Source organism: Ambystoma mexicanum, chromosome 3p, assembly GCF_040938575.1.
Source record: "Ambystoma mexicanum isolate Mex_15411 chromosome 3p, UKY_AmexF1_1, whole genome shotgun sequence".
Classification (NCBI taxonomy): Eukaryota; Metazoa; Chordata; class Amphibia; order Caudata; family Ambystomatidae; genus Ambystoma; species Ambystoma mexicanum.
The window spans coordinates 177,528,091-177,600,179 of NC_090925.1; positions in this window are offsets into that span (position 1 = coordinate 177,528,091).

Consider the following 72,089-nt stretch of genomic DNA (forward strand, 5'->3'; position numbering starts at 1 on the left):
ATGGGGAGGTAACGTGTTAGCCTGTTCTTTGTGAAAAACGTCTTGGAATTCCTGGTATTCTGACGGTAGCTGTACAGGGGTGGAAGTTGCTGAGGCTAGACCCATAGCTGGATTTCTTGAATAACAAGTTGGTTCACAATCAGGAAAACTTATCTTCTTTGCTCGCCAGTCAATTCTGGGATTATGTGTTTCTAACCAAGGAATTCCAAGAATTACTTGAAACTGCGGGGCCTTGATCACATCAAACACGATTGCTTTCCGATGTCCATCCTGACCCAATAGAGTCACTTCAACAGTGGAATGCGTTACTGGCCCTGAGGCTATTTCGGTTCCATCTACTGTAGTAATGACATCTTGGGTTACTTTCGGGCGGAGAGGAAGCTTGATCCTGGAAGCAAATTCACAGTCTATGTAATTTCCAATAGCTCCACTGTCGATGTATGCTTTTATAGCATGCAACTGCTGAGGCTGTTTTGGGTTCACGAGCACTATTGGCATGACAAAATGCGAGGTCAAAGAGTTAGTTTTCAAGCTCGGCAAGCGGACCCCTACGCTTGTCGGGCTAGGTCGTTTCCCGAATCAGGTGTCAATAATTCGTTATCAGTAGCTCCAACCACCTTCTTAAGTGGTTTAACTGGACAATTTCGAAGATAGTGACCGGAAGTCCCGCAATACAGACAAAGTTGCATTTGCCGCCTTCTCTCTCGTTCTTTCTGCGTTAATGGTCCTTTAACGCCACCGATTTGCATAGGTTCAGATACGTCGGTACTCTTGGAGTTAGCTTGGGTTTTGATCTGTACTTGGTTTTCATACTTGAACCGATCTGCTTTTCTATTTTGAAGTCTGTGATCAAGTTGAACCACCAAGTCTATGTAGTCTGCGCAGACCTGGGGTGGGTTTACTATCTGAGCTAGAACATCCTTTAGCTCTCCGCGCAGGCCTCGATGAAACAATGTGATCCTTTTGTTTTCTGGCCATCCAGTTTCCACAACCAGTCTGTTAAAGGTGGCAATGTAGGACAGAAGATCCTGATTACCTTGTCGTAAGGATAGCAGTTCGTTATCAAGGGCCTGTCCTTGAGAGTGTCGAGCGAACAATCTTTCCATGCTGGCCTGGAAGCCCTGAAAATCCTGAAGAAAGGGATCATCCTGATTTACCAATGGAATAGACCAATCGGCAGCACTGCCACTGAGGTAAGATAGTATAAAGGCTACCTTGGTCTGATCATTAGGGAAGGCTCCGGGTCTGCACAGAAAGTGTAAACGACATTGGTTCATAAAGACGGCATATTTCTTGGGATCCCCCGCAAAACGTTCAGGCGGGGCCAAAGGCATGTGTCCAGGTAGATTAATTTGCGCCGGGTTACTCAAACCCATTGATGTGGAAATGTCTCCGGAATTAGGTAAAGGAGTGTGCCCTGCCTGGGCCTGTAATAACCTTTTGGCTAGGTCATCTGTTCTTTCCTTGGATAAGATCAGTTCTCTTTTGAGAGCGTTAGTCTCCTGGCGGGCTGAGTGCACCTCCGCCCGTAATTCCCCCAAAAGCTGGGCCAGCTGGTCAGTCTCGGAAGTCTCCATAGCGCCCGGGTGGGAAATTGTGGGTAGGCGTCGCGTTCTGTAACGCTCACCTGATTCCCACGGAGGCGCAGGTCTGGCTTCGAGAGCTGATGCCTCTTCAATGGTGAAGTGCAGGACTCTGAAGATGGACAGGAAGGGCCCCTCTACTCTGGCTTCTCCGGCTCGCAGGATATTCCCCTTAGGGTCAGGAAGGATGAGCTCTCCATCCTGCTTCTGATGCAGGGGCGCGTTGAAACCCAGTTACTTCACTGGATTGAGGATTATGGGAGTTCAGGTAAGCTTGACTATTCAGGTAAGGTTCTGTAAAAGTTCTGTTGGAAGTTCAAAAGTCCAAGCTTAATAATAATGTTCATTGTCTTTTTCCCCTTAGGGGCCGGGGTTCGGAATGCCGGAGATATGGCGCCGACCCGAAGTGATACGTGCAGTTCCAGTAAATGACAGGTAAGTTCTGGATGAGCGCTCGGCTAGTGTCTTTGCATTCGCTCATTCAATGTCTTTGTCTTTTTTCCCCATAGGGGCCGGGGTCCGGATGCCTGGAAGCGGCAAGACCCGAAATTAAATGGGAATGACCCAACAGGTAAGACTTAGAAGGAAACAGAGCTTTTCCTATTCCCTTCCTTCTCTCACCTTGTTCTTGTCTTTCTCTCTAGGTTCTGGGAAGTGGCTGTGGATCCGGATGATCGCTGCTGAAGATGGTGGCGTCCAGGAAAGGTGAGTGAAATGCAGCGCTGCAGCGATCGTAGCGAAATGCTTTTAAAATGATGTCTTCCTTTTCAGGATCATCGGTGTGATGTCTCTGTGGTGCTGATTTAGCAGGTAAGGTCTTTTGTTTCCCTTTGCAGGTGACCCAGGATACTGACAGGTGTGGCTGAGCTCCAGATGCAGGAGCTGACACGGTGAGCGTCCAGCTGCGAGGAGCAGAACAACGCGAAGCGTGAGTTGCTGATCCGGTGTGGTTTAAATAGCTTTGGAAGAAGTTCCAAGTGTGTATCCTTCCTCCGATCAGGTATGTATCCTTCCCCGACCACACCCGGGTGGAAAGTAATCCCACAGGTAAAGTAGTTCCATTCAAGCCTCAAGAGGGCCTGGATGTGGCAGCATGGTCTGCATCAGGTAAGTGCACATTAAAACACTTGAACACATGTCTAGCTTTATGAGCCTGGCGCCTAGGGCGCCAGGACAGGGGTCCAACATGAGCCTGGCGCCTAAGGCGCCAGGACTGCGTCCAAAGGGCCCCAGCTTGGGCCCGCTGGCACTTCCCTGGGGGAAATGATGCCTGCCTCTGGGGTTGCTGGGTCGGACCTGGCTCCTTGGAGGTAGGCATCATGACACTTACTGCTGGTTCCCTAATATTGAGTATTACACCAGCTAGAACAAAAGATCTGATATTATGTCTCAATCGTGATGTACATGTGGGTGTTAAGAAAGGAAGAAGGCAATGTGCACGGAATCTCACAGTGTACAACTTTGAATCTAAATATGTGTATACAAAACCCAAGACTTGTGTATACTAAAACCCAGGAGAAACAATAATACCTATATATGAAAAGGAATGTGGGGTAAGCACTTAGAACCTCCTTATGACTGAAAGGAAAGTCGGCAAACTCCTTACCCACTATGCTATTACAGATACTGACAGCGCTAAACCCACGTAGAGGGCAAGCAAGGACAGGATCTGTGAGCTGACACTCTGGATGATACAGAATAAGGAACTTAGAAACTGTACTCACGAGGACCGGAAAGACCACTTGAATGTCAGTAAACTCACAAACCCCGTTGATCAAACAGGAACCCTGAAGGCTATAACAGCAATGGGTGGAGAAACTAAATACATAACACCCTAGTCAAGGGGCGAGTAGAAATAGTGATATAAAATAGTGAGGAAACAAAAGGGCATTTACACTGGGACTAGTTACAATAACACCCACACCTAATAATCCATGGGAAATGAATGAAGAAGTGAGATGGAAAACATGGAATGGATCCCAATTGAAAGTAAGGATCAGGAGCAGGGAAAATGATATCACAAAAGGAAACCTTAAGGCTGTTGCCTCGTAGAGGCCCTGTAAAGGAGGACGCGCACACACGGAGATTTGTAAACTTGCTTCCTTTATTCTCCGAACGTAAACTCTAACTGGCGCTCAGCGCGCCTTTTCCCATAAACCCCGTTCTCCCTTCCTCCTCCCGCCATGTCATCGCTCCGCCCCCACAACGGTGGGGGCAGCACTCCTTAACCCCTGAGTGCTTGGCAACATCACCCCCGAACAATATATTCAAACATCGAGATCAACATTCTTCAACAAGTCTCATAGGTTTTCTTACAGTTCTCCGTGGCCTCTCCTCTTGGTCACCTGCCTCTTGCAGTTCCGTGGTCCTCACTTCTCTGCTTGTCCCTCCTGGGTCTCCTCCTGGTGGGACCCACAAGTGTCCCGCGGCTCTCGCGGCTCTGGAGAGGCCGATCGATATAGCGGCTCTGTTCCTTCTCGTCTGGAGTAGTGTCTGAATTGTTGGCAGTTCCTGGTGACAGCTCTACTTTGATCCTCGGCTGTCACCATCGTGCCTTTCACTGCGGTTACTCTCATGGGACTTGGAGCGAACCGCGGATCTGTCTTTCTGGGCGTTGGTTGCTGGACGAGTACTTCGTCTCCAATGTGGAAGTCTTGCATCACTGCATGACGGCGGGCGTCTGTCTCTCGTCTCGCTCTCTCCTTGGCTTCTGCATCCCTTCGGAGCACGTCCATGTCAAGCGGCTCCTCGTCAGATGGGTTGTACGGTATGCGGGTTCGTACTTTGTAGCGAAACATGAGCTCGGCAGGTGTCTTGTTGGTGGCTTCGTGAGGAGTGTTTCTGTAGTCCCGTAGGAGTCGGCACATCGCCTGGTGTGGGTCGACCGCTTCTACTCTGGCTCTTTGTCTCATTTTTTTGATTGATGCCATGAATTGTTCAGCTATCCCATTCGCTTGAGGGTGGCGAGGAGTTATCTTCGTATGTACAAACCCTAGATGTTCTGCTAGTGTTCCAAATTCATGTCCACTGAACGGGGGCCCATTGTCGGATTTGACTATCTTGGGGATCCCCCACTCGCTGAACACTTCTTCTATTGTCACTGCTACTTGGGGGAATGCAGTGGTGGTGACCGTTTTGACTATTAGGAAACGTGAGTGTTCATCTATTATGAGCAAGAGGTAGTCACCCTCTTCCGTGGGTCCATAGAAGTCCATGGCTACACGTTCCCATGGTCGTTCGGGTATCTGTGTGTGTTGGAGCGGGGGTGGATGTTCCGCAGGGGCTGTGCACTGACAGGCGTGGCAGTTCTTCACCCATTCTTCTTCTGCCTCGTCCAGAAACGGGAACCAGACATGGCGTCTCAGCTGCCTCTTGGTGTTTTCTGCTCCTCTAGGACCCTCATGGGCCGTGCTTACCACTTCATTCCTGAGCGTGGCGGGGATGACAATTTTGCACCCTCTGAGGAGGATGACGTTGTCCTTGACGGCCAATTCGCTGTGTACCCTGGCCAACCTTTCAATTTCTTGTTTGCACGCTCCTGGGTGTGCCAGCGTTGCTCTATGGTGATCTCTCCATTTGCTGGACAATGTGAGGCTGATGGCGAGTGCCATGGTGGGGTCAGCAGCTGATGCGGCAGCAACTTTCTCCAGGGACAACGCCGGTGGTAGCGAGTTCGACGCTATGTACTGTACATAGGCGATGTCTCCCTCACGGGTCAGTGGGGCCCCAACTGGGTGACGTGACAGGTAGTCAGCGGGGTTAAGGTCGCCCCCGGGACGATGCACAATGTCATAGTCATATTCCTGTAAACGGATTCCCCACCGCTCGATTCTCGGAGGCATCTTGGTGTGCGGGTTGCCAAAAAGTGATAGCAGGGCTTGGTGGTCCGTTATTAAAGTAAACTTTTTCCCAATGATGAAGTCATGGAAATGTTCGCACGCCCAGACGGCAGCTAAGCTCTCTTTTTCCGCCTGGGAGTAGGCCAGTTCTGGGGTGGACAGGGCCCTACTCGCGTATGCGACAACGTGTCTCGGGTGGACATCCGCCCCGCTGGTTTGGGCTAGGATGGCACCAAGGCCCACCGGGCTCGCGTCCACCACGATTTCAGTGTGCCATGCGGGATTGAAGTATGCCAGGCGGTGTGCTTCCATCAGGGCCCTCTTGATGTCGGAGAAAGCCTGGAGGCATGCAGGGGTCCACTCAAACACCGTTTCTTTCTGGAGGAGTTTCCGTAGAGGGTCGGTGAGGGACGCGTAGTGCGGTATATACCGCGCACAGTAACCAACCATGCCGAGAAACGAGCGGACGTCAGCAACCTGTCGCGGTTCCTCCAGGTTGGTGATAGTGTCAACCTTATCAGGATCCGGCAACATACCCTCGCTGGAAAAGATGTGTCCAAACAATTTTAGCTTGGTCTTGCTGAAACGGCATTTTGCAATATATCTTTTGGTACAACCACGAGTGGGGAAACCCATGGTGTCGGACCTGTGGCTGGTTCAATGATACCATCAGACAACAGTTGTTGGAGTGCGTCTGATACTGCCACTTGCAGGTGGAAACCCACTCTCCGGGGATGTTGCAGTACCGGCCTCACCGATGTGTCAATGTGTAGTCGGATGGGAGGGGCCTTGAGTTTGCCCAGCCCCTTGCAGAGGTTGGGGAAGTCTCTTGTGATGTCAGCCTGTGTGACCAGGTTCTGCATCTGGTAGCATGCGATGGCGCCAACTGTATCTCTCGCGTTCATGCTCTCGGAGGTTGCTGTGATGGAGTCTCCCGCCTTCACGTGTATTTCGATTAAACCCAAACGGGACGCCGTGTGATAACTGAGCAGGCATCAGCTTCTAGCAAGTGACCGGATGATGTGTATTGTTGTGTCTACTTTCCGGCCATTCAGGAGAAGGCGTTGTGTGAAACATCCTACTGTCGGTAGGGGGGTGGTGGCGCCCCACTGAAATATCCTTGAGCGGGACTGTTGAAGTGCAGGTGGGTTCGGTAGCATGACATAGTCCTGTTCGCCCATAATGTTAACAGTAGCGCCTGAGTCAATCATGAATTGGAATTGTCTATTTCCCATTTTGATGGGGATTTTCGGGGCTTCTCTGGCCTCTTCAGTGTCGAGTATGAGGTTGACAAACTCATCTTGGTCGTATGAGTCATATGGTATGTCATATGCAGCTCCCTGCACCTCCTGGTAGAGAGTTTCAGGCCCCTATTCTTCTGGTGGATGGTCATATTCATCGGTGAAGTATATGGTCCGATCAGACTGCTCTGGCTGTGGTGAGTATCCCGGCGTGTGGTATTCGTCAATGGCTCTGACGTACCGTTTCTGTCCTTGGCTTTGTTGGTAGTATCGGGGTTGAAAGTGTCTAGGAGGTGGCGGACGGACAAATGTCCTGAATGGCGTTTGGGGTCTCGCGGGAGGAAATGGTACGCCTTCCCTGCATACCGAGTGGAAATGGCCTTCTCTTCCGCAGTTTGTGCATCGTTGAGATAGAGCGGGGCAAGATCCTGCGTGCGGAAAAGACATCCCGCAGCGATAGCATTGTCTCTGTAGGTGGGGTGTTTGGATGTTTTGAGTTCTGTATGGCTGTGGCCCCCTGTCGCCTGGACGAGATGGTTGTATGGTTGCTATTAGTTCCGCTGCGTCGTGTTTGGGGTTGCTTGGACTGGCCATGGATGTAGCTTGGGCATCGACCCTCTCATGTATGCGAGCGAGCTCGCTCACTTCCTGGATGGAGAGGGGTTTCTTCAAGAGCTGTTTCTTGAGGGCAGGGGATAAGCAACCTTCAATGACCCTTAATCTTATGGCTTCTTCCAGAGAAAATGCGTCGAATTGGCAATTTGCACCTTTTACTCTCAGGCGGGTTATGAATTCATCAACTGTTTCCTGTGGCATTTGAGTGCACTTGTTGAAAAGGTAGCGTTCATAGTCGCGATTGACTTCTATGATGAGGAGTTTGTCTAGGGCCTTTATTAAGTCCTTGAAAGTGTTCTGTTCAGCTGCAGGAATAGTCTTGACCACAGTCTTTATCTCGCCCCCCACCAGATTAAGGAAAATGTCTCTGATGTTGGGGGAATTTCCATCCCCGGATCCCCTGACGTAATGCTGGAAATCTTCCATCCAATCAGTCCATCTGGGTCCTTTCGTGGCTTGTGGGGTCATGGTGAAAGGGGGTGGTAGCCGCAGTTGAATCGGTTGCACCACGTGAGCCGGCGTAGGCGACCCTGGGTTGGACCCTGACACGGAGGCTGGCGTGCTCATGATGCCGGAAAAATATGTACTTAGTGCCTGATTTGGGTAGGCTAGCGGAGCTTGGCCTGGGCAGACTCACCGGCCTCCGACGTGTGGGGTGTCGCAGCAGATGTCCAAACGCTTTCCTGCGCTGTGCTGTGCTGTGCCAGGGGCGTGTGGTGGTCACGCAGGCTCCTATGATCCACCGACGACCTTCTGGAGGTGTTGAGGAAGGAGGATGTCCGGATGCAAGAGGAGGAGGCCTGGGGGCATTCAGGGCGTGTTGAGGAAAGTACTGCGAGGAGGAAGAGGGCTCCCGCTCGTGTGGGACATCAGGATGTAGGAGGAGGAGGCCCGGGCATTCAGGGCGAGAAAATTGGCGGACTGCCAATGCGGATGCCTTGTACGCGCTTGCGGCGCGGCGAGTGGTGGAAAGCCAAAGGAGGAGCGGCGGCTTGCCACGGAGGACTCCGTGGGCGCACGGGGATAAACCTCATCGCCAGTGTTGCCTCGTAGAGGCCTTGTAAAGGAGGACGCGCACACATGGAGATTTGTAAACTTGCTAAATCTATAAAGGGAAATACTAAAGATGTTTCTGGCAGAAGTCTCAGACTCAGATGTAGCATATGCGGGAGGTGCTGATTCTACAGTCAAGCAGTTGGGAGAATTAACTTGTGTAAGAGGCAGGCCTTCTGGTGATCCTCCTGAAGCATAAGAAGGGCAGATTGGACGTTCATCCGTAATAAATGGTTGTGATTTAGGAGGTAGCTCTGAAGTAGATGAATCTGCAACACGATCAAACAGAGCGACAGGTGCACCTCCGATATTGGCAGCGAGGCTGAGCAGGATACAGGTCTTTCATGAACTGAAGCCAAACTAGCAGTAGGCTCTGAGACCGAAGACAGGCACTCAGGATGTGCTACCAGAGGCTCCATGGCTGAAGGATAATCCGCTGGATGAGTCACTGTAGCCGAAAACAGGCATGCCAAAGGAAATTCAGAGGCTGAGAGCATGCAAGCTGGAGCCGTCTCGTTAGCTGATGACAAACTTGTCAAGGTCTTTGACTCTCACCACATACATGGTGAAGGCTCTTGAGTGATTGGCAGACATAGCAATTGTTCATTGATTGAAGACACGTTAGACAATGATGACTGCAGAGCCGTGGACTGGATAATCGAAGAGTCAATGGTTGTAGGAGGACAAACAGAAGTCCCAGAAGTCGACAGACACATTTGTGGCTCAGGAATGGAATGCACCTTTAGGGCGGTTGACTCCTTGGCACCAGTAACCAAAGACTGAGCTGTAACCATGCCGTCCCTCTCCTTAGTGGATGACACAGAGTCTCTTCCTTTGTAAAATTCAAAATCAACCAGAGGAATCACCATAGTAAAGTCTCTGTTAATCAGGATTTCGTCAAATGTCCATTCCTCTGACTTAGCTTCTGAAAGTGGCATATTAACAATCAACAGTTCAGGAATTGCCTGCCGGGTGTTTGGTTCAGTATACTGTGGAATGAGTCCATCAAAACATGAATTTTGTACTGTCTTTGACTGTTCATTGAGACAAAAATTGGCAGAAGAAGGAGCGAACACAGAGGTAGCATCGTTTTCCACATCAGCTTGAATGTCTACTTCAGTCTCAGCAGCTAGATCAAGGGCTGAACCTAAGCCTACAGTAGTGACTGATTCTGTGTATGCCACCATTGTGGATTGTGTTTGGGAATCAGAAGCATATATGTGTTCAAGCTCAGAATTATGACTGACTGCTAAACAGGAAATCTTAGGTAAAGGAGTGGCTTGTAAATCTTCAGTTAACGGTAATTCCTGACAAACAGTAGAACAATTGTCAGAACCTGTGCCCTGAATAAGTGTTGTGCTAGAAAGAGAACTTTCACTCCCAATAGAATCTTCATATTGACAAGTATCATGACCTACAAAAACCTCCGCACTCAGGGATTGAACAGTATTCACTTCATCAACAGATAAAGTTTGAGGTCTATTCAGAAAAGAATGTAAAGTCTTATTCTCCTCTAGTAAAGTAATATATTCTTGTTTTAACTTCTCAAGTTCAGCTTTTAGCATGCCCCGCCTTAACTGTACATCCCTATCAGTAGGCACAGGGGAAGGCATGGTGGCATCAGGGCTGGATCCTGCCCAAACCATCCGGGTGTGCACTGATTGTACATTGTCATTTGCTGCTTGCAGGTTTTGTGATCTATACTCACTCTTACCGACTTGGTCTGTGTTACCCTTAAGCAGACTACTGACATCAGACCTCTTGACATTAGGGACTACAGTAAGTACTTGTGCAGAGGAGTAAGCAGTTGACTGAGGGCTGAAAACAGAAGATATGCAATGAACCCCTCCATTCTTTATGTTTGAATCATGAAACTGTTCAATCTGAGGTAGAGCACAACCGGAATCATGGGGTTCAACAACAGACGTTCTCGTGTGTAATAAATCTAACAGTGTGTTGTTTTCCGCTGCTAAGGCTTGTGCGGACATAGAATCTGGATCAAAATTAAAGAAAGAACTAGGATCAGGCAATGTACGATGGGCCATCCTGTGGGTAAAATACTCAGCACGTAAATACCCATTTGTATCAAGGTGTTATTTTAAGTCAGGATCAATGATTTGATTGTCACAGGTAGACTTAGGGGAAACTTTCTGTACTAACTTGTTAGTGACCTTGCTGCCTTTCTTTCTTAAACTGGCCATATTCAAACGGGAATAACGGCTGGTCATTCTGTTAAGAAAGGAAGAAGGCAATGTGCACGGAATCTCACAGTGTACAACTTTGAATCTAAATATGTGTATACAAAACCCAAGACTTGTGTATACTAAAACCCAGGAGAAACAATAATACCTATATATGAAAAGGAATGTGGGGTAAGCACTTAGAACCTCCTTATGACTGAAAGGAAAGTCGGCAAACTCCTTACCCACTATACTATTACAGATACTGACATTGCTAAACCCACGTAGAGGGCAAGCAAGGACAGGATCTGTGAGCTGACACTCTGGATGATACAGAATAAGGAACTTAGAAACTGTACTCACGAGGACCGGAAAGACCACTTGAATGTCAGTAAACTCACGAACCCCGTTGATCAAACAGGAACCCTGAAGGCTATAACAGCAATGGGTGGAGAAACTAAATACATAACACCCTAGTCAAGGGGCGAGTAGAAATAGTGATATAAAATAGTGAGGAAACAAAAGGGCATTTACACTGGGACTAGGTACAATAACACCCACACCTAATAATCCATGGGAAATGAATGCAGAAGTGAGATGGAAAACATGGAATGGATCCCAATAGAAAGTAAGGATCAGGAGCAGGGAAAATGATATCACAAAAGGAAACCTTAAGGCAGGAAGCTAAATCTATAAAGGGAAATACTAAAGCATCAGGTTTTTCAGTAGCAAAGGACAGCAACAAAGAAACAGAAAACACAGGCGAATTGGGCAGCATCAAAGGGTAAAGCACAGAGACAGGCTGCCTGCAGACAGAGGAAGACAGAAAGGGAAATCCAGTGAGCAGAAATCAATTAAGCACAAGAATCCGAAATCCAGGGCAGAGGAACAAGAAACAGGAACTGGGCACTAGGCACAAAAGCTAGGAACAAGGAACAAGGGACCAGGGACCAGTCACAACAGGAACACAGCAACAATGACCAGCGCTGGACTGAAGCAAACTGAGGCTTTTAAAGCTGCTTAACGAGCACACCCCTCAGGCGTGCCGCCTGCTGCACCTGCAGCCACAGGTGTTGCCTATCCTCCACCCAGCCTTGTCCTGCAAGGGAGGAGGTGAAGCAGTGAGCCAGGCATTCTGGGAAGCATAGTCATTTGATTAAAGTAGCATGCTGGCTGCCAAAAACCTGGAATGGATCCGGAAGGGAAGTAATTTGGAAAATAAGGTTTTAGCGCTCCCAATTCATCAGGACACTGTAGCATAAGGTTCGGAGGAAATGTCCAGTAGGGAATAAACCCCAAAACATGCCCCCAAGTGGCGGGAATGGGAGCGAAGGGAGCGAGCCGTGACAGTGGGATCAGCACACATTACTTTAATACAGCTTTGGCCAACACATTACGAGGCTTGTGATGGAAATGTACCTTATAGCTGGTTCCTTTATGATGAGAAATAGACCATTCAGTCATATTATACCTCAGCCATTATGTATTTTATGTATCGCCCCACATTACTCCAAATGTTGTTTTGCCAATACCTTACCATACGTGCTTCGCATACGTATTACCATAGACATGTGGGGTCTTGTGTTTGGTGCACAAAACACATAATATTCATATCCAGTCACACACTGATATTATTTACATCTGACAGTATCTGTTTTTTTCAGTGATGTACAACTGTGGGCCCCATGGGTACCTCACCCAGATTTGCCTGCCACTCCACTGGGCGGGCTGTAGTGAACCAACACACGCACACACCCGAGAGAGCACACACGGCATGCCCTGGTTGGCTTACACTGTCCAATACTCGCCAGAGTGGTTGTGTCACCATGGGCCCATCCACCAGACAGCCGTTACTGTGACAACGGCCTTCGTGTCACGTCCAACTTTTGCTACCTTAGTGGGTGGCATCTAGTGCACACACCTCCCTAGCACACACAGCACGCATTCATTGGCTTGTTCGACTTCGATGCGTCCTTGTGGCCGTTCCTTCACCGGCCCAGTAATGGCCGGGTTCTTTTTAGTATACAGCCATTTCCGTGGCAACAGCTTTGCGATCACATCCAGTGCGCTCACGTTAGACAGAGCGGCAGGACAATGACCTGACACAGTAGCTCCTTCAATAATGTAAGTGTTAGAAACAGTCTTTAACACAAACAAACTTTTTGTCCAGACCGGCAGGAACTCAATTTTGGCATTTGATACAAACAATTATCACTGCCACTAGTACTGCTGTTGTGTCCCATTATTTATGATGTTTTGACAATTAAATGAGTCTGTTTTCACAGGCCTCGATCGTGACACATTTCTAAGTGTGTTTTTAAATGCAGGAGCTTATACATATAAGACTTCCATCTACTATTAACAAATATCCTTAGTATGAATTTGCACGGGTGGCTTATATTTTTAAACTTTGCCATCATGCACCATCACGTGCATCAGTGCCACTAGAGAGAGACACTGATCCTGTCTGTATGTCTGCTTTTATTTCAGATTTCGAACCATAACGGCGGGGAAATTGTACCAGCTGCTAGGAAATCAAAACAGGCAACCAACACCCCACTAAAAGACCATTTCTGCAAACAGGTTTCGGAGGTAAGATCTCCACTGCACACCTTTAAGTTACCCCCACATGACCGGCCCGGTCCGACCATTAATCTAATGGGATATTTTTATGACTTTTTGTTGTTTTAGGAAGTCTTCTCCTTCACACGGCCACCCCTTTTTATCAGTGACTCATACACCGTCTTTTATCCACACAAGAGTGGACATTAAGACTTACCGTAGTACAGGATAGTCTGTGGTAAGACACATGCTATGTTACTTGAACATATCGTCTTTTTTGAGTCAGTATGTACTTAGTTCTCTGAGCTCACACAGTTTCTAATCCACACTTCTCCTATTAATACTTGTAGATAGAGAACCCAGGACTTTCACCATCTACCACACGTCCTGATGAAGGCCTTTACATATAAGCTCCATTCAACAGCTTGTCTCTGGGCCGAAACACAATAGTGTCGACGATTCCTTTACTGATTCAGTGTTGGCTCCATACACTGATATATGTTTTTTTTTCACTGTAATTTGTTTTGTTCTGTGTTCACATTGGGCCTCATTACACGGTAGACGGTAAGGGATTACCGGCACCAGTAAGGGCACCGGTGCCGGTAATCGCTTACCGCCCCACTACGAGGTCCTTTAGCGGGTCAATTCCTTAACACCAGGTCTGACCTTGTGTTAAGGACGGGACCCGTTAAGGGACTTCAGAGCTAACAACGGTACTGCAAATTGCGTTACCGTTATTAGCTACTTCCCCATTCCCATTGAGCCCTATGGAGGCTCAAATGGGAGTGGGGAATGGTTCCCGGAATGGGGACTTACCGGGTCCTCCAAGGTCGGAATGACCCGGTAAGTCCCTATTCGGGGAACACGGACCTGGAATGCGGATAGCGCCATGGCTACCCCCTACCGTGTAATGAGGCCCATTGTGTTTGTAAAGCACAATATGCCGACCAATGAAAGCAAAACATGTTGTTTGTTTATTGAAATCCAGTCCACTTGACTGGTTTGTACTCACCTGTATTGTACACATACATGCCAATTAAGAATGTGTCTGGGTACTCTATCCCCACTTTTGCCAAATGTATGTGAATTAAACATGGAAGGTCAAAACATCTTTTGATTGACTTTTTTGCAACCTGAGGAACATTGTTAATACTTTGTAGGAATACAACATGAAATCAATGTGTGATCTCGCACCCTGATTTTTGCGATTATTTAAAGATAGTGAACCCTGCCACATTTGTAACTGAGCCAGTGGCAGAGGTCGAGCATGTGCATGACTGCGCAAACTATGTAGAGTTTTATGATGATATACTGTGCGTCAAAAAGAAAACGCGTTGTCAGGAAGGGAAATTCTCTTTATTGATGGTTCTTTGAAAATTGATCAAACAAGTGGATAAGACATTCTGCTGCAGCAGTAGTGAGGCCTAGAGCTAATTACTAATTTGAGGTTGTAGAAAGTGCAAGACTACTGTCTCATTTTTCAGCGCAAGCAGCAGAATTAGTAGCGCTTATTGTCTCGCTCGAGAATCATGATGGACAGGAAGTGATGGTGTACAGTGACTCTGCCTATGTAATGTCAACCATACACGCAGGGCTAGCATGCTGGAAAAGGAGGGGCTACCTCCGAGCGGATGGCACTCCTGTGCAGCACACATCCCTATTGGACAGGCTTATTAAGGCACTACAACTACCAGTATCCATAGCGATAGTTAAATGTGCAGTGCATACTAAGCAAACTGACTTTATTTCTTGCGAAAACAAAGCTGCAGATGCAGAAGTCAAAGGGTTGCATATTCACCAGATATTTCAAGTTTTGATACTCCAGATGTCAAAGGGAAGGTAGTCACGATTATGGTAGTAAAAGAAGGATTTAATCAATTAGCAAAACCCCAATTAATCGAGATTCAAGTCAGTGAGCACAGGAAGAGCAGGAATTATGGAAGTGACGAGGGTGTTATTTATCCCCACTAAACATTTTGGCGACAGGACAGCACTGGAAAGCCAGTGATGATCGTAGCATTGTTAAAGGTAGCGCTTCAACAGCTGCACTACCCTGCCCATATAACTAGGGAAAGTCTTGCAGCAGCGATTGTGGAAGAAAGGTTTGTGCCGAATTGGTTAGAACATGTTGCATTTTATGTGGTAAACTGCATCGTGTGTCAAATGTTTACCTCTGGTCATACACTGAGAATGATTAGGCGAGTAATTCATCATCCGAATGGTCATATTCAGCATTTACATATTAACTATGTTGATATGCTGCAGGTGTGTAGTGGATACAGGTATCTGATAGTGGTGGTGTGTTTCTTCTGTAGGTGGATTGAAGCAGGTCTGTGTACACACCCATAAGCCACCTGGTTTTTAGCACGTGAAGTCTTTCCAAGATGGGGAGTGTGTGAAGTGCTGAGATTCAATAATGAGCCACATTTTGTTAATGAAGTATTTGGACTATTATTGAATGTTAAGCACAGGTTTTCTTCTGTTTATCACCCACAAGCAAAAGGGATATGTGAAAAATCCAGTTAGCGCAGACTCGATCGTTGAAAAGGAAGAAGGACGATAAAACTATGAACTAATAAATGCAGATTGAATTTGGATTGTGGCTCCTCTTGTACACTCCTTATAGATATTATTGCAGGCATGCAACACAGGAATCTCTGGAAAATGAACTTTAGCATGATATTGATGTATCGCGAATATGCTTGATCTAGAGTTCGAATTCGATAACTGGAAACATGAGCAGTACCCCGATTCATTTCTTACTGCATACCTGTTTGGTTAGCTCTATGGTCCCTCTATGGTCCTTTCAGGCAGTGATGCTCACAGACTTGTACTTGCTGTTTTTGTGTTTATCCTTTGAGCTTATCCTGCTCTTGCCAGCTGAGATGTTGACATACATACTTTCTAACAGGATCCAAAAAATGGCCCTGTAATTAGAAGACTGCTTATAGCAATAGTAGAGGAATTACTGCAGTTAACAAAATTATTCCAGCTGCTGGAGTAAAAGTGTTTTTCGTTCCTTAGAATTATTGCAGTCAAGAAGAGGAATGTTGAAATAGGTACGATTTTAGAGAATGAGCAAGTCCAAGAGATTCCTGAATGGCACAAATGGTGGTTTGTGATATACATATGCACAATTATGCTTTGTGTCTTTATGTTTCTTCTGATTCGCCTCTTTTGTCTCATTGATCCAAATAAGACAGATGTCTCTTTGATCCTCCCCACTCCAGGAACTCTTGTAGCTTTGCCCATTACCAATGAGCCAAAGCCCATTATGTTGTCTCCCCAGAGTAAGGCTGCGTTAGAGTTGTTTCCATGGGCTGCAAACATTTTGTTAGGAAGACAAGGGAGAAGTGTAGATGAAGACAATAATGGCATAAACACATATCTAGATAGTGCAGCACATTTGGGTCACGACATGTGGTACCAACACATGAAAAAAGTGGGAGAGAGAAAGGTGGGAGAGAGAACATCTAAGGAGAGTTGCTATGTTTATGCACTCATACCTTATGCCGTGAATGCTGCCCAAACATTCGTCTCTGGAGAAATTCCAGAATATGATGCTAGATGTCTTGTTCTTCTTGCTGCATGTATGACTTGAGGACAATTGCAAGGAACATGGGCCACTCTGGGATGGAGATCGAAATGGTCGTTTCCATTCCAGGATGATTATATCAAGACTACACAGATGGAAAGTGAACCCGCATTGAAAAGCAAGATGCTCACATATATTAGGGCTGAACAAGATGAAGTGGTCATACAGGAAATTAAGAGAATGGACTGTCCTGATAGAATAGAAACAGCTTGTGCGCCTGGATACTGGGAACGATCTCAGCTGCTAGTCTATGGATGAGTGAAGACAATGAAGGGATGGGAAGAAGGATTTATGTCCTGTGCAACTCACCTATTGAAGTCAAAATACGTGCAAGAAGTACAAAAGATGAGTGTTTAAAGTCGTGGGCTGAAAATGCCACACTGCTGACATGGGTAGAAGATGAATCAGGTCCAATGATTGTGATTCCACTGATGAATGCAACACTGTGCTTTCGGAGAGAGGGTAAGAAGCATGTGGGAACTAACGTAGGTTGCAAAATGACAGTTGATGTCTCCAAAATGGGAGCAGGAACAGCTGTCCTGATGGATCGATATTGGGCTTTTGGGTCCAGAGCCTACATGAAGTTGCCCAAAGATTGGGGAGGAATGTGTTCCTTAGTGCACATTCATGCTGCAGCGTTAGTGATTCTACAGAGTGACCTGAACATTGAAGAGTTCCCAAAAGCAGATGCCCATTTGAGGAGGAGAAGATCTCTCGAATTTCTCAATTGAACGACGAGGAAGAACTATTTTTCAGCTAAATCAATAGAAGCCTTTAATGCTAGTCCATATGAGCATAGGCTGTTCAGCAAAACCGCTTTAATCTTCACAACTATTTTTATGCAGGAATCCAGATGATGGCCAATGCAAAGTGGTTGCAAATCACTTGCTGGGAACGCCTGTAGACAATTAACACCACCATAAAGGGTTTCAATGCTATCAGGGAAGAATTGAGTGCCATAAGATGTATGACCCTGCAGAACAGATATGTCCTTGATATGATCACAGTATTGAAAGGAGGAGTTTGCGCCAAAACCAAGCCATCATGTTGCACGTTCATACCTTCTCATGATGACGAAAATGAGGCCTTGACAGAGGCCATCACGTTGCTGAAGAATCTGCACAACAAAATGGAAGATGAGACAGAAGACATTACAGATGACAGTTTGTTTGCATTGATCTTCTCATGGATTTCACACTGGATGACAAGTATCTTCAACTTTCTTGGAGCAATATTAGTGATGGTGATGTTTTGATTCTGTGTGATCAGGATAATAATCAGACAGTGTATGAAAACAGCAAAGAAGGCAGTAGGAATGAAGTTCATGATGAATGTCGAATCAGGGTTTGGACCCGAAGAGTTGACAGATGAGATCAGAAAATATATAGAGGCCGGCGTCTTAGCACCTGAAGGAACAAAGTTCCTGCATCCAAGAAATGACAAGAAGTATGTAGGACGGTGGGTCTATTGTAGCTCTAATGGACTGTGTAGCTACATGACAAGGAGTGTTGATGAACATGTAAAATCAGCAGGGTCCCTGAAGGAAGTGATGAGATCTGGACTCCAAAGAAGTACTTCTTCAAGAGAGGATGCCAAGATGTGAAGACTGGTGATGGAGTGGCTGATGAATTAACCAGAGGGGGGAGTGTAGAGGAGCAGCTGAATACCTCTTCAGGAAGTCAGCCCCCATCCTTAAAATATGTTGGAAGCCAGAAATTGCGACATGCACAACACCAGTGATCGTGCCTATTCCACAAAGTGTCTTTGAGAAAAGGTATCAGTTGAGAAAACCCTATATGATGTATGCCCACAGAGATGACAATCTATTTGAGGGGATCCCTGAAGGAATATGAAGATGAGAGAAAAAGGAGTTGGTGACATCACAAGAGATGAGCGTGACGCACTGAGAAGAGTAGCTAAAGAAGAAGATGTGTCGACCTTATGCAATCTGATGATAAAATAAAGAATCGAGTAAACTTTCATATGCAGAATGAAGATTGCACGTGTGAAGAGCACTGCAGAAAATGCAAGCCGTTTTATAACTGTACAGATGCAGCAACTCAAGTAAACTAAGTATTCTTAAAGGCTGGCTATATGTAGTGAATAGGCTGCAGGCAAGCAACATGAAGCTAAGAGCATGGAGAGGCCTGGAAGAGCGGTCTGGCCTGGTATCAAAGGCTGAAGCAGCCAAGAACAGGTGTTCTATTCTTAAAGGCAGTAATTATGGGAAGCTGAACCAAGGTACAGAGAAAGAATACTGTGATGCTGGGAATGCATTGGAGGGACAGGGCCCCCATGTCCTTGTCCTGTAATCCTTTTATCATGTGTGTTCTGTGTTATTTTCTGCACAGGAGTCCATGTGGGACTCCTGGCAGTGCAGCTCTTCCTCTTTTTGGTTTGGTGAACAGACCCTTGGGATACCCTTATGGCACCCATGGGTGGGGTAAAACCTTGTCCCCCTAGTGTATGTTTTTGGGCTCCTGTGTGTGGCCCACAGAGCAGTGTATGGGCTGGTGGCAGCTCCATGCAGAATTTGACAGGTGCTCTGAGTATCCTCCATTTTGGGATACCCAGACTCTGCCAATGGAATCAGTTGATTCCTGATAGGAGACAAGATGATCCGTGTGGTCTCTTGCTTTCTATTGCCTCTTACCTTGTTTTCCCAAAGTCCTGGGGAGCCCTGACTCTGTCCCTCACCCTGACTAGCTGTTGGGGGGGAAGATCCATGTGGTATTATGGGGAAGTCCAGGCCAGACTGGCCTGAACCTTTCCAATGACTGTATGTTATGGTCATACCCTTGGGGTTGGACCTGGGTGAATGGCGTGTGTGACCAATATACATTTCCTGTTATGGGTGTCAAGTTTCTGGTGTGTGACATAATGACTGAGACAGCCCTGCCCGAAACTGGTATGAATGCAGTGTGGAGTGCTGAATGGCTGGGAGCTTGTCCCAATCCACATTCCTTATTGTGAGTGTCTGGATGGAGAAGAATGGCCTGAATGCACTGTGAGCCTGATTGGCTGCCTGCCTGCCTGAATGCCCTTCTGAATGATTGGCTGCCTGAGTGTGTCCCATGAGAGTGAATGAGAGACCAAACAGTATATCTGGTGATCTCTCACTGATGGAAATTGTTCAGAAGCTGAAGTTGAAATGTGATGCGATGCTTACTCTTGAAGCCGAGCCGGAAGAAGAATTGCTGCTGCTTTCCTTCGACGCAATCTGAAAGCTGTCGTGCCTTCGAGGACTGATACAAAAGAAGACCTGGCTAGGAGACCTCTTCCCGAGCTATGAGGTAACATCGTGCACCATCTAACCATCACCAAGGCTCTCTGGATGTCAGTCATCAAAAGGCTGCTGACCGGAGACGGGGACTTCCGAGAAATCTGAAGTGAAGCGCCAGGATGTCTAGGCAATCGACAACCGCCACTGTCGACTGAGGTTTGGAGGACCGCTGTAACCTCGTCGACCGGAGCTGCACTTCTCCATTGCCTAAGACACTTTGAATCAAGGACTCCCTTGCTCATCACCGCCGACCACTTTGTTACGCCGGAGAAAGTCAAGGTCGCCGGCGAAACAAGGAGAACCCGCTGGTGGATTTCCCACCACCCGAAGTCCACAAAGACACCGATGAAGATCCAAAAGCCAGCTGTGGCCCAGTCCCGTTTGCCGATGCCAAATGCTGACGACCGGACGCCCTTGCTGGGCCTAGGTTCCTCATTGAATCTTTGCGGCAACAAACTATCCTCGTCGAGGTGCACCACATGCCTCATCTTCACAGGACGTCCACGACCAAACGTCGACGAGCACCGCCAGGACCGAAGCTGCTGCCTCGAAGCCATTGTTCACCCTTTTCTTCGAGGGATCTCTACGATCCATGACTCCTGCCTTAAAGGGAGTTCACTCAAGAAGGATCTGTTGACGACCCGACGTCGAACTCTGCTAAACCAGGTACATTGGGGTAGTAGAACATTTGTAGAAGGAAATCAGACTCTGCTAAACAATATATGGACTGGGCTTGTTAATATACTTTATTTACAGGTTGCCCAGGTGGGGGGTTCCTTGTTAGGAAAGATTTCATAATTGTATGTAATTTTCCCTCCATGTGTCAACCCCCAAACTTGTTTCTGCTGTTTAGACACCATTGACTGACTTTACCAGAGAAGCACAGCCTTGAGCTGCACTTCTCTGGGCTTTCGCTCACTTTTTATGGGGAAACTGGCATGCCCTTAAGACAGTCAGTACTGGGAGTTTTTGTTTCCTTTAGTCCTTTCCTCATGTTGCAGCTTTAGTTTAAAATGTAACAAGTGTGCAATGTATGTTACCATACAGCACACTTGGGTCTATAGTCATTTCCAGAGGCCCTAGATACTCTCGCTGGACTTTTTATGAACTGTGCAGGTGTGTCATGGACAGGACTGGTGACAGCTATCGTTTTGCATTATTTTTAACCCTTTCCTGCAATGTTAACCACATTTACCGTGTTTGGCACGAATAGGTGACCTGGCTCCAAAATGGCCATGCCACAAGGTTCTTTGTCCTGTCCTTTGGCCATCTTGCCCCTTCACCTTCCCCAGGTCGAGTCGACCCAGATCAGTCCTTATTTGGTCCTGCACTTTCCCACGAAACGCAATGCTTTTGCGTGCTTCTGCATGCCTTGTGTGTGTGCCTCAAGGATGTGGGCTGGAATGTCTGATTCCATTACACCTCCTGGGTGCCAGAGAATCTGGAGTGCCATGAATGCCTGGGACCACTGTGGTCCGTGATTGGTCCACATATGGAGTGAGTGTTTGGGAGCAGATCTCCCATTGGGTCCTCTCCATTTTGGCGCGAAGAGAACTTTGGATAAGAGGAGGCTGAAAACACCAATACCCGGTCGATCTCCTGAGTTCTCACTGAACAAAGGATAGGATCCAAGTATCCTGCAACTACGAAGCTGAGTCGAGGAACTGGTGGTGACCCGCTGGAAGGTTTGGTACCCGGATCCTGCTGTCGTCCCGTGGGACCCCTCTGCATCTGGTCATCCTAGAAGGTCTGCGAAGACGCTTCGACCCATTGGAATAGTGGGACCAACTATTCTCGGCACCTTCACCAAAACCTGCAAGTAAGCTTTCTCGGAAGTGTCCCTGAGTCACTGCCGCTGTTTTGAGGAGACCCTCGAAACTTGGTAAACTGCTAGCTCTGTGCCCACGGCACCCTCACACCGAATTTCGTACGCTTGGCATTCCCAGGTCTGAAGTGAGACGAGTGCGCCAGGACCGGAGTAAACGGGGTTACCCTGTTTCCCTGCCGCGGCAACATTCTTTGCAAGTCCACTGCATTTGTTACCATCTTTCCCCTAAAGCCTGCTGCAGTGAAACCGGGTTGATTCATCCACCCAGAGCAGAGAAATCGCCACTGTCCTGTTTGGGAATCATCGCTGTATCTCAGGAACTAAAACGTGCAGAGACGTCCTTTTTGCAGCATTCGAACCTGCAAGTGAAGTGGACTGACCTGCCGAAGTTTGGGTCCGCTTGCATCGGGGACCGGTGAGTACTCAATACCCCAACCAGTGGCCCCTAGCGCAAGGGCCCATTTTTACGCACATGTGGCCCCTGAGGGCCCCTCTCCTTTCCACTGCTATTGCAACATAGCAACTCCATCCCAAACTCTTGAACTGCCTCTGCCTTCAAGTGGAGGTCCTTCTTGAATAGTGGGAACTTGTTCTGCATCGCCTCATCCACCTTCCCGAGCTGCTAGAGACCCCTGAAGAGACCCTAGTCTGCCCATTGACACAACCGCGTGCACTTGCATTGCATGTACTATTGAGCACAAGGCTCCTCTCTTCTGAGGGCTTGTACTGCCTCTTAGTTAGGTGTATTATTGATGTTGAACTGGGCCTAAAGATTACCTGTACTGCCTGTTTCCTTCCCATCTAGGTTGTTGACATATTTCGTACATTTAACCCTTTAGACCCCAATGGTCTTGTATATGCATTGTATTGAGTGTGATGTATTGGTTTACTTAGTGTTATTGTGATTCTTTTACTAGGGCCTATGTTACAAAGGCCTTGTAATAAATGTGCCTATATTTTTGATATAACACCTGTCTGGAGTAATTTGTAAGTGTCCTTGCTATGTGTGCTCATTGAGGTCTTTCAGTCACCCTCACACCTCCTGAGACTTAGGGGGTCATTATGAGGTTGGAGGTAATGGAAAAAAGATGCCGGTAAAGGATTACCGGCATCGTATACAGCTCCGGCTATTCCGACCTAAGAACCCGGTATTAGAGGCAGCGCTAATAACGGTGCCTCTAATAGGAGTACATCACAAGTCAGGCGGACATGCAAATACCAGCATCATGAAGGCACTAATAAGGGATACGGGCATGCTGGCGATACCGGCATCGCGAAGCACCCGTAAACTGCTATGTGCAGTGTTCCCAGCTGCCACAGGTGCACACAATCAGCACAGGTGGGAGGCAATGGAGTCTGGGCCAGCACAAAAGGAGCACACCCACACACCACACCCCTTTCAAGACCAAAATGAGTCTACTAGTAGTAGCAATACTGGGGATGGAGGACATGCTTGCATTGCTACACCAGCAACAACCAACAACAGCAGGCACCACAGAGGAGTCGCAGGAGGAGAAGGAGGGTGAGACAGGCCCAGAATGCCCCACCAGTGCAGCCAGTGGTGCCACGCAGGCAGCCCCCAATCCCTCACATCAGAGCCAGTCCATTCAACCTAACCCCTGAGCAGATCCACACCCTGTACCGTCTGGACCGGGGCACCATCCCCACCATCGTGGACATGATACACAACGACATTGTCAGCCTCATTGAAATACACACCGCCATCCACCCTCTACTGAAGGTAGTGTCGGTGCTCCACATCCTTTCCACAGGCACCTACCAGCACACAGGGGGGCACATGCATGGCATATCACAACCCTTATTTTCTCGCATGCTGAACCAAGTGCTGGATGCCCTCCTGAAGCACACAAGGGACTACATATCCCTACCACGGACTCCCCAGGAGATTTTTGATACAAAGGTTGTCTTCCATGCACTGGCAGGCATGCCAAATTGTATAGGTGCCCTCAACTGCACCTGGAGTTGGTGGTCCCGCATGCCATGGAGGTGGTGTACTGCAACCGCAAGCAATACCACTCCATCAATGTGCAGATGGTATGTGACACCAGCAGGATCATCACACATTGTTGTGCCCGATATCCTGGATCAACACATGACTCAATGGTCCTGCTGAACTCCACGCTACCACGCTACATGGAGCGACATGCAGGACGACGTGCCTGGCTGCTTGGTAAGTTGCATGACAGGCAGATGGCAGTGAAATGGGGGGGGTAGATGCACACACCACCATGGTGTAATTGTTGATGTGACAGCACAATGTGCACATCACAAAACACTGTGCCCCAAAGCATCCCAAACTGAACATGATACCCAAATCCCATAGGAATGAAGTAAGCTGGACACCAATCAGAACATGCCAAACTTAAAACCACCCCACATCCCACAACACGTCCACCACTCATCATCATACCTCCCCCTCCGTAACACAATCCAGCAACATGCTGTGAATATTCACTATGTAAATGTCTGCAGCAAATCACTACACAGGACAAGCATCCATGGGAGTGCACTGAACAAAATCACCAAGGGAATCCACTGCTTGTCACAGGACCGCAACCACTACAGAAGTGCAGCATGTCACCAACGTAATAATCAACGCTGAATGCCTAATATTGCAGAGCCTACTGCCAACGCTGCCAGTTAGAAAATCATACAGAACTCTACACATCACAAATTTGACACAAACACAGCGGTATGTGTCCTCACAGCATGAGCAACATCAAAGTAGTGTACACCGTGTATCATCTTGGAGATGCAACCCACACCATAGGTCCATGGCACAGAACACATCTAGGGCATTAACATTGTGTGCATACAACCAGGGACATGTGCATGTGACCAACGATAATCTGCAGGCATGTGTGACTAGTACAGCTGTCCATCATGAATCGACTAACATATACCTTTTATTGCCTCTCATGCAGGTGATAGTGGCTATCCCTTGAAGCCGTGGCTCCTTACCCCTATCCGAAACCCACAGAACAAGCATGAGGAGGACTACAATTGTTCCCATACCCATACCAGTGCGGTCATCGAGCAGACCTTTGGCCTGTTGAAGGCACGGTTTCGCTGCCTTAGCCGGTCGAGTGGGGCACTCCTCTACAGGCATGAGAAGGTGGCCAAGATCATCATGGCATGTGTCATGCTGCACAACGTGTGTATCCACGGAACGTGCCCCTGCCCCCTGACATTGAACTCAACCACCTGGTGATGATGAAGGGGATGAAGAATATGTGGGTGCACATCATCGCGATGCCGATGCACAGGAGAGACGTGTTGTGCGTCAGTCAGTGATTGCACAATATTTCTAACACACGTCTAACACACATGGGTGCAGAGGCTGACATGAAAGTTGGACAGAGGGCACTGGGTGTGGGAGTACATGTACACTATGTACTGTATATCAATAAATGAGACATATGCAATAAGGAATGTCCACTCAAGTTTTTTTTTTCACACAACGGGTGTATTTAACTGTCCAAAAAAGATTAAGGTGCTCAAACCCTCCACCTCACACACCCTCCTCCCTCCCCTCCCCCCACAACTCCCACACATACTCCTCTCCCCCACAACTCCCCCACACACCCTCACCCCTCCGCCGCAACTCCCCACACACCCTCCTCCCTCCCCCTCCCTCACACACCCTGAACCCCCTCCCCCCACAACTCCCCCACACATGGTGTCCAAGCAAATGCTTCATGTGTCAGTGTCTATTGCCTTCATCAGGCTGCCCCGTCTACATCCTTCCACTTCTTGCACCTGGTGGTGGCATGTCCGAGCGGTGCAGGGTGCATGCTGACCTGCGTAGGGGGCTGGTTTGGGTGGAGCTTGACAAAGAAGGGGTGGCCGCTTGCTCCATTGGCTGGACGCTCAGCCTCCATGGAATCTGCAATGCGGGTAAGGACCTGCCTCAGGGCAAATACCTCCTCGCATAATCTATTAGTGCTATCCACAATGACCTGCCTCAGGTAGGTAGTGTTGTCGCGCCCCTCCTGCCTTGCTTGGGCACTGTCTGCGACGAACTTCCTCACTAGGGCAGTGAGCTCCTCCTGGCTCTGCGCAGCGTTTCCTGCCTGCTGCACCCCCACCTGTACACCAGTGGAGGTGGAGGGTGCATGTGTGACATAGGCAAATCCATTTGGGTCCTCTGTGGGACTCATGCTCCCTTGTACGGACTCCCCGCCAGACTGCTCCGGGGTGGTGTCGTTGTAGGAGTCGACAGGTGTGACCTGGGGTGATGGGGTGGGACTTGGTGTTGCAGGTAGGTCCGAGGAGTCGTCCTCGACAGGCACACACACCTGGCCTTGCACGTCATCATCTGTCAGGGGAGCCGTAGCTGCCGCCTCCCCAACAGAGCTGTTCTCTGTAGATTGTGCCCCATCGACTGTCTCCTGTGCAGGTGTCACAGGTGTTGTGGGGACTGTGGTGATGGGCCTTTGCGGCACCAGTGCCGTGGCATCCTGGGCTGTTTTGGTCTTCAGTCCCTGTCGTGGCTTGTCTGGGCCTTTCGAAGTGGAAGGCCTGTTGCCTTCATCCTTGCCCCTCTTCCGGGGTGTAGTCGCCTGTGGGGGTGAGTCCCGGGCCTCGCTGTCAGGATCTGAGCCTGTGGGGGACCAAGAGAGGGATGGCATGAGTGATGGTTTGACAAGCATCATGCATACATTTGTATTATTGCTCTTCTACACATTAGAGGGGATTAGGCAGTGGAATTTTGATGATCACGTTGCTTGCTATATGGGTGGAGCATGCAGGCATCCGTCAGGGTCACTCCTGTTGGGGCGGGCGTATGCTATGTCACATGCATTTCTGTTGTGGCTGCGTGCAGTGTGACTTATGCCATTTTCATATTTGTGTGGTATGTGTCAGGTATGGCATGGCCATGCTGCATGCATGTGCATGTGTCTGTGCTGCGGACGACATCTACGCAGGGATTGGGCCATGCATTGCCTCTCTAGACAGACAAATTGGTGGACTATTATCATAGTTTGCATTAGGACAATCACCTCCTTCCGCCGATGAGGTGGCGCCACGCTCCATCTAGCCCACACCTTCGATGGCCTCTATGCCAATCATGCAGATCTCCTCCCACCGGCTTAGCTTTATTGGTGAACTAGGCCTGGCTCCTGTTTGCAGACAGGATGTTCCTGACTCGCAGGCGCAGGTCATCCCATCTCTTCCGAACATCCTTTATTGTGCTGGAGGTGTTGCCTACCACGCTGACTCTTTGGGCAACACTTTGTCAGATTTCTTTTTTCTTTAGCACTGCCTCTCTCTTGAGGCTGTTTGCGAAAACAACCTCGGCATTGTCAACCAGGGTCTCAGCCAGGATTGTTAGTTCATCCTCATTAAAGCGCTCTTTGCGTTGGCAGGAGGAGCCTTTTTTTACTGCCTTGGGCATGATTTAGTTCTGGCAGTTTGATGTCTGTAGTCAGCAATATGCTCCAAGTCCTGTGTGCTGAGGATGGCAATGGGTTGTGTTTTTCAAGATGGCCGCCGTGCTCTTTCCTGTTCCTGTGCGATGACGCTACTTCCGGTTCCGCTTATTTATGGGCACTGCTGATAGTGGTCACACCTAATAGTGGTGCCCGCTAATTCCGTTTCCATTGGTGCCGGTAGTGCTGTCGGCGCTTTCCATGATGCCGCTAAGAGCCATTTTTTGGACTTTAGCGGCATGCCGGTAATGTCGTTACTGGCATGGCGCAAAGCTTGTGCATGCAAACTCGTAATAGCCCTCTATTAGCGGGCTATTTACTGCATGGACACGGTATTTGCTCCATGCCAGTAAGGACTGTTACTTACCTCCAACTTCGTAATGACCCCCTTAGTCTTGACTGCCTGCCAAAGCTACATTGGTTAGTCTGGCTTGTCCAGAGGTTACCCTGTTCCAAGAAACTAGGCTGGCTTACTGAACTTCTGCCCACCCGGTCAGAGTTTAGAAATCCATCTTAACAAATTGGTGTACAGCGGTGGGATAGGACTGAAGGTATCCAGTGTTGCATACTAGTTTTGGCATTTCGAGTTATTCCTACCAGGACACATAGTGAAGTGTTGTAGTATAGCTGAAAAAGGCCAAAGTCCTATCTAACAATATGGAAACAAGTACCTTGTTAACATTAAATGCTTCTAAATCTGAAACATTGAGAAAGATGTGTGCTGAGAGAGGTGTCTCTGCACATGGCACAAAAATGGAAATGATCCGAAGAATCATAAACTGGCAAGAAGCTCAGCTTAATGCCATAGCTTCTGATGATGACAATGAAGAAGGAGGTTGGGCTGCTTCCACTGGCAGAACTGATAGTTCTGCCGCTGCACTGGTTTACAGAGACAATGAGGATTTGGAGGATGTAATGTGTAATGTTTCCTCTGCCCGTGTTGAAGGTGAGGCTATGCTTGAATTCAAGAAACAAGAACTGCTGTTTAGGCAGAAGGAGCTTGAATTTAACATGGCCAAAGTGAAGATAGAGCAGGCAGAAAAACAGAAAGACAGGGAACACCAGTTGGAACTGGCCAAGTTTCAGGTTGCCAATGGATCCAAGGTTCCTGGACATGGGTCTGGGTCCTCCTCTCATCGAAGGTTTCCTAAGGATTTGCTCAGTGTTTATGAAGAAAAGAATGATGTTATGGATTGGCTGAATACATTTGAGTATGCATGTGAGGTTCAACAATTTGACAATGCTGATAAAATTGCCTGGTTACTTAGCAGACTGCACCATTCTGGCTGCAGTGCCATTATGGAAATGTCAAAAGCTGAGAGAGCAGATTTTGCAATGTTAAAACAAACTCTCATCTTAACGTTTGGAAAGACTCCTGCCCAATACTTAAAGAGATCCGGAGAGTACAAAAAGAAAGAAGGTGGTACTTGGGTATTTTATGTAACTGAATCCTTAAAGAACTTGACTGGCTGGTTTGAAGGTTATAAGGTCTCTTCCTTTGAAGGTATGATATGTCTTGTCATGCTAGAACATATTTCTGCATTCTCTTCCCCTGAGCTTAAGCAGCACTTGGCAGATTCAAAGTAGATAGATGCTAAGAAACTTGCCATAGCAGCAGATTTGTGGGTGTCACATAGAGTGTCCCATAAGGACAAGAATCATCCTGGTAAGCAGGAGGAGGTGAAAAAGCCCAAAGATAAGGAGGGTGGAGAATCTGATAAAACTTGCTCCCAGAAGAGCCACAAAAGATAAAATAAGGGTAAGACACAAGATAGCTCACAGGGTAGTGGGGGTCAGCCTCCAAAACAGAACTCTGGTTATAGTAACCCTCCCTATGTAAACAGACCCAGTGGATCTTGTTTTGCTTGTGGAGCAACTGACCATGTGAAGGGGGACCCAGATGTAAGGTCAAAACCTTGGGGGCCCACTCTGCTAATCTGGCCTTCTCCTCCTATGACAAAGAAGAGATTACAGGGGCATCCTTCTCTGATGACTCCTTCCCCAGTGGGATAGAAGCTGAGGTAGTTTTAGTTTCCCTGGGTTCCTGGGAGCCTAAAGTCTCAGAGGTTTATGCTAGGATTCTAGATAATACCAAGCACTACTTTAAGGACAGTGTGCTGATCAATGGAGTAGATCAAGAGGAAGTTGCCAGAGCTACCCTGGTACCCACTAAGTTGGCTGATGGCCCACCTCTCATGTTCCCAGGAATACCTGTAACTCTTACTATCAATGGTACAGCAGTCAGAATTCCAGTGAGCATACAGAGGAGTGTCCCAGGAAAGGTCTTGCTGGGAAATGATCTGAGAGCTTTAGGGTTTTTGGGAGATACAGCTGAAAGACCCTGCACAAGGTCTCAAACAAGGGCTGCACTGGCCAAGACCAATGAAGTGCCACAGCCAAAAGTGAAACCCAAGGCTAAAGGAGTAAGAAAATCCAAAAGAGGAAAAGAGAATATTCCCCCTAACTCACCTACCACTGAGGTGGAGGTAGTTGGTCAATCACCTGGACATGACGAGGAGGTGACACCTGAAGTCTTTGACCCCCATGACCACCCAAACCTAAATGATTTGTTGGTAGAAGGTTGTCCTGACAGGAAAGAATTTAGTAAGGGCCAACGTGAATGCCCATCTCTGGAAGGCCTAAGGAGACAGGCCTGCTCCCAGCTTGAGGGTGAACCTCCTGGGAAGCACAGGATTTATTGGGAAGGTGGGCTCCTGTATAGTGAGCCTACAGAGTCTACAGAAGGAGACCATAGGACGTTGGTGGTTCCCCTTGCTGTAATACTCTTCCTCCTGCAGCTGGCGCATGAAGTGGCGCTTGCTGGTCACCATCAAGAGAACTGAGCAAAGGTTATCAATGCACTTCTACTGGCCCAAGATGGGGGTGCAAGTAGAAAGTCACTGCAGGAGTTGTGCCTCCTACCAGTTATCTGGAAAGAGTGGCTCAACAATCCAAGCTCCATTGGTACCACTCCCAGTTGTGGGGGTACCATTTGAGAGGATAGGGATTGACATTGTTGATCCCCTTGACCCCCAAACATCCTCAGGCAAAAGGTTTATCCTGGTAGTGGTCGACCATGCCACCAGGTATCCTGAGGCCATCCCATTAAAAAACTGTGACTGCCAAATCAGTTGCAAAAGCTTTGCTTGGCATATTTACTAGGGTTGGCTTCCCTAAAGAAGTTGTGTCTGATAGGGGCAGAAACTTTGGGCCTCATTAGGACCCTGGCGTTAAGGGGTTAACGGCGCCGTAAAAGGTGTCGGTGCCATTAAACCCTTAACGCCTTACTACGAGGTCCCTTTGCTGGATCCGACCTTAATGGCTAGACCAGCTGTTAAAGTAGGGGCCCGCAAAGGGACTCCCGAGGTAAGTACGGTACCGCAATTTGCGGTACCGTACTTACCGCCTTCCCCATTCCCATTATGCCCATGGGGCAAAAATGGGAATGGGGAAGGGCCATGGTGGCATGGGGAATTACTGCCCTGCCAACCTTGTAATGAAGTGGTAATTCCCTATTCCGCCATGGCGGACTCCGGCATCGACCATGGTGCTAATAGCATCATGGTTTTCCGCCGAAGTCCTAATGAGGGCCTTTATGTCAAAGTATTTGCAGACCATGTTGAAAGAATGTGGTGTCACCTATACGTTTTCATCTGCATACCACCCACAGATCAATGGTCTTGTTGAAAGGTTTAACAGAACCTTGAAAAGCATGATTGGGGCTCTGGAAGAACCTCAAAGAAGAAAATGGGATCTTCTGTTACCATGCTTACTGTTTGCCTATAGAGAAGTCCCACAAGAGGGTGTTGGCTTCAGTCCCTTTGAACTTCTGTTTGGTCACCCTGTAAGGGAGCCCTTAGCCATACTCAAGGGGGGGATGGGAGAGGCCCACTCCCCCTTACTACCAACGTAGTGGACTATGTGCTAGGGCTCAGAAAAAGGATGGTACTCCTGATGGGTCTGGCTAGTGAAAAGTTGAAGGCAGGGCAAGCTCTGGTGAAACATTGGTCTGACCAGAAGGCGTCCCTCATTAATTTCACGCCTGGTCAGCAAGTCCTGATCGTGAATCCTATAAGGCCCAGAGCTTTACAGGACAAGTGGTCAGGCCCTTACTCAGTGGTGGAGTCACTGGGTGAGGTCAACTATTTAGTGGACCTTTGAAGGGCTGGACAAGCTCCAAAAGTGTTCCATGTAAATAGACTGAAGGCTTTCATCCCAAGAGTTGAAATCGCTGCACTGCTGCTGGCTTCAGATGTTGAGGAAGAGGAGTCAAACCTCACCCTGACCTGTTCAAAGCAGTCCTTCAGACAGCTCCATTGAGGGTGTCCATGTGGCCCTCACCTAACGTCTGATCAGCAGACTGAGGTGAAAAGTTTGCTTAGGCAATTTTCCCCCAGTGTACCTACCAAAAGTAGGGGATACAGAATGTCAGACAAAGTAAGGTCTAATATTAAGACAGGTCAACAAAATGTTGGATCTTGGGGTGATTGAACCCTCCAGTAGTCCTTGGTCCAGTCCAGTGGTTTTGGTTCCAAAGTCAGGTACCTCTGAATTGAGGTTCTGTCTGGATTACAGGGCTCTGAATGCTGTCACCAAGACAGATGCACACCCCTTGCCTGGAAAGGATGAGCTGGTGAATACTGTGGGTGCCTCCAAGTACCTCAGCACATTAGACCTCACTGCAGGCTATTGGCAAATAGCCCTTGCAGAATATGCCAAGGAGAAGACAGCTTTCTCAACAACAGAAGGCCTTTACTAGTTCAGGGTAATGGTTGAAGAATGCCCCAGCCACTTTCCAGAAGCTTGTGAATCATGGGTTGAATGGGTTGGATGAATTATGTCTTGCATATCTGGATGATATAGCAGTTTTCAGTGCCACTCGGGAAGACCATGTGAAACACCTTGGGATTGTGTTACAGGCTCTTCAGAAGGCCCACTTGACCATAAAGGTCAGTAAGTGCCAGATTAGACAAGGATCAGTGTTCTACCTTGAACATGAAGTAGGTGAAGGGAGGATACAGCCTCTACCCAGTAAAGTACAAGCAGTACAAGACTGGCCTATCCCCACTACACAGACCCAAGTGAGAGCCTTTTTGGGACTCACTGCGTACTACAGAAAGTTCATGGCAGACTATGGCACCATAGCTGCCCCTCTGACTGCTCTCACTACTCCAAAGAAACCCAAGAAGGTAACTTGGTCTGAAGAGTGTGAGAAGGGCTTCAATGGCTTAAAAGACTCCTTGTGCCAGGCCCCTGTTCTCAGGACACCTGATTACCAAAGACCTTTTGTTGTGCAGACAGATAGCTCTGACACTGGGATAGGAGCTGCATTATCACAAGTAGATGAGAAGGGTAAAATAAAACCTATTGGCTTCATTAGTCTCCAGATTAAGGACAGAGAGCTCAGACGGTCCACAGTAGAGAAAGAATGTTTCTCTGTTGTGTGGGCCCTAAGGAAGCTGAGGCCCTGCCTCTATGGGACCCACTTCACTGTGCAAACTGACCATGAGCTCTTAAAGTGGCTAATGAACATGAAGGGAGAGAATCCAAAGTTGCTTAGCTGGTCCATAAGTCTGCAAGGCTTTGACTTCACTATTGAGCATAGGCCAGGTGTCCAACATAGCAATGCTGATGGGTTGTCCAGAATGTTTAACCGACCTGAACAAGAAACTTATCCAGGGGTGGATTAGTTCCCCCTGTCCTTAGTCTGGGAGGGGCGAGTGTTAGGAAAGATTTCATAATTTTATGTAATTTTCCCTCCATGTGTGAACCCCCAAACCTGTTGCTGCTGTTTAGACACCATTGACTGATTTTGCCAGAGAAGCACAGCCTTCAGCTGCACTCCTCTGGGCTTTCACTCACTTTTTATGGGGAAACTGACATGCCCTTAAGACAGTCAGTACTGGGATACTTTGTTTCCCTTAGTCCATTTCTCATGTTACAGCTTTTGTGCAACATGTAACAAGTGTGCAATGTATCTTACCATACAGCACCCTTGGTCTATAGTAATTTCCAAAGGCCCTAGATACTCTGCTGGACATTGTATCAACTGTGCAGGTGTGTAATGGACAGGACTGGGGACAGCTATCGTTTTGCATTATTTTTAACCCTTTCCTGCCATGTTAACTGCATTTGGCACAAATAGGTGGCCTGGCTCCAAAATGGCCATGCCACGAGGTTATTTGTCCTGTCCTTTGGCCATCTTGCCCCTTCACCTTCCCCAGGTCAAGTCGACCCGGACCAGTCCTTATTTGGTCATGCACTTTCCCACGAAACGCAATGCTTTCACGGGCTTCTGCATGCCTTTTGTGTGTGCTTCCAGGATGTGGGCTGGAATGTCTGATTCCAATACACATCCTGGGTGCCAGAGAGTCTGGAGTGCCTGAATACCTAGGACCACTGTGGTCCGTGGTTGGTCCACATATGGAGTGAGTTTTTGTGATTAGATCTCCCATTGGGTCCTCTCTGTTTTGGCACGAAGGGAACTTTGGATAAGAGGAGGCTGAAAACACCAATACCAGGTCGATCTCCTGAGTTCTCACTGAACAAAGGATAGGATCCAAGTATCCTGCAACTACGAAGCTGAGTCGAGGAACCGCTGGTGAACCGCTTGAAGGTTTGGCACCCTGAGCCCACTGTCATCCCGTGGGACCCTCTGCATCTGGTCATCCTAGAAGGTCTGGGAAGACGCTTCAACCTATTGGAATAGTGGGATCAACTATACTCGGCACCTTCATCAAAACCTGCAAGTAAGCTTTCTCGGAAGTGCCCCTGGACCAACCAGTGAACTGACCAGCTTACCCAGTTGCTTAGCTCTGTCACCGCCGCCGTTTTGAGGAGGACCTCAAAACTTGGTATACTACTAGCTCTCTGTCCACGGCACCCTCACACCGAATTTCGTACACTTGGCATTCCCAGGTCTGAAGTGAGACGAATGCGCCAGGACTGGAGTAAATGTGGTTACCCTGTTGCCCTGCTGCGGCAACGCTCTTTGCAAGTCCGCTGCATTTGTGACCCTCTTGCCCCTGAAGCCTGCTGCAGTGAAACTGGGTCAATTCATCCACCCAGAGTGGAGAAATCGCCACTGTCCTGTTTGGGAATCATCGCTGTACCTAAGGAACTAAAAGTGCAGAGACGTCCTTTTTGCTGCATTCAAATCTTCACGAGAAGTGGACTGACCTGCCGAAGTTTGGGACTGCTTGCATCAGGGACCGGTGAGTACTCAATACCCTAACCGGTGGCCCCTAGTGCAAGGACCCATTTTTATGCACAAGTGGCCCCTGAGGGCCCCTCTCCTTTCCACTGCTATTGCGACATAGCAACTCCATCCCGAACTCTTGAACTGCCTCTGCCTTCCAGTGGAGGTCCTCCTTGAATAGTGGGAACTTGTTCTGCATCGCCTCATCCACCTTCCCGAGCTGCTAGAGACCCCTGAAGAGACCCTAGTCTGCCCATTTGCACAACCGCGTTCACTTGCAATGGATGTACTATTGAGCACAAGGCTCCTCCCTTCTTAGGCCTTGGACTGCCTCTTAGTTAGGTGTATTATTGATGTTGAACTGGGCCTAAAGATTAGCTGCACTGCCTGTTTCCTTCCCATCAAGGTTGTTGACATATTTAGTGCATTTAGCCCTTTAGACCCCAATGGACTTGTATATGCATTGTATTGAGTGTGATGTATTGGTTTACTTAGTGTAACTGTGATTCTTTTATTATGGTCTATGTTACAAAGGACTTGTAAAAAATGTGTCTATATTTTTGATATAACACCTTTCTGGAGTAATTTGTAAGTTTCCTTATTGTGTATGCTCTTTGAGGTCTTTCAGTCACCCTCACCCCTCCAGAGACTTGGGGCCTCATTACAGGGTAGGCGGTAGACATGGCACTATTAGCGCCATGGCTACCCCCTCAGCCCATTCCGGGTCCCTGTTCCCGGAATAGGGACTTACCGGGTCATTCCGGGAACCATTCCCCATTCCCATAGGGCTCAATGGGGAAGGAGCTAATAACGGTACCGCAATTTGCGGTACCGTTATTAGCTCTGAAGTCCTTTAGCGGGTCCCTTTCATAATGCCTGGTAAAACCAGGCGTTAGGTGAGGGACCCGCTAAGGGACCTCGTAGTAGGGTGGTAAGGGATGCCCTTACTTGTGGTGGTAATCGCTTACCGTCTACCGTGTAATGAGGCCCTTAGTCTTGACCGCCTGCCAAAGCTACCTTGATTGGTCTGGCTTGTCCAGAGGTTACCCTGTTCCAAGAAACTAGGCTGGCCTTCTGAACTTCTGCCCACCAGGTCAGAGTTCAGAAATCCATCTTAACAATCCTCACACAGAGCTGTGCCTGGTGGTAGTGGCCCAGTCTTCTGCCAATTGTTTGACCAACTTGTTTTCCTCCTAAGTCTAACATTGATAACTTTTGCTATTGATTTGATTGTCATTTGAAACTGTCAGCATTTGGTGCATTTTAAAGGAGTTAAAGGACCTTATTACGACCTCGGCGGTAGCCATGCCACTATTGGCGGCATAGCTGCCGCCGAAATCGCGTCCGGGTTTACAGAATGAGGAATTACCGGGCCATTCCGAGTTCGGAAAGCCCGGTAATTCCTCCCTCCAAGGACCCGGACCCGGTCCTTCCCAATTCCCATTTCAGCCCCTATAGGGCTGAATGGGAATGGGAGAGGGAGCAAACAACGGGCCATTACGAGTTGGCCCGTTGTTTGCTCCCTCTTCCCCTCGCGGGACCCAGTAAGCACGCCTGGTTTTACCTTTTACGGCGCCGTTAACCCGTACCGCCAGGGTTGTAATGAGGCCAAAAGAGTAATTGTGGTACCACATAGAAATTGTGCATTTATCATTATAGTATTGCCTGAGCACAAAGTGTGTTATTGTGTGTGTATATAACTTGAACCTTATTTATATAAAGAACTGTATTATCACTAACATAGTGTGTGGACATTCCTTTCTGGGATTTTGGGGACTACACTGCACTTAAGAACCAGCCTGCATCACCTCCTGAGAGCTTAAGCCTTGATTGCTCATCCACGTTTACCAAATAGAGAATCTTGGCTGGGGTGCTCTGTGCTTCTACCCTGCCATATAGAGAGCCGGAGTACAGATACTCCCCTCCAGGAGCAGGAATACTCTGCAAGGCCAAGTTCAAAGACAATCTTTATGGCAGACAGGTGAGGAGACATGGTCAAGTCCACGCACTGGCACCTGGCCTACCAGCTTATACACTGTTAGTGAGCAGAATGTTCCAGAAGGGCACGAGCGTGCCAACCAATTGTAGAGGGCCAAATATGAAGGGCCTTGTTAGGCAGAATCCTGTGCAGTACCCTTTGGGAACACCACACACAATTAAGACTACAGGTGTCAGTACAATTTTACCTTTGGTACAAGCCTGTATTACACAGTAATGTGGTAGCAGTGGCTGAGCATCCAGACTTATCTCAAGAGTAAAGTGAGCAGTAGCAAGAGTTACACAAAGGACCAATAATTACAGTGATTCAAGTAGACACTAATTCAAGGTTTATTGGTAAAATGAAGATACATTTATTTACACATTGGTTCAGAAAACATTACACTGGCAAGAGCAGCTCAATATCAGAAGCAAATATACTACAATACACCACCAATAAATGACTGAACAAGTTCAGCTCCCCTGAAGTGGGAGCAAAATGACACTTCACTGATTTCCAAAAGGGGGGTGAAAGACAAGGTTAGAAAAAGTCAAGGCACAAATACTCTCTTAGGCAGGGCAAAGTTATTCAGTTTACTGCAACCAGCAATTCAATTCAATAGGCCTGAGCCAAAGTCAATGAGTCAGAGTCTTGTATAGGATAGCACAGTTCTGGTAGAGAGCGGTTAAGTCTTTGCCACGGTTTTTAGAAGAATTTGGATAGGAGAAAAGTTAGACGAATGTTTAGGGACGGACAAGCCTTCAAAGAGGGGAAAGTTTCACAAACTTTCTCTATGGTCGAAAAGATTTCTGGACCGCGTTTGCACAGTACCTTTGAATGAAGAAAAATCTGTAGCTGAGGCAGTTGTTCCTGGCAGTTCCTGCAGGTCTCACAGTTCCTGTGCTTCAGTCGTGGGGACAAGAAGGAGGACATCGGGAGGTTCCTGCACTGCCCAGGGAAGAGGCCACAAGCTTGGCTAAAACATTGGCATAAGGTGAGTGCCATAAAGACCACAAACTGGTATCCTTCCCACTGGCTATCTGGTTTTCCACAGCACTCTGCAGAAAATTCGACCAGGAGGGGATGGTGTCCAGGTGGCTTGAGAGTTGGTTGGTCCCACCCAACTCAAGGGAAGAAGTTAACCCAGAAGGGCTTCTCTGTCGATGGAGTTTCAGGCAATTCGGACCTGCAGCAAGGCTTCACCGGTCGTCCAGGAGTTGCAGCAGTCCTTTTCCTTCAGCTCGTCTTCGGTTCTTTCGTTCCAGTGGTCGACTCTGCTTTCCAATCACAGAGACCTGCTTTTAAACAGTTTTCCCCCATTCATTCCAGCCTGGCTTTCACTCAAACAGCAGGGTGGCTGTCCTTGCCGGACAGCCAGCCACCCAATCACGCCAGAGTGCATTCAGGTCTCCTAGGAGACTAAGCACAGGGAGTTTTGGGCACCTTCCTCACATCCTGTCCACCCCAGACACTCAGGCACCAGAGGAGGGCTTCAACACTGAAGCCCGCTAAAAGCCAATGAACAAAGGGACCAATCCTGGTTAGGCGCACAGAGTTAAACACAAGAAGGACCTTTCCTAAAAGAAATGGCGAAAGAAGTCGACCGGAGTCTGTTTTTACAGATAGGTCTTGGGCGCCATATTGAAAAACATGGCGGACCCGATTTTTAGCTACCGTTTTTCGCGGTGGGTAAAAATCATGGTAGTTTGATCTAAACCACTGCCACCAGCCATTTAAAGTAGGAAAGGATAACATTTGACTGTTACATGAATGTTTGACTGAAGGGATGCTAGGCAACCCCTCCAGCACTCTATAGGAAGATAGTGTGTGCTGGGTCAGTAAATTTAAAGCGACTAGTGAAGTCAATTTAACTTTAAATGCTCTGGGAGACAGTAGTCAGTCCCAGAGAAGGTATTTAAAACTTTGGGAGTCTGAAAGACACCCTGTGCCACTGCACTAAAGGTGCTGTGTGACACACAAGAAAAAGATGAGGCCTATGGAGTTTTTTAAAACCCCAAAACCAAAGAACACAAAAGTAAAGCACACCTGAAAAACATGAAAGAGTGGGAAAAAAGGTTCACACTCTTTCCAGGTAAAAAATCAAATCCTAGCAATCCAGCAAAGTTGCTGGGGTCTCAAAAGGTAAGGGAAATTAGCACATTCTTGAGAATTCTCCCTAACACTCGCCCCCCCCCCCAGACTAAGGGACAGGAGGATTTAATTCACTGCTGGATGAATCTCCTTACTCCAGTTGGTCAAACATCCGAGAGAGATGATCAGCATTTTGGTGGTGACACCCAGAGCTGTGTTCAATGGAAAAATCAAACCCTTGCAGGCTGATTGACCATCTTAGTAGTTTAGGGTTTCCCCTTTCATTTGCATTAACCATCTCAAGGGTTGGTGGTCAGTCTGAATCACAAAAGTAGATCCATACAAGTATGGTTTAAACTTCTTCAGAGACCACACAATAGCAAAGCATTCCCGCTCAATGTTTGCCCACCTTGTCTCAGGTTCCTTCAGCTTCCTGCTGATGAAGCAAATTGGGTGTTTCATACCTTTCTCATCCATTTGACTCAGAACTGCACCTATACCTGTATTTGAAGCATCTGTCTGCACAATGAAGGCTTGGTTATAGTCAGGAGCTCTAAGGACTGGAGCTTGACAAAGGGCTTTCTTTAGGCTTTCAAAGGCTTGAGTGCACTCCTCATTCCACCTTACCTTTTTAGGGAACTTGGGAGAGGAGATTACATTCAAGGGAGAAGCTATGTTCTGTATGAAGTTCCTATAGTAACCAGTGAGGCCTAAGAAGGCTCTCACCCTGGTTTGAGTAGTAGGGGAGGCCCAGTTTTGTACAGCTTGTACTTTGCTAGGCAATGGCCTGATTTCACCTCCTCCTACCTCATGTCCAAGGTAGACCACTTTACTCTGACCAATGTGACACTTACTTGCCTTTATGGTCAGATCGGCCTGTTCAAGAGCCTGCAAAACATATCCTAAGTGGTCAACATGTTATTTCCAAGTAGGGCTGACACTGCAATGCCAACCAAGTATGCCATGCAGAAGTCCTCCATCCCATTCAGAACTTGATTAACCATCCTTTGGAATGTAGCAGGTTCATTCTTTAGTCCAAAAGGCATTACCTTAAACTGGTAGAGACCTGCTGGGATTGAGAATGCAGTTTTCTCCATGGCATGGTCTGTCAGTGCTATTTGCCAATAGCCTGAAGTGAGATCAAATGTACTGAGGTACTTGGCTGGACCAAGTTTGTCCACCAGTTCATCTGTCCTCTGTAAAGGGTGGGCATCAGTCTTGGTGACTGCATTAAGAGCTCTATAGTCCACACATAATCTAAACTCCTTGGATCCTGCCTTTGGTACTAGAACAACTGGACTAGACCATGGACTGGTAGAGGGCTCTATTACCCCGAGATCAAGCATCTTGAACTCCTCCTTTTTGTGGGATCTTACAGGATCTGACATCCTGTAACCTCTGCTTTTAACAGGTAAACAGTCACGAGTGAGAATATCATGCTGGCCCCATGGGGTCAAGCCTGGTGATAGTGAAAACAGGGAGGCAAACTGATTTAACAGAAACTTTTACTCCTCTTGCTGTTCAGGTGTCAAATTAGAAAAGAGATTGACTCCTTCTATTTTCTCATCTAAAGGCTGGTCTCTGAGTAGGTCAGGTAGAGGTTCACTCTCCTCCTTCCCGTGAGCTGAAACTAGAATCAAAGCTCCCACTTCTGGTCTTGAGACATAAGCTTTTAGACGGTTGGTGTGAAAGACTCTGGGAGCCTCCTTAGGTTTGCCTAAGACCACCAGATAGTTGACCTCTCCAAGTTTTCCCATAACTTTGAAGGGTCCTATCCACTTGTCCTGTAAGGTTGTATGCCTTGTAGGTATCATAACTAGAACTAGCTGGTCTTGGGTAAACTCAACCATGTTGGCCTTCTGGTCATCCAATGCTTTACCAGAGCCTGACCTGCTTGCAAGTTATCTGATTCTTCGGCCATCATGTGTGACATTCTCCTCCGGAGACCTATCACATAGTCAGGGACACTCACTGGATTGGGGGAAGGAGCACTCTCCAACCTCTCCTTAATCAGGTCCAAGGGGCCTCTAACTGGATGGCCATAAAGAAGCTCAAAGGGACTAAATCCAACTTACTGCTGAGGGACTTCTCTATAAGCAAAGAGAAGGCATGGCAGTAGAAGGTCCCACTTTCTCCTAGGGGGTTCCTCTAAAGCACCTATCATGCTCTTCATTGTACGATTGAACCTCTCCACCAATTCATTTGTCTGGGGATGGTAGGTAGTTGAGAACTTGTAAGTTACACCACAGTTTTTCCACATAGTCTGCATGTAGTGGGACATAAAATTAGATCCCCTGTCAGAGATAACTTCCTTAGGAAATCCTACTCTGGTAAAAATACCAAGGAGGCCTTAGCCACAGCCTGAGCTGTAACAGTTCTCATAGGTATTTTTAGGCAGAATCCTGTGCAGTGTCCTTAGGACCACTACACACAATTAAGACTACAAGTGGTAATACAAGTTCACCTTTGGTACAAGCCTGTACTACACTGTTAAAGTGGTAGCTGTAGCTGAGCAGCCAGACTTATCTCAAGAGCAAATGAGCAGTAGAAGGGATTACACAAAGGACTGCAATTACTGTGACTCAAGGAAACACTGACTCAAGGTTTTTGGTTAAAAAGTAAAAGTACATTTATTTTAAACCATCTGTTCACAAAACACTTCACTTCTATTAAATTAAAACCACACTTCAAATACACTACACACAATCAAATTCCCCTTGTGCAGAACAATTCAAGGTAAGTACCTTTGGTTTTGACAGACCGGTGTTGTGAAACAAAGATGTTATCGGGAGTACATATGAGATCACTTTTTGACAGTAATGACAGTTTGGTCTTACTAAAGACACGCGTACCCGCAGGAAGAAATGTTACCGGAGTTAAAACACACTTAGCAAGGTTAAAATAAATCCAAGGACTGGCCACCAGGGGGTGCACAGATGAGCAACATCCCCGTGTGAGCTCTCCCCTTACAGGTCTGTAATGTGAATTGAGCCTCCACATTATGCCCCCCCAGACCTACAGCGGTGGAGTAGATGTCGGAAGACCCCCCCACCAACTCACGATAAACCAGATGAAAATCGGATAAAAAAACCAGGAGAAATCCACAGCCGAAGTTTCCCGCCCGTGAGGAGAAAGAAAGCCCAGGGAGCGCGAGGCCCAGAGCGGTGCCGCGTGAGCGCCTCAGCGCCGGCAGGCGTGCCCTAGATGGCTGCCTGTGCTGCGCGCGGCTGCTGCCTCCGCGCTGCATCACACTCCAGCTGCCGGAGCGGTGAAATGGAAGTGGCCCCAAACGCCTAAGTCATGGGCGCGCAACATCCACCTGCTCTCCCCCAACAAAGGCACGATGCGAGGGCATGAAAGTTATGAACGCCCTGGGGCCCGCATATGTTTCTGAAAGTGCCTGATCTATACACGGCGCTCTCCTAATGAAACCTCCCACCTAGGACTGTTCAAGCAGCACAGCGCACCACACTGGCCCTGCGAATCATACATGAAGTGGACTATTTGAGGGAAAAGAGCAGAACCCCAATCCTACGAATGCCAAGGGAACCCCACTAGGAGAAACAGGTACAAATCGCCGCAATTCAGAAGCGGTAAGTGGTGTTCCCCAAAAGACTACACTTCCACACGGCGCAAGGCCACCCCGGGCCTCCCATGGGCATCCCGGAGAACTGCGGCCCACCCCAACCCAGCAGCCAAATAGTCCCCATTGCCTGTGGTACCTCGGACCTACGGTCACTCACAATAACCCACAAGTACCACCAACCAGAGAACAACGAATTATAAATAGACTGTGCATGGGACTGTGATTCAGTATGCCCACCCCACCTGTGACAGGCATTCCCAGACAAACCCCATGGAGGATAAGCCCCCCAGCACTGCAGACCACCTATTGAATCCCTGAAACACCCCACCAGCCTCGCAACAAACTGCATGACGATCTGACCACTTGGGTCTGCCCTGTTACCACCGAATCATGCTGCCCCAAAGAGGGTGAGGCCCCCGACCTAGGGGCGTGTGCCTCCTCTAACCCAGGAACCATTCTATGAATGTAAAAAGCAGGCTAGCTAGATACGCCTACGCCCCATCCTCCCCGGACTCCGAACAGAAAGCCACAATGTCAACAGATGCCGCGGAAGCGGGGGCCGCCGCCACCAAAGGGGACATTGCTGCATTGTTAAGTGAGATAAAGAACATGAGAGCCAACCTAGGTGGTAAGATTGACAGGATTACCCAGAGAATGGACAACTTTGAAGAGAGACTGGAAGGTGTCGAGAACAATCAGGCCTTGATTGACACCCTTGAAACCCAAATGGACATAAGGATACGTAACATTGAAAAAAGGGAAGAGGAGATACGCCTGAAAATGGATGATTTAGAAAACAGAGAAAGATGGAATAACCTTCGATTTTTCAGAATTCCGTAGCGCGAGGGAGAAACCGAAGACGATCTCAAAAGCACGATACATGACATCATAAAAATTTTAATGGCAGATGAAGAGATAGACGAGCCTAAAAAAGAACGAATCCACAGAGCAGGTGGACCTCCCGGCGGCCCACGTTCAGTCCTCGCAAGATTTCACTGATACCAAGACAGAAATAGGATCCTCGCAAGGGCCAGATCTGGAGGCTCACTCACAATGGGGGGTTCCCAAATTACTATCTTCCAGGATCTATCGTTGCTCACGCTGGCGCTGAGGCGCCTTTGCAGACCCTTTACAAAATTGCTCAAAGAACAGGGCACGAGATATAGGTGGGGATACCCCTTCTCCCTCACCTTTGAACACGGAAGCAGAAAAATAACTTTTCGGTCCGAGGAGGAGATCAAGGACTGCATTGGTGACATTCTCAGAACAGGCCCAAGAGAAGGCGAAAGAGGTGAAACCGAACAGGCGGGAATGCAATGGGAACTCCAGGGCCCTAGAAGAAAAAGAGTGAAAGGATCAAGAAAATATAGGCGCCCTAACAACACACCTGAAAACTGAAAATGAAGATGAATCTCATGAACCTTGAGAACCAACAGATCGAAATCCACGGCTGAAAAGTTCGGAAACAGACACCCACCAGGACAGAGCGCCATGAACGCTGTCGGGACAGGAACACCCGTCTGCAGAGCCCCCCCTGAAGTAAGGGGGAAACGAACTTCCGAAGAAAGGGCCGGAGAACGCACGTATCATTACATCTTTGCTTGTTTTTTATTGTTACTTTTGAAATATATGATGTGGGGGGAGGGGGGTGGGAAAGGGGCTCAATCTTATGTTAAGATGGTATACATGATTGGGACCGTGAGGCAACGGTCCCCACGGGTGGTACGATACTGGACTGAACATTTTCATCAAGTCCGAGTCGGACGCTATCAAAGGGCGAAAAAGTCACATCCTCAGTTCCTGGGTTCACTCGAACGCCATTAACTCAGGAAGGGAGGGGAAGGGGAGGGAAGGCCGAAGGAAAATTGGAAAAGGTAGTAGCACCAACTGAACTAATCTGAAATATCAATGACAATGTGGAACTGAGAGATCGAACAATTGTCTGGCCGCTGGAAGTGAGCAATTTCCCAAAAATAACCAACAATGGCATCACCTGATGAACTCAGAGTGAGGGACTCGCTCATAGTAGGGACCATCAATGTGAAGGGCTTGAACTCACCAACCAAGAGGTCATTGGTGTCTAGGGAATTTCGTAGATCCAATATTGACATACTTCTCCTGCAGGAGACAAAGTTTGCCAAGGGAGAGGAACGAAGCATCCTGGGGAAGCCGGGAGGCCTGGATTTCTGGGGTTTGGGCCCACTCAGGAAAGGAGGTGTTGGAATCCTACTCAGGAATGGAATCCAATTTGCGGTGGATAAGACATGGTCCGATGTGGGAGGCCGTACTCTCCTGATAACGGGAAAAATAGCAAAAGTACAAGTAACAATCGCCACTGTATATGATATGATATGATTGTTTATTTATATAGCGCCAATACACAATGTGTTTCAAAGCGCTTCAAGGCAAGGGAGGGAACAAGGGAAAATACAACCACATTCTTACAGGCCATGAACCGTAAGGATGTGAAATTAACTATCGTAGTCGGCCTGACGACATTTCAGATAGTGCAAGAGCTAAGACATAGATAAGGATGGGAAGGGGAGAGTGGAAAGGGAATGGAAACAGACAGGCGACTACCCTACTAGGCCTGACGACATATCTGGTAGAGCCGGAGAAAAACAAAAGGTGAGGGAGAGGGGTGCAGAAAGGGCGGGGAGGAACAAAACAAGTGACTATCATACTAGGCCTGACGACATTTCAGATAGTGCTGGAGGGGTGGTGGGGAGAAAAAAAACAGTAATGGGAGGGTGGAGGAAACAGACGAGGTTGCTATCATATTAGGTCCAGGGACAATTCTGATAGAGTAAGTGCATAGAAGAAAGTAAGGGGAGGAGATAGGAAAAGGGAGAAGGGAAAGGAGGAGAGAAAAGAGAGTAAGCAGTCAAAAAGAGTGGAGAAGCAAGAGTGGAGAGCAAATACTATTGCAGAAGTCAGTAGTAGCACATAATGTTGCAAGCCAGACTGGCTCACCCAACACTGGACAGGCCGCATTCCTTGAGAAAGCGATCCCTAAAATAATGTTAGAAGCCACAGGCCATATAATCCTGGGAGGTGACTTTAACTAATGGTCCGATCCAACCAAAGACTGGAAACCAGGTAAACCCAAAACGAGAAACCAATATAAGGGAGATTGCACCAAACTGACTGAAATAATGGAACTGTATGACATGAAAGATGTGTGGAGAGTTATGCACCCCAGCGAAAGCGGATACACCTTCTATTCAAACCCCCAAAACACATTTACGCGTATTGATTACATATATCTCACAAGCGACCTCACAACCACCGCATAACACTCAGATATCATCCCGATAACGTGGTCAGATCACGACGTGGTACTAGTAGATATTAACTGGGCGGACTTACCTGTCACGGGAGGGAAGCGGCGGTGTAATGAGACACTCTGGAAGGATGCGGTTTTCAAAACTGTAATGGAGACCGAAATTGACAAATACTTTAAAATGAATGATAATGGGGAAGTTTCCAAACAAATGATCTGGGAGGCTGGGAAGGCCACATGGAGAGGTATTTTAATAGGAGAGGGGTCCTCTAAGAAAAGGGAGCAAAAGAGCATAGAACATAGGCTACAGACTGAAATACGTCAACTAGAGGGAGAGATAAGGAAAGACCCTGAGGTAGACACTGATAAAATGAAAACAGGCCAACGAAAAAGGGAGGAACTACGGTTGTTGGAAAACGATCAAGTAGTACGCAAATTGCAGTTTCTAAAACAGATATTTTATGAAAAAGGAGACAAGGCTGATGCTCTATTAGCCACCAGTCTTAGAGAGCAAAGAGCGGAGCGCAAGGTAAATGAAATAATAGAGGACTCCACCCCTTCGGCTCACACTCCCCGCACCATCCCAGAGTCCTTTGCCAATTTCTATGAGAATCTATACACCTCTGAAATAACTCCTGGTCAGTTAGATATAAACTCCTATCTATCTCCAATCATCATGCCCACAATAACGTATGCAGAAGACAAGCTCCTTGACTCCCCAATCATTGAACAGGAAATCCAAGATGCAATTAAAAGGTTAACTCTGGGCAAATCTCCGGGGGAGGATGGTTACACTGCTGTCTTCTATAAAACCTTTAATAAGCAACTAACACCTTTCCTAACGGAACTATTCAATGAAATAATAGAGACAGGGGCGGCACCAGACTCCTTTAAAAGAGCACTGATAACAGTGATCCCCAAAGATGGGAGAGACCCTAAATACTGTGGATCATACTGTCCTATTTTCCTCCTTAATCTTGATGCCAAAATCTACGCTAGGGTAGGGTACTAACTGCTAGACTGGAAACACTAATGCCCCTCCTAATTCATCCGGACCAGGTCGGGTTTATACTGGGGAGACAAGGGGCCGATACCATGCGCAAAACACTACACCTCATCCACGCGGCTCACAACCTCCCCAACGACCCTGTCCTTTTGTCAATAGATGCAGAGAAGGCCTTTGATAGAGTAGAGTGGGAATTTCTAAGAACAGTCCTGCAGAAGGTTGCAATAGGCCCAAGAACTAGAAAGGGAATACAGGCAATATACACATCCCCCAAGGCATCGATATTTGTATAAGGCGAATACTCCAGATGGTTCAAACTGAAACGCGGGACTAGACAGGGATGCCCCCTCTCCGCAATTCTGTTTGCATTTTCCTTAGAACCCCTGGCACAAAAAATGAGAGCTGTCCCTAAAATTGGGGCGAATGCGACTAGGGGCAACGGAACACAAAGTAGCACTCTATGCAGATGACATTCTCCTACACTTAACTAACCCCTCAGAATCCGTCGCTCACACCCTCAATTTAATAGACGAATATGGCCAATTCTCCGGGTTTAAAGTAAATAGGACCAAGTCCATTCTGTTCCCCCTCCAGGGATCTGCAGAAGGGAATGACGCCAAGTTTCTCCCACTAGCCCTTAAGCTGGAACATACCACACTGCAATATCTGGGCATACAGATCACCAAAACCCTGAATGCCCTATTTGAATCCAATTTCCCCCACTCCTAAAGTGATTCGCAGCCGATCTTAAAAAATTTAACAAACTCATGATTTCCTGGCTAGGGCGAATTAATGCTATCAAGACCGTATGCCTCCCCCGATTCCTGTACCCCTTCCAAATGTTACCAGTTGAGATACCAAAAGGGTTCTTTATTGATGCCAAAAAGATTATGGTAAGATTCATATGGCAGGGGAAGAAAGCAAGAATCCCATAAAATACATTAACACTCCCCAAGGACAAGGAGGGGTAGGGGCTCCCCGACCTGAGAACTTACTACAAAGCCGCTCAGTTGCACGTCCTAATTCCACTCCTCAGAGATCGCAAAAACCTGCAATGGGTGAAAATGGACAACCACTATCTGACCCCAGCCACGGTATCGGAATGGCTATGGACCCCACATAAAAGGGTACAACTGAAAATCAAAGGTCACCCCATATTGAGCACCATATGGAGTATATGGTGTACAGGCAAAGAAATGCGCAAAATCACCACCTGGCCGTCTCCACTCAGCCACTTATGGTCACCCGGCATAAATAACCATATACCTAACGTGGGAAGGTTCCAATCATGGTATGAGGTGGGCTTGGAGAGAGTGGGGCAGTTGCAGAGAAAAGACTTGTTCATCACTCTACCAGACTTGACTGAAGCGTTGGGTAGAGGCACCCTATCCACATTCCAGTATATCCAACTGAAAGGTGTGCTAACGAAGCCAGAATGGAAAGACAAACTGAAGAGAGACCTTACCCCATTTGAGAAAATCTTAGACTCTAAGGGCCTCATCACGGCTTTGGCGGTAACCCTTAAATCCGGCGGTCGCGCTATTACCGCCGGATGTAAAGGTCTGCCAAATCAGGACTTTGGCGGATTTCGCCCAAGCTCTTGGCTGTGGGGAAATCTGCTGAAAATTCACGCTATTACCGCCGGCGGGAAATCCGCCGGCGGTAAGAGCGCAAATTTTCCCCATTGAGCCCAATGGGGAATGGGGCATTCCCGAATGGGCTCAATGGGGAATTACATTGCCGCCGAACTCGTGATCTGGCGCTATTAGCGCCGGGGAGTTCGGCGGTAGGGCTAATACCGCCGGCGGTATTACCGCCGTTACCGTCAAAGTCAGGATCAGGCCCTAAATCTGAAAGGAAAGGCCTCATATCTGCAATGTACCAAGAATTAATAGCGGCAGGAGATGGATCCACGGATCCCCTGACAGCGAGATGGGAAAAAGACATCGGGAAAGAGATGCACCCCGACCAATGGGAAACAATGTGTAGAGCTGCCTCCAAAACGTCCATATCCAGTCTATACAAACTTCATGCCATTTAAACTACTACATAGGTGGCAATGTGACCCCCTTAGACTCTCCAAAATGTCCCAAACAATAAATGCTGGAGAAAATGTGGAGAAATAGCCAGCTACTGGCATATGTGGTGGGGCTGCCCGCGCATCAAAGTATTCTGGAACGAGGTCCTGGGGTGGATCAAAGAAATAGATGGTATTCAAAGAGAGGCCGACCCCTATTTAATACTATTTAGCCTGGAAAGAGAAGAAGATGATTGGACCAGAGTGAAGGGTCTGACCCCCCACCTACTATTGGCGGCTCGGGCCTTATTGGTGATCAAATGGAAATCCATAACTGTTCCGGGAAAGAATGAATGGATCACCTTACTAGTGATAATTGGTGGGTAATGGCTTGTGACTGCGCTGTGCACACTATAATTATTTGGTAAAGTTGAGCTGCGTTGTGTATGTCAAAGCCAGGTCCCCACTCTATGCCTAGAAAGTTAAATGTTCTGTAGGTTATGACACACAAGTTACGCGCTCTTCCCAAAATTATGATCATATAAGGTAGTAGTTATTGTTCATAACTGGAACAACAGAAATTTTATTATAAAATATAATCCACATCAAATCAGCCGACACGTGTTTCGACTATGCGTCGTTCTCAAGGCTGATACAATGATTGCAAAGAAAACATAGATGTACATTACCATAACAAACCATCCAAATTTGGTTATGTTGAAATATTATACAAACCGAAATCAAACACGAGATAATATATATATAATGTTAACATACCCAAACATTGCCAAGGTTGGTTGTAGGCGGGGGGCAGGTCGGAAGCAGATAGAACAAGACAAAAAGAAATGAGAAACCTGTAGTACACAGTGAATCAACATGATATGTGACACAGTCTATGTGACAAATAGTGTTGCAATTCACAGCATAGGGCGTGCAGATGCAGAAAAACTAAAGTGGCATGCCATAAGATCAGTGACATTTCACTATTGTACCGAGATTAATTCGATGAGGATGAGGTGAGTCTTTGATAAAGCCACGATAAATTGAGTGTTAATTACTGCATGCACTAATGTGTGAAGTGGGAGTTGTCTAGACCAATAATTTAATTATAAGGTCAAAATTATGGTAGCCAAAGCAGATGATAGGTTCTCACCTAATGGATTATTCTAGCAGAAGTTATAGACCTTGGATACATGTGCGTTCAATTAATCAAGATTGGATTCTCGATAGTCATATCTGCCAGGAGTGGAAAATATATGCATGACTAGGGTAAATATTAGTTGTAGTTAAATCAAAGAGGATACTCCTAATCAAGATGTCACTTATTATTTTAAATGTTGTCTTACCTATATTCGTGTTTCTTTAATATGGCACAAGTGCCTATTCTCAAAAGTAATGTCCCTGATGGTCCGGACCGGACAACCACCTCAGCCAATGACGACAAAGTGCGACTTGGGTTTCCAAGGATACACTGTGCAGGGGGTGACTACACCCCTCCCTCACATTCAGCTCACCTAGACACCCAGGCACCAAGAGGAGGGCTTTTTGGGAGAAGCCCGCCAAAAGACGGTGAACAATGAAGGCAAACCTGGTTTGCCACACAAAGTAACACACAAGAAGGACTTTAACAAAAAGAAATAGCAAATAAACCCAACCGGAGCCAAAAGAAAGAGTATGTGGTCAAGCAGGTTTATGTTCGATGCTAATATAATAGCCTGGAACAGTACCACGTTTATATAGTATAATCACTGTAGAAAAGTTAGGGTAGACACCACTGCCTCCAGCCAAGTCTAAGGGCCTCATTACACGGATGGCAGAGAACCATGGCGCTATTCCCCCTTCCACCATTGCCCGTCCCCATTCCTATTTTTGGCCCATACGGCTCAATGGGGAAGGCGCTAATTAGCTCCCTGGGTCCCTTTGCGGGTTGGTTTTTAACGCCTGCAAAAAGCAGGCGTTAAATCCCCCAACCCGCAAAGGGACCTCGTAGTAAGGCGGTAAGGATTTACCGGTACCGGTATTTTACCGGTACCGGTAAATCCTTACCGCCATCCGTGCAATGAGGCCCTTATGTTAAAAGAGCAAAACAAAGCTCAGAGAGGCACAGACAAAAAGGGTAAGTAAATGGCAACTTTATCTGTTTCTCGGGGGACAGTAGTCAGCCCCAGAAAAATGGAGTCAGAGGGAAGTCTCAAAGACAACCCTGTGTCACTGGACTGAAGGTGCTGTGTAACACACATACAAAGTGGGGCTCATGGAGTGGTGTACTCCAGAGCCCAAGATCACACAAACAGTAGAAATACACATGGCAAAACATATGTAAGAGTGAGAAAAAGGCTCACACTCTTACCAGGTGGAAACATAAACTCCAGAAATCCAGCAAAGCTGGTGGGGGACTCACTAGGTGAGGGAAATTAGCCATAAAATGAGAATTCCCCTAACAGGTATGGCTTCAGGATACTGAGTAACATGGTCTACTACAACCTGGATAAACATATTTCCTGAATATGTGGGAGGGTCTAAGGGACCAACAATGTTGATTCTTACCCTCTCAAAAGGAACTCCCACCACTGGCTCCACTTTTGCCAGAGGTTTGGCAAGTGTGACAGCTCCTACAGAACTTATCTACATCAGCCCCCAACTTAGACCAGTAGAAATATAAGGAGAGTCTTTCCTTGGTCTTCTTGAAACTCAAGTGACCAGCCAAAGGTATCTCATGGGCTAACTGTAGGAACTGAAGTCTGCTTTCAAGAGGCACTACAAGTCTTCTGTAGTCCCCTGGGATAGACTCAGTCGGTTCACTGTAGAAGAGGCCATCTTCCCAATACAACATATGCTTCCCTGGCTCTTGCCCTTCCAGCTGGGATGTTGCCTGTTGGTGAAGACCTTCAAGAGTAGGACACTCTCTTTGGCCTCTGCTGAAGTGTGTCCTATAGGGTCCACCTTCTTCCAGTCAAGACTGCAGCTCAGGATGGTCTGCAGGATCCAGATCTCGAACAGGAGCAAGGTCCTCTTCCAGCTCTGATTCCTCAGCAGCTGATTCAACCACACTAGGTTGTTCCTCACCCTCAGCCTCAGCTGGGGGAAGGAGTCACAGGTGTGACTTTCGATAATCCCCTAGTGGATGTCCTTCTTGGTAGCACAGGAGTGCTGGCTGGTTGTTTCCTGGATGTTTTAGGTTTCTCGTTTTCCTCCGTCTTCTTAGAAATTACAGTCAGTAAGTCCTGTGGACTGGGAGATATAGTTTCCTCTATAATCTCCTTTTGAGAGCCCCTTAAGGTACTCTGTATGGCCTTCCTAGTCTGCTCCTGTTTCCTTTTGCCGGGAGCCCTGGGGGTGCTTGATACAACTCCAAGAGTTTTTAAGTTATTCCCCAACAGGACCCTCCCAGGTACTTTACTCTGCACACTTACAGGTATCTTGACAGTCATGTCATTACACTGGATGAGAGCTGGTAACTGTGGGAGCATTTGGACAGGGCCTCCAGTAAGCTTAGGTATGTATTTAGGTGCATTAGTAACATCATCTACCTTGAAAGAAGATTTATCAACTACAGGTATGCTGGCCCCAGTGTGTCTGATGGCAGGGGTCTCCTGACCATTCACAAGAACATTGTCTTTGTACTATTCTTTAGTATTGTCTGGAATGGAATTGTATACATCTAAGTTCTGTTGTTCACACAGACCCAGGGACACTAAAGAAACACTGGCTGAGACTTTCATGGGTTCCTCAGCCAGTAGAGAAAGTTTCCACTTGCCTTGCCATTGGTACTTCATCCTCTGGGGAGAAGGCTAAGGAGGCAGTGTGGACCCCTGAAGGTTTACCCTTACATCCGGGATCCCCTTTCACATGATCAGTCGACCCTCAAGCATAACATTTTCCAAATGTCTTTATGAATGTGGGTTTGGCCTGACCCACCTCTGGTTTGGCACCAGGAGGTACACTAGCCTGATTTGGTTCCCCTTGTGACTTACCCTTGTTATGTTTGGGGCCCTCTTTTGGATTGGAGGTATTAGAATTCTCATTATTATCTTTCTTGTGCTGTTCCCCCTCCTCCTTCTTCTGAGTTACTCCAGAATCCTTGTGAGTAGCCCTGTTGGCAACCCACAAGTCAGCAGCCCTTGCTAACTTCTTTGAATATAATTCCTTATGGTCAGCCAAGTGCTGTCTCAGCTCAGGAGAGCATGCATCATTGATAGATTCCAACATAAACAGATGTATCATACCTTCATAAGTGTTAACTCTGTAATCCTTAACCCAAACATCAACGTTTTCCAAACATTCAGTAACCCAGGTAGCCCAAGAGGTACCATCATGCTTTATGAGGGTTCTAAACCTCTTAAGATACTGGGAAGCGGTCTTCCCAAACCTAGCTATCAATGCTAGTTTCACACTTTCATATTCCTTTCTGTCTATATTCCCCAACTCCATTACCACATCAGTTGCAACAGGGGGTAGCCTAGAAAAAAGCCAAGGAATCAGCTGATTCCCTGTAATGTCTTGAATCCCATGGTTATATTCAAAAGCAGCCAACCAATCCACAATATCAAGCTTAACCTCATACATACTTACTGCATCTTTGGGCATTTAAGGGCTCTTAGGACTGGAAGACCTAGAGGACTCTGGGAGAGAACCAGTTTCAAGCGAAAACCTTTTCATTACAAGTGCATGATTCAATTGCATTTCTCTGAGCTTACGTTCTTGATGTTTGCTTTCAGTTTGAGCTTGGATTCTTTTACATTCTAACTCAAGTCTCATTCTTTCTAAAGAAACAAATTCAGGACTAAGTGTGGGCCTGGTGGGGTCCATGTGGTCAAAGGTTGAGGCCTATGAGCAGGTAGAGGTAATTCAGGGCCTACATTTTGAGACTCTTCTGCCTCATCTAACTCATCCATAACATTTGAGCTGGGCTCTGAAAAATTATCATCCTCATCAACTTGTTCCACACTTGCTGAAGGTGTAGGTGTATCAGACCCACTTCTCAGACTTTGGTATTCTAACAACCTTTCTATTAGTTCAACCTTTTTGCCTTTTACAGTGAGGGTCCTAGTTTTACAAATATCTCTCAATTGATCAACTGTTAAAGTGACTAGGGTCTCCTGTCTGTAGTTTTCCATATCAGGCATGATATCACAATTGCTTTTCTAGTGTTGATTAGCGTTGTGAAGGTTACTTGAACAAAAGTAATACTAGCACTCCAAATGTAACAACTCTACCTCAATCGCACCACTGTACACCAGTGTTAGGCAGAATCCTGTGCAGTGCCCTTTGGGAACACTATACACAATTAAGACTATGGGCCTCATTACAAATCAGGCGGTCCGGAAATAACGGTGGCGGTAAACCCGCCGCCACCGTTGTTTCCGGACCGCCTGATCCCGACTCCTGCAGGCAGGAGGTGATGTTCCCGCCAGGTTTGACCTGGCGGGTTTAACACCGCCCACCTGCAGGCGGACGAGGAAACACCGGCAGCATTACGAGATGCTGCCAGTGTTTCCATGATCCCCATTCCCATTGAGTCCCATAGGACTCAATGGGAATGGGGATTAACACCATTCCGCCTCCGTGATTCCCGGAAAACCGGGGTTGTAATGCCCCGGGAATTCCGGGAATCACGGAGGCGGAATGGTAATACGAGTCCGGTGGTAACCAGGCGGTTTTACCGCCTCAGTTACCACCGGACTCGTAATGAGGCCCTATAGGTGTCAGTACATTTTCACCTTTTATACAAACCTGTACTACACAGTAATGTGGTAGCAGTGGCCGAGCAGCCCAACTTATCTCAAGAGTAAAGTGAGCAGCAGCAAGAGTTACACAAAGGACCAATAATTACAGTGATTCAAGTAGACACTAATTCAAGATTTCTTGATAAAAAGATATACATTTATTTACACATTGGTTCAGAAAGCATTACTTTTTTATTTTATTTTTATTTGTATTTTAATCAATTAGATTTTTACCAAAAGTCACAAGAAAATCTTATGATCTTGAATCTTGACGTCCCGAAAATGTATCTAGAAGATGAAACTCAGATGTTAAGACACATTGGCCCTCATTACGACCCTGGCGTTAAGGGATTACCGGTACCGGTAAAGGTACCGGTACCGGTAATCCCTTAACGCCTGATTACGAAGTCCCTTTGCGGGTCCCGACCTTAACGGCTGGTCTTTACCAGCCGTTAAGGTAGGGACCCGCAAAGGAACCTTGAAGGTGATTAGGGTACCGCATTTTGCGGTACCATAATTACCGCCTTCCCCATTCCCATTGAGCCCTATGGGGCAAAAATGGGAATGGGGAAAGGCCAATGATAAATGGGGAATTACTGCCCCGCCAACCTTGGAATGGGGCAGTAATTCCCCATGTCATCATGGCGGATCCGGTAAATTACCTTTGTTAACCAGGGTGCTAATAGAGCCATTGGTTAATGCCAGGGTCGTAATGAGGGCCATTGTCTATGGCAGTCAATCTTCTGCTGAATCTTTTGACGTGGGAAAAGAGTTTTGTATGTATTGTAAAATGTTATATGTTGCCACTAACCAAAAGGTTTTGTCTCCCATCATCATTCTTGACCATCAGAGGTCTTCATCTCGTAAAGCAAAGTCAGACAATGGGCCTCATTACGACCCTGGCGGTAATCGCCCGTCATTACCGCCATGGCGTAATGAGCGTTTACGCCGTGGGACGATGGCGTAAAGAGCGCCACATCACGACCCATCGCGCACGAGCATTACGCCATGGCGGTAATGCAATTAACGCCATGGCGGAAAAGGCCCCTACCGGCATCGCTAAGCGAGCAAGGTGCCCTTCCGCCAGCGTAAGTAGCGGCCACCGTAATTTACGGCCACCGTAATTAGCGGCGGCCGTAAAAGGCCAAACCGGAAATAGCGTCATCGCGCCGGAACGGGAAGCAGCCCGTCGGCCATCTTTAAAAACACAATCCATCGCCATCCTACCAAACAACACCAGACCCAACCCTGACACCTGTCCCAACCAAACACCCACCCATCCAAGTTCCCGAAAATGCCAAAATCCGTGAAAAAGGCATGTGACCGCCAGCGCCAGGAGCGATTCAGCCGGGAGGAACTCTGCATGCTAGCGGAGACCCTGCAGGACAACGCAGGTGTTGTTTTCTCCCCTGAAATGACCAGGACAGCAATCGGGAAGAAGAAGGCCATCTGGGCCCTGGTGGCTGAGCGCGTCAGCGCGGTGGGGACCGTACCCCGCACCCCACAGCAGTGCCGGAAGCGCTGGGATGACCTGCGCATACGGGTCAGAGCCGTCATCTCAGCAAACCGCAACCTTGCCCAGGGAACCGGTGGAGGGTCGGAATCCCCCCTGAAACTCCAACCGTGGGAGGAGATCTGTGCAACCACCATCGGCATGGAATCCATCGAAGGCGTTGGAGTGATGGAAAGGGGAGCCCCGACATCAGGCGATGAAGGTAGGTGCCTCATACAAGACATGCCATAGTCACAGCAGTCCAATCATGTGTAGCACAAGGTTGCCCTAGAGTGTAAATGCAACACAAATCAATACTGCCCATAGCCACATGCGAGCACCACCCTGCATACACTGCTGGCACCCGCATACCTGCATCCACATACCACACTAAAAGGAGACAACCTGCATGGCACTGCCTGAAATCTGCCTCATCCACTGGCCAAAATAATGTCAACCATTGTCATACAAAAGTCCGTAGACCCATCAATAACGCCCTCCCACCTTTGCTCCACCACAGGCACAAAATCACACCCAGAGGACCAGGACACCCCTGCGCCGAAGAGAGCGAAGTCCAACAACAACCTCCCTGCACCCTCAACCTCAGCTGCAGTGAGGCAGACCCCACGACAAGCAGGTCCCACTGCAGGCATACCGGAGGTCCCACCGGCAAGCACCCCTGTTGGCAGCAGGCCAGCAGCAGCTGCTCCACCTCCACCGACATTGCCTGCCACAGAAGGCAGGGGGTCAGCGGCCAGCAGCAACATCGGGGAGACAGCTGCAACAGCTGCATGTTCTGACTCGGACATGGAGCAGGAGGTCAGAAGACCCACTGACCAACTACATTCCCCCTGTTTCTCAGACGCCAGCCCCCATGAGGGCGACACACAGGGGCACACTGAGGCAGAGGAGTGGCCTTCCACCCCATGCCCTGTCCACACTCCACAGGAGGGGACCAGCCCCTCCATCACTCCACCTGCACTGGCCATGGGCCAGCACGGCCAGCAGTCCCTCGAGGACATCACTCAACGGCAGCATCAACTGTCCGCAATGCTGGATGAGCATGCCGCGGAATGTGTGGGGGCTAGGTTTAGCATTGAACAGGCCACGGAGACACTAAGGGCGGAAGTGGCGCAGAGCACTGCCACCCTGAGGGATGCCATGCAGGCCATGTCCAGGGACATCTGTGCCGAACTTGCGGGCTTGCGTCGTGCGGTCACTGACCTCACCCACACAGTACAGGAGCTGCATGCACAGGGGCAGCCAGGGACATCCTCCACTGCCAGTTCTGCGCAGAGCAGCCCCGTGCGACGTTCCGGACGCAACCTGCGCTCCACAGCCAGGGGTGCCCCGGGGGCCGGGAGAGGGGGCTTGTGACGGCCTGTGGACACTGTCACAGGCATCTGTTGACAGCTACATGGGGTGTGTTGGGGTGTGCAGGGGGGAGGTGGGAGGTGGGAGGGGGTGTGTTGGGGTGTGCAGGGGGGAGGTGGGAGGGGGTGTGACACGACAGTTCATAGTTCCAATACACTTTTTTCTTTCAAAAAAAGAAATGTGTGGACATTTTCATTGCGTATGTGTGCTTTATTGGTGTACAGTCCACAGTGTGCATGTCCCAGAGACACACAGTGCCCCAAGTGCAGTCTCCATGCGATAAACACCAGCCGTGTGTGCTAGAAGCAGTGGTCGATGATACTTTGGCGCATGGCACGCCCCTCCTGTGCATCGCCTCCTCCATGTGGTGGCGCCCCATCTGCACCCTCCTCATCCTCATCGTCAGGTGGTTGCAGTTCTGCGTCAGGGGGCAGGGGCACATTCCGTCTGACGCACATATTGTGCAGCATGACACATGCCATGACGATCTTTGCCACCTTCTCATGGCCATACAGGAGTGCCCCACCAGACCTGCTGAGGCTTCGGAACCGTGCCTTCAGGAGGCCGAATGTCTGCTCTATGACCACACGAGTACGTGTATGTGCACGGTTGAAGTCCTCCTCGTGCTGGTTCTGCGGGTTCCGGACTGGCTTGAGGAGCCACCTCTTCAGGGGATAGGCTGCATCACCTGTATGTAGGCGAGAATGTATGTGTCAGTCATGTTGTCTGATCAGGAACATGATGTTCCACCATGGCTGGCATGGAACTGTTACCTTGGCTCACTTCTACATGCACTAATTGATTCACACAATGCAACCAGTATATGCTCATTGCTGCCATGGCCTGTTTTGCATGCCATCACCCTATGTATGCAGAGGGGTTGTGTGCATTGTGAGTGCCCTTCCTCTGTATCCGTTCTATGTGTTACTCACAGCCAGGTGGAGTATGCATCATCCCCCCCCTTTCTGCCAGGTGGAGTATGCATCACCCCCCCCTTTCTGCCAGGTGGAGTATGCATCATCCCCCCCCTTTCTGCCAGGTGGAGTATGCATCACCCCCCCCCCCCTTTCTGCCAGGTGGAGTATGCATCACCCCCCCCCCTTTCTGCCAGGTGGAGTATGCACTGGTACGTCATTCCCATGCCCACTTCCATGACATTGCACTCACCGAGTAGCCAGGATCTTGGGCCTGCATGTCGCTCCATGTAGCGTGGTATTGTGGAGTTCCTCAGGACCAGTGAATCATGGGTTGATCCGGGGAATCGGGCACAACAATGTGTGATGATCTTGTTGGAGTCACAGACCATTTGCACGTTGATAGAGTGGAACTGTTTCCGGTTGCGGTACGGTACCTCCATGGCACGTGGAACCACCAATTCCACATGGGTGCAGTCGATGGCACCAATGCAACCGGGTATGCTGGCTAGTGCATGGAAACCCACTTTGGTGTTTGCAATCTCCTGGGCAGTCCGTGGTAATGAGATGTGGTCGTCTGTGTGCTTGAGGAGAGCATCGAGCACTTGGATGAGTGTTCGTGAGAATAATGGTTGTGAAATGCCATGCAGGTGCCCCACTGTGTGCTGGTAGGTGCCTGTGGCCAGGAAGTGGAGTACAGCCACTACCTTCAGTAGGGGGGGATGGCGGTTGGACTTTCTATCATGCTGACGATGTCGTTGTGTGTCATGTCTACGATGGCGGTGATGGTGTCCCGGTCCAAACGGTACAGGGTGTGGATCTGCTCAGCAGTGAGGTTGTTTGGATTGGCTCTGATGCGTGGGATTGGGGGCTGCCTGCGTGGTGGCACTGGCTGTGCTGGTGGGGCTTGCTGGGCCTGCCTTGCCCTCCTTCTCCTCCTGCATCTCCTCTGTGCTGCCTGTTGTTGTTGTTGCTGTTGTAGTAGCACATGCATTGCTATCAGGTCCTCCAGCCCCAACATTGCTAGTCGTATTGGCATCATTGTGGAGTGTGACTGGGTGTGGGTAGGGGTGGGGTGTGCTCTTTTTGTACTCCCCTGAGTCTGTATTGCCTTCACCTGTGCTGTTTCTGTGCACCTGTGGCAGCTGCATTCACTTGACATGGCCCTTTACGGTTGGTTCGCGATGGCGTTATTTGCACCATGGCGGTAAGGTACTTAGCGGCCTCGGTGATGGCGTTAGGTGCATGTCCGCTTGGGTCGGCATTTGCGTACCTTTCCGCCATGGCGCTAAGTACGGTGTGGACGGTCGCGTGCGCGCACCCTTAGCGCAGTTAGCGGCAGCGTTAACTACGATGCCGCTATTGGCATCGTAGTTTACGGTCAGGAGTCATGATCGGACCTGGCGGAAAACGATGGTGGTAACCATTTACCGCCATCGTTTTTCACTTACCGCCAGGGTCGTAATGAGGCCCAATATGTGCCTTAGATAGTGTGCTCTTATACTTGAAGTACCCGAACAAGAAAGGAGTAAGTGCCAAATTAACTCAACCACTTCTGGCAAACCACAGAATCTACACCCGTTGGTGACAGCCAAACCACGGATGGATAAGATTTCATTGGTGTGTAATAGGTTGCGTCTCGCTGTCATTAGGAGATTTCTTGCCTGTTTTGAGGGAAACTGCTTTATGAATGTTTGTAGATCATTCAATTTCCTGCGTTTCTGGGGTAGGTGTTGCATCAATTTATTAGCGGCTGCTTTTTCACCTGCCATGATCCAATCAAGCTCTTTTACTTTGTTCAGGATTTTAACAGGGTTTGTTTTCAGTACCTCTTCGTCCAAGGCAATGTCGCATAGAGTTTCCAGGTTCTGTTTTGACCACCTGTTTAGCATCTTGCAACTTGAACCCATACTTTCTTGTAAGATGAGGTTGTATAATGAGGGTTCTTCTGACAACTGGCATTTACGGAAAAGCATCAAAGAGTTGCATTTAACTGTGGCTGCAAGAGAAAGCAGGCTTAGTTCTTCCCTGATACAGGCTATTGAGGAGCAGTTTGGGAGGACAAGTACCTTTCTCCAGAATCGGGCCTCCAGTATAGGCCATAGAGACGCTGGGATGTTGGGCATTCCGTCTGCTCCATAGGTCAGCGCTGGTACTACTTTCATTTTATAAAGGTTTAGCACAGGAATCAATGAAAATTGGCCAAATTTCTTGTCAATTGCGCATCCTTGAGCCGCAGGTTTTTTTGTTTTTTCTTTCAAGAATTTTTGCATGGCTTTCTCGTTCTTAGTATCACTCCCATGTATCTGAACTCCACAACTTTTTCTATCAGTCTTCCATCCAGTACCAGTGTTGTTTTTTCCTTTGTTTTTGTACCTGTGGACACAATCATGAGTTTGGTTTTATTTTCATTGATCTCCAAGTTGTTTTTTTATCATGTATGTCTGTAGGTTGCTAAACCGGCTTTGCAACCCATTTGGTGTATAATCTAGGAGTATCAAGTCGTCCGCGTACAAAAGCCTATTTATGGGGATTTTACCCATTTTTGGAGGGAAGCAGTGGAGCTCCGTGTCTGAGTTTTTGCTGTCTCCTAGGAATGCTAGGCACAGGACTGGGGCCAATGGGCATCCCTGCTTTACCCCTCTTTTCGTCTGGATTTGATCAGAAAGTAGGCCTTGTTGATCTAATCGCACTCTCATGTTTGTAGCTCAGTACAAGGCTTTAATTGGCACCAGAAGTGAAGTAGGACAATTCTAGGCCGTTAATTTCTCCCAAAGGAGAGACCTGTCCACACGGTCAAACGCTTCAGTGAGGTCTACAAAAACAATAAATATCCGAGGTCCCCCTTCTAGGACCTTGTTCTTCAGGATATTTATCGGCAAGATGTTAGCAGCGGTTCTTAGGTTTTTCTTAAACTCTGTTTGCAGATAATCCTCACAAGGCGCCGTTTTTGCCCATGTTTTGAATTCCTTTAAGAGCATAGACCCAAACACCTTTCCAATGCAGTCCAATAGAGCGATCGGTCGGTAGTTGGCCGGATCGCTCTTTTTACCTTTTTTATAAATTGGCACCACCGTTGCTGACTTCCATGATGGAGGGACTGATTTTAGTTCGGCGCATCTTCGAAATATTTCACTCAGAAGATCAGCCCATTCTTCTGGGTGTGCCTTTAAGTCCATGTTTGTAATTCCATCGGGCCCTGGCGCTCTAGAGTTCTTGAGGATCTTAATCATCCGCATTATCTCTTCTTGATCATCTAAACAGGCCCATTCCACTGCATCCATACTCTGGTTAGAAACTAAGTTACTCTTAGGAGGTAGAAACAAAGTTCTGAAGAAGTTAACCCATGATGCTTCTCCTATACTAGTTAGTATGGATATTTCTTCTTTTGGGCTAGTTGAGTTCAAGAGAGACCAGAATTCTCTGCTTTTATTTCCACTTATGGCTTTTTGGATATTTTCTGCGTCTTGCTGGTACAGCGCGATCCAATGGTTTTTGAGCCATGATTTATATCTTTGAGTGGCCTCTATAACTGCCGGGTTTGTCCTTATAGGGCCTAAGGGTTTGGCTTTTCTCTTCACTTTCCTTAGTTCTTTTCTTTTTTCAACCAAGGTTTATCAAACACATGTCTTTTTGAGCCTGCGCTATTTTGTTTATGCCGTGTCTTTTTGTAGATCGAAAGCAACAGCAGGTAATCGATCTGTCTTACGGCTACTGGATGGTCTTGGGCTAAATATTTGTTCTTCAAATCGCTTATTGCAGCAGCCGACATTTTTAACCTTAAGCCTTGATTGTTTATCTCCAAGTGCACAATAGATTTCATAGTTGTTATTTGCTTTATTGGCCAGGTGATACATAGCAACTTGTGGTCACTTCCAGCATTGCGTACCACCTCAAACGAAGTTATAGTTTGTGCTAGCTGGCCTGATGCAAAAATATAGTCGATCGTTCCGCTAGATGATTCACGTTCTCATGTTGGCAGAGTGCTTTCGTTTAGTAGCACCTCGTCAATGTTATGCAACTCCCGTGATGTCATTAATTTTTTCCATGCTGCTCCTCTTTGGTCTGCTGCCGAAATCTTGGTGATTGAGTAGGTTATCTCAGTTCTCTGTTTACAAGTCACATTAATGTCTCTGCATATCAATAAGAGCGGAGCCAGGTGTGTTGTTGTTGCCTCATCAAATGCATTTTCAATCATCCCAAGGAATTGGTCAGAGTCGTTTGTTGCTGGATTGCAGTATGTACTCATGGTAACAATCGTTATCTTTGTTTCCCTTGTTCTGTTACTTTCTTCGTTAGTCCACAGTGCCTTGATCATTAGAAGAGCTTGGTTATTTATTAGTGTTTCCACAGAGGATATTCCACAGCCGTGGCGTATAGCCGTCAAAATTCCTGAAGAAAGACGACCCCGGGGGCCCTTTTTTGCTGGAGCTAAGAACATTTCCTAGCTGTCTAGTGATGGAGACTCTGTCAACCAGATCTCTTGTAGACAAAGAACATCGTAGTCCACCAGTTTTATGTCGTTTGAAGCTGTCAGTGGGCATGGCCCCTTGTGTTCCATGAGCATAGCTTCATTTCCTTTGTTGGCCTCTTTAGAGTTGTGTTTACTTCATTGCCATGCTCAAGGATCGAGGGTTGCTATGTTTTTTGTTGTTGTGTTGACAGAACTTTCGGTAGCCAGGCCCACAAGCTGCATACAGAAGATTTTTTATCCAGTTTTTCGCCAGTGTCTTGTTTTCCAAATATCACTTTACTATTTGTTCTTTTAGTTTTGCACCGGACTGGAGATAGAGCCTGTTTGTAGTTCTTTACTTTGCTCTGCCTGGTTGTATTATCAACTGGCGAGGCCTGCCAGCTTCGCCCTTTTGATCAGGACTTTGATTGCTTTGTTCTATGATGATGTCTTGAATTTCTAAGTACACTATTGATCTTGTTTTCTCTAGAGCGCTCATTTTGGGTCTCCCACCTTCTTTCCCGATCGTACTTATGTTGGGCGGTTTCTCGACTTTGTGTTACACCAACTCCACGATTGACTAGTTCTTTCTTGGCTTCATATTGACCTTTCTAGTGGATTCGGTTAGGTCATAGCCCATTGTCAGTAGGCTTTTGGTTTCCTCTTTTAGTTGTCGTTGTACAGATGAGGAAGCAATGTACAAATGTGCCAAGTCTTTCCCATGTCTTTGACTTGGGTCCACGATAAGTAAATCATCTGATGTTATGCCGTGTAGGTTCGGAATATAGCTAAACAAGGCTAGTACCGAGCTTCGGTTAGGGATGACTTCATCTTCATTTCCCTCAATTTGTTCCAGTTTTAGAATCCATCTAGTGGTGTCCTTTTTCTAGATGACTTTGTTGTACATCTCTGTTTTTGTAGTGTAGTGGATTCTTGAAGAGCTGGAGGGGAGGTTCCGATGACTCGATGGCCCTCTGTGAGGATTGGGACTCTTTTTATTTCCTCTGTACTATGAAGGTGGCTTTGAATGGCTCTCCTGTTGTTGCCTCGCATTGGCCCCACGTTTTCTAGTGGGTTCGTACACCCTTGAAACCTTTGGTTTCCAAGGTCTTTCTGCACGATGTCCAGGCGTGTTGTTACCATTCTCACTCTCTTCTGGTACTCTTTCCTTATCGTCTTGACAGGCATTTTCTTTTTCTTCGTTTCGTCCCTTTTTCCGAATTAGAGGTTTAGTCTGTCTGGTTTGTCCCTGAGACGACCCGAGCTCCTTTTCATCCCTTTCTTCTGGGGGCAGTTTATCATCAAGGTGTAGGCTAATATTCATCAGTGCGTCGCTCTCCAGAAATTCGTCTATTGTTTTTGGCGATTTTTGGGTGGGTGTAGTTAGGTCCACTATTATTGTTTCTGCTGGCGCACCTGACGTCTCTCTTGTGTGTGCATTATTAGCCGTTTTTCTTCTTTCTTTAGGCACCTCTTGGCGGGATCGATTTAATATAAAGACTGGTTCCAGCAATTTGGTGTTTGTTGACCTCTCAGGTTTTTCCACATTTTTCTTTTTGTTTCTCATTGGTGTTTTTTTCTTTGGTGGTCATGGTTAGGTCGATCGTAGTTGTTGTTTGCGACCCTGTCTCATTGTTACTGTGTGGCTAATATGGGGTTAAATAACCCTTCTTGGGTCCGAAGCGGTCTGTTTTCTTTATTATCCCGGGCCATGATGTAGGCTTCTAAGAAGGTCAGCTTATCAAGCAACCTTGAAACACTTGTGTATAGGCGCGTTACACATGCCATATCATAACGTAGCCTGTATCGATGTATGATCATTCAAAGAGTCACTGACCCCTTCGTATAGCTTCATGAAAGGTGCTAACTCTATCGTTACTGTTGAAATTATTGATAGCATGTCGGGTTTCTTTGTCGGAGTGGCCCCTTGGTTTGGCTCTGTGTAGGTGTGGTGTCTGCCTTTCAAGGGTGAATCTGTCCATAGTGGGGGAGGTGCTGACCTTAGAGAGCTGTATGTTCTCTGAGGTTCCAATGAGTTTCTTTGACCTGCGGTCACATTTAAGGGGTCCCAAAGAACTTGTTCACTATGTGGTTTCTGTAAGTTTGTTTTTTTCGACATCGAGCTTCCATTTCTTTGGGATCTGGTTTTTTGTATCGACTCGTTAGAGCCTACTCCTGGTGTGCTGTGGTATCCATGTGGATCTGGACTGTCAGATTGCTCTCTCAGGACTTCTCCCATCTCTAGCAGGATTTCAAATCCAGCTGGCTTCTCATGCACCAGGGACAATTTCTTCATTGCCTTGGCCTGCAATTCCGTCGGTGTAGTCACTTATTTTGGCATGTTGTTTACTGCTAGGTCCCTTGCAACTATATTTATGCCCCGCTGCGGAAATTGTTATAGTTTAATTGGGCACTATAGTGCTGGGAGCCAGGCAGGGGCTGCTAGTCCGATTGTCTCTGAGTTCCACCAGTTTGTTAGAGGTCTCAGTGTTTTTTTCGCTATCTTCAGTTGATAGCTCAGTGGCATATTTCTTCATGGCCTTGGCCTGCAATTCCGTTGGTATGGCCACTTCTTTTGGCATGTTGTTTACTGCCTGGTCCTTTGAAACTATATTTATGCCCCACTGCGGCGAGGTCATCCCTGTTTCCGATTTTAGCCTAGGGCTGCTGGTAAAACTGTCTCTAAGGTCCACCAGTTTGTTAGAGGTCTCTGTGGTTTTTTCACTGTCTGCAGTTGATAGCACAGAGGCATATGCGGGATGTCCTTCCACTCGTCGCTATTTTGAGACTGGCATTGAGACTGACAGTCGTTCAGTGCCTCAAGGATTTCCATATCAGTGAGTTCTTCTCTCCGGAGGGGTTTTTGCATGGAGCCTGAGGTTAAAAAAGTCCCTTAGATTAATTGGTCTGTCACGGGTACTATTGCTCTTTTTCTGGGTTTGAAGTTTGACCTTCGTGTGTGGCCCTTTAATGAATTTAGGCAGCCTTTTTTTGTAGTTATCCCCAGCCCTCTTTAGGTCTGAGTTTCTAGACTCTTCAAGATTTACTACAGCTGAGTCCAAGATTAGAGCCGCCTCTCTTGGTTGCTCTTTGGACTCTGCTGCAATTGCAAGCTCCGAATGAACCAGCGCCCGAACAGTTAATGGTTTTCCAGGGGGCAGGACTAGGCTTTCACCTGGTCGTGGTGTCAGGGCTTGGTCTCGCAACAACAGCGCCTCACCTACGACTCTGTGCGACTCCATTCTCTCCGGCGACCGAGCCCCACCTCCCCCTGTGCCATCACAAACCGGCGGAGCTCCTCCCTGACGTCCTGTGAGCTTGCCACAGCAGACCGGTCCCGCTCCCAGCCCCACGCTCAATGCAGCCCCATCTGTCACTCCCCATGGCAGCCCCCCTTTGGGGATCGACGGGGGAGGACACAGAGACTGCAGGCCCCAGTCAGGCGCAGCCGGGTGGATGCTGGACGATTGCCCCTCCGTCTCCTCCACGACCATCACATCGGCCAGGGGCTTGCCTCGCTTCAAATGCGCAGCTACACAGGTCAGTGGCAGTATTGAATTTGAGTCTGAGTCTGATGTCGTACTCAGGGTTTTACCTTTCGGCATCGCTGATGATGGCAAACCATTTGTCTGTTTTTTTCCTTCTTCAATCCGCTTTTTATCTGCTTCTACACGTGGGCGGGCGCTACGAAGACGGCGTCCTTCATCCTTCTCTTGGACTGGAGAGGAGGTAGTGGAGTGCGTTTCTGCCCTGCCAGCCAGGACTGCAGGACTGTCACTCTCCGTCACTCCACAGATGCTTCACGGTTCCAGGAGGTATATGTACTGTGGGTACACCCACCAGTTCTGAGGTGGAAATAAGACTTAGAAAGTCAGCAAGGAAAGTAGGGTAACGAAGTGCAGTCTCCTCCAGCAGATACAGGACTGTCACACTGTGGCACTCTGTGGCCGCTCAGCGGTTCCAGGCGGTATATGTACTGTGGGTCCACCCACCAGTACTGAGGTGGAAAAAAGACTCAGAAAGTCAGCAGGGAAAGTAGGGTAACAAAGTGCAGTCTCCTCCAGCAGATGCAGGACTGTCACTCTCCGTCACTCCGCCTTACACAGCAAGAGGAGCTCAATATCAAAAGCAAATATACTACAACACACCACAAATAAATTACTGAACATTTTCAGCTCCCCTGAAGTGGGAGCAAAATTGCACTTCAGTGTTTTCCTAAAGGGGGGAGAAAGACAAGGTTAGAAAAAGTCAAGGCACAAATACTCTCTTAGGCAGGGCAAAGGTTTTCAGTTCACTACAACCAGCAATTCAATTCAATAAGCCTGAGCCAAAGTCAATGGTTCAAAGTCTTGTATCGGATAGCACAGTTCTAGTAGAGAGCGGTTAAGTCTTTGCCACGGTTTTCAAAAGAATTTGGTCAGTCGAAAAGTTAGACGAATGTTTAGGGAAGGACAAGCCTTCAAAGAGGGGAAAGTTTCACAAACTTTCTCCCTGGCCGAAAAGATTTCCGGACCGCGTTTGCACAGTACCTTTGAATGAAGAAAAATCTGCGGTTGAGGCAGTTGTTCCTGGAAGTTCCTGCAGGTGTCACAGTTCCTGTGCTTCAGTCATGGGGACAAGAAGGAGGACATCGGGAGGTTCCTGCATTGGCCAGGGAAGAGGTCACAAGCTTGGCTAACACGTCGGTTTAAGGTGTGAGTGCCTTAAAGACCACAAACTGGTATTCTTCCCACTGGCTATCCGGTTTTCCACAGCACTCTGCAGAAAATTCGACCAGGAGGGGACGGTGTCCAGGCGGCTTGCGAGTTGGTTGGTGCCACCAAACTCAAGGGAAGAAGGTAACCATGAAGGGCTTCTCTGTCGATGGAGTTTCAGGCAATTTGGTCCTGCAGCAGGGCTTCACCGGTCGTCCAGGAGTTGCAGCAGTCCTCTTCCTTCAGCTCATCTTCGGTTCTTTCGTTCCAGTGGTCGACTCTGCTTTCCAAGTCCCAGAGACCTGCTTATAAACAGTTTTCCCCCATTCATTCCAGCATGACTGTCACTCAAACAGCAGGGTGGCTGTCCTTGCTGGACAGCCAGCTGGCCAATCATGCCAGAGTGCATTCAGGTCTCCTAGGAGACTAAGCACAGGGAGTTTCGGACATCTCCCTCACATCCTGTCCACCCCAGACACTCAGGTGCCAGAGGAGGGCTTTAGCACTGAAGCCTGCCAAAGGCCAACGAACAAAGTGACCAAACCTGGTTTGGCGCGCAGAGTTAAACACAAGAAGGACCTTTTCCTAAAAGAAATGTTGAAAAAAGTCAGAGTCTGTTTTTACAGATAGGTCTAGGGCGCCATATTGAAAAATATGGCAGACCCGATTTTTAGCTACCATTGTTCGCTGTCGGACAAAATCATGGTAGTTTGATCTAAACCACTGCCACCAGCCATTTAATGTAGGAACGGGTAACATTTGACTGTTACATGAGTGTTTTGACTCAAGGGATGCTAGGCAACCCCTCCAGCACTCTATAGGAAGATAGTCTACATTTAAAGAGACTAGTAAAGTCAATTTAACTTTACATGCTCTGGGAGACAGTAGTCAGTACCAAAGAAGGTATTTAAACCTTGGGGAGTCTGAGACACCCCTGTGCCACTGCTCTAAAGGTGCTGTGTGACACACAAGAAAAAGATGATGCCTATGGAGTTGTTTAAAACCCCATAACCAAAGAACACAAAAGTAAAACACACCAGAAAATACATGAAAGAGTGGGAAAAAAGGCTCACACTCTTTCCAGGTAAAACATCAAATCCTACAAATCCAGCAAAGTTGCTTGGGGTCTCAAAAGGTAAGGGAAATTATCACATTCTTGAGAATTCCCCCAACAGGCCTTATATTTTGAGAGCCAATAATATACTGAGTATCTAACAACTGATGAAGATTACTTGCACTAGGGGTGGGCATAAGTTGTCCACCTGACTGTAGAGACCCAATCACAACTCGTCCCTATATAAAAAGTATACTTAGATGTTCTCTTTGAACGTATCACAACACCTTGTGGGTTTTTCTTAGTTTGCCACGTAGTATGACGTCACGTATGACACATGTTTACTATATAAGTGTAATTATTTATGAAATGCGTTGAGAGAGCTTGTGTGACGTCCGTTGATGTCTGCTGTAACTCCCTCTTTTAGATAATTGATATTAAAACAGTTGGATGAGACTTTGCTAACTTCCTGAGTCGGTCCTGGTGTAAAAGTTATTCTGCATCTGATCCCGAGTATGACATGTTACTGATTTATGGACCCCTGGGTTCACACCCTTCCTTAATGCGATGTAGCCTCATCTGCTTCACAGGGCAACCGGGGCAGGAAATCCACATTCCCCTGGTCTTTTCCGTTCTGATGTTCCACCATGAAGCAGTAGGTCTGCAGATCCAGAAACCATTGCATGACACGTGGGTATGAGTCTTTGCATTGGCTAATCCAAACTAGGGGAGAATGAGCAGTGAATAATGTAAACTTCCTTCCTAAGAGGTAGTATCTCAGCTGGATAATGGCCAACTTGATGGCCAGGGCCTCTAATTCCAGCACAGAGTCATTTTTTTCATGTGGGAAGAGCTTGCGGCTCCATCGCAGACTTGAGATAGGACTGCTCCTAACCCAGTAACGGAGGCGTCCATCTGCAATATAAAGTCTTTGGAGAAGTCTACTACCTTCAGGATTGGGTTTTAGCACAGAGTTTGCTTTAAGTTGTCATAACATATATCATCCTCTTCAGACCAATAACATTTCTGGAGTTCAGCCTCGCTGTTTTGTCCAAAAAACTAGGGATAAACATACAGTAATACCCTATTGTAAAGACTGGAGGGGGTATCTGTCCTCCTGCCCTCTATATGGCAGAGTAGAAGCACAGAGCACCCCAGACAAGATTCTCTATTTGGTATACTTGGGCGAGCAGTCAAGGCTTAAGCTCTCAGGAGGTGATGTAGGCTGGTTCTTAAGTACAGTGTAGTCCCCAAGCACCCAGAAAGGAATGTCCACTCACTATGCTAGTGAAAACACAGCTCTTTATATAAATAAGACTCAAGTTATGTACACAATCACAATAACACACTTTGTGCTCAGGCAAGTCTAAAAAATGATAAATATATACAGCCTCTATGTGGTACCACAATTACTTTTTAGAGTCCATTAACATGCATCAAGATAGAGTCCATTAACATGCATCAACTGTAGACAGTTCCAAATAGCATACAAATCAATTACTAAAGTGAACCACTAAATGATATAGGAGTAAAAGAAGTGGTTAAACAATTGGCAGAATACTGGACCCCTATCTGGGCAACCTGTAAATAAGATAATAAACAAGCCTAGTACATATATTGTTTATCAGAGTCTTATTTTCTTCTATAATTGTTCTACTACCCCAATATACCTGGTATAGCAGATTTTTTTGATGGGTCATCGACAGATCCTTCTTGAGTGTCTCCCTTTAAGGCAGGAGCCACGGATTGTCGATAGTCCTCGAAGAAGGTGAACCTTGGTTTTCAGAGTCCTCGATGAAAAGAGTTTGATGGCGTCGAGGCAGCAGCTTCGGTCCTGCCGGTGCTTGTCGATGATTGGTTGATTCCAAGTGTTCTTAGGCAAAGTTGGAGGATTGCGGCTCTGGTCGTCGGCAGCACTGCATCACGTGGTCCCCTCTGCTGGGTAACACGGCTTCAACGGGCTTCCAGTGGTTATGGCAATCATCCAAATCCTGGTCGACGGCAATGGACTTCGATGGCCTTGATGTCCGGGTGCTTTACTTCAAGATTCCTCGGCGGTCCCCGTCTCTGGTTGACAGTCTTTCGAAGGCTGGCTTCCAGGATGTTTTGGTGAAGGTTAGCGGTCTGCACAATGTTCCCTCGTAGCTCAGGAAGAGGTCTCCTAGCCAGGTCCTCTCTTGGATCAGTCCTCGACAAACTCAACAGCATTCGGATCGGGTCAAAGCAAATGCAGCAGCAAGTCTTCTTCTTCTAGCTGGGGTTCAAGGATTAGCAGCAAGTTTCAATTTCAGCTGCTGAACAATTTCCATCAGTGAGAGGTCCCCAGGTATATTGGGCCTCATTACACGGATGGCGGAGAACCATGGCGCTATTAGCGTAAAATACCGGCACCGCCTTGGCGGAAAGGGGAATTACCGCTCCATTCCAAGGTTGGTGGGGCGGTAATTCCCCCTTCCACCATTGCCCTTCCCCATTCCCATTTTTGCCCCATAGGGCTCAATGGGAATGGGGAAGGCGCTAATTATGGTACCGCTAATTGCAGTCCGTAATTAGCTCCCTGGGTCCCTTTGCGGGTTGGTTTTTAACGCCTGCAAAAAGCAGGCGTTAAATCCCCCAACCCGCAAAGGGACCTCGTAGTAAGGCGGTAAGGATTTACCGGTACCGGTATTTTACCGGTACCGGTAAATCCTTACCGCCATCCGTGTAATGAGGCCCATTGTTTGGTCTCTCATTCACTCTGCTGGTTCACACTTAGGCAACCAAACATTCAGAAGGGCATTCATGCAGGCAGGCAGCCAATCAGGCTCACAATGCATTCAGGCCATTCTTCTCCATCCAGCGACTCACAACAAGGAATGTGGATTGGGACAAGCACCCAGCGATTCTGCACTCTACACTGCATTCATACCAGTTTCGGGCAGTGCTGTCTCAGTCTTTGTGTCACATACCAGACCCCAGACACCCATAACATGAAATGTATATTGGTCACACACTCCATTCACCCAGGTCCCACCCCACGGGTGTACCCACAACATACAGTCACTGGGAAGGCTCCCGCCAGTCTGGCCAGGACTTCCCCACAATACCATGTATGGAACTTCCACCCAACATCCAGTCAGGTGCAGGGACAGTGTTAGCGCTTCCCAGGACTTTCAGAAAACAAGGTAACAGGCAATAGAAAGCAAGAGGCCCCAGGGGCCATCTTGTCTTTTATTAGGAATGAACTGATTCCAATGGCAAGGGCTGGGTATCCCAAAATGGAGGATACTCATAGCATCTGTCAAATTCAGCATGGAGCTGCCACCAGCCCATACCCTGCTCTGTGGGCCACACACAGGTGCCTAGCAGCATGCACTAGGGGTACAGGGTTGTACCCCCACCCATGGGTGCCATAAGGGTATCCCAAGGGTCTGTTCACCAAACCAAAAAGAAGAAGAGCTGCACTGCCAGGAGACCCACATGGACTCCTGTGCAGAAATAACACAGAACACACATGATAAAAGGACTACAGGACAGGGACATGGAGGCCCTGTCCCTCCAATGCATTTCCAGCATCACACCTATTAACCCTATAAAGGCTCTCAAATCCCTTTTAGTTTTGAGGGTAGGTATATTTAGGACGGCTCTCACTTTCTCATGTTGGGGCTGTAAGTTCCCGATCTCTATAAAAATCCACCAGATATTTTACAGCTGATTATGCCAATCTGCATTTTGATGGATTAGCAGTTAGGCCGGCTTGTCTGAGGACTCTCATTATAGTATGAAGTTGGAAAAGGTGGTCTTCCCAGGTTTGACTGTATATGACGATTTCCTAAATGTAATCTCCACAGAAGTCGGAATAGAGGCATAAAATGTTATCCATTAGGTGTTGGAAAGTGGCTGGTGTGCCATGTAAGCCAAAAGGGAGGTCTCAGGAGGATAGCCCAGGGGCAACGCACTCGTCTAGGAAACAAGACGACGCAGAGCAACACAGGTTTGATCCTGTGGTCCG